This window comes from Vipera berus (genome assembly GCF_964194415.1).
Source record: "Vipera berus genome assembly, chromosome: Z".
In the NCBI taxonomy this organism is placed as follows: domain Eukaryota; kingdom Metazoa; phylum Chordata; class Lepidosauria; order Squamata; family Viperidae; genus Vipera; species Vipera berus.
In genome coordinates this window covers 31,134,320-31,206,408 of record NC_138205.1, presented here as the reverse complement: position 1 = coordinate 31,206,408, position 72,089 = coordinate 31,134,320, and the positions used below count along the sequence as shown (strand labels likewise).

Here is a 72,089-nt window from a genome sequence, read left to right as displayed (position 1 = left end):
CATGCAGAAAGGGCAGACTGAAGCTGTTATGTATGGGGGTTTAAGAGATACAGCAAGCCGTGGCAAAGCCGATACCACCAGGTGGCGCTGTACCGAAACTGCTGTGGCCAGTTAGTTTTCGGCGGGAAGCTAAGGTTTAAACTGATTAGCTGAGAGTGTACCTGGCCAGGTATATAAAGGTACAGGTAACCCCTATTTCCCCAGTACAGTTTCTACCACCAATAAAGAACCCCTATGCTGTACTCATCGGCCTGGCGTCTTTCCTGCATTCCAGAACCCACTACACAATAGTGGCGATGAGGGTGGGATCCTGCTTCACCTAAGAGCTGAATTCACTTGGGGACGGCATAGCTTGCTGGAGGAAAGAGGCATCTTTCCAACCCCATCAACGACCAGCTAGTCACCACGCTAGTGGTCACCTCCGAAGCAGGACTCCTGAACCGGATGCAGCAGAATGGCACAGATCAGCCAGATCTGCGAGTTCGACATCCGCCACCCCGAACGATGGGCCTCACACCTGGGGCAGGTCGAGGGGTTCCTCCGGGCCAACTCAATCACAGACGATGGCCAGAAAGCAGCAGCCTTGCTCTGCATGAGTGGCCCCGCTTCCTACAATTTGGCCATCAGCCTGTTTGCACCAACAGAGATAGAGACCGTTGCGTACTGAGACCTCGCCAAGAAGCTGAATGCCCACTTCCGGCCACGAATGTCTGAGCTGGCCTGGCAGGGCCAGTTCGAAATGCGGTTTCAACGGCCAGGCGAGTCGGCGTCAGACTTCATTGCAGCCTTGCGAGAGGCCACACGCCTGTGCAAGTTCAGCAACCTGGACGAGAGGCTGCGCGACCAGCTCATGTGCGGCCTATGCGACAAGCGCCTACAACAACGACTGTTTGCAAGGCCCGACTTGACCCTCCAAGATGCTCAGGACAAGGTTTTGGCCAACGAGGCGGCCGGCGGCACAGTACACACGGTCCAACCCCCCCCAACCCAGCAGCCCAGAAGGATCCATTCACCTGGTGAACACTGCGTACGATGGGAGCAGCGAAGCGGATAGGGAGGCTGAAATCGACGTGGTTCACCGGAGGCCAGAGCAACCACAGCAATGTCGCGGCAACCAGGGGGCCCAGCGGAAGCCAGCAACCCCCCCCCAAGTGTGCCGGCTGCGGCGCAACCTCCCCCAAGTGTGCAGGTTGCGGCGAGAACCACGCAAGGGCGGCCTGCAAGTTCAGGATGGCCACGCGTCGGGCCTGCGGGAAGACAGGCCACATTGCAGCAGTCTGCCGTAACCGTTCCCAAGACGGCCTGCACAAGCTACATCCAGAGGATGCGTCGCTGAAAGGTACTGGGGCCCAGAAGCGCACTACCATAGACTATTTCAAAAGCTGGAGGGCCATCTGCAACACAGGGGTCCCCCGGCTGCTCACCCCCAAAATTAAACTGGACATCCATTTGCAAGGCATTCCCTGCAAAATGGAGCTTGACTCCGGCTCTGCAGTCTCAGTGATTTCACATGAGACTTTTAAACTTGTGTGTGGCCGGAGCAAGTGGTAGGCCAAATTGAGGCCTGCCAGCATAACCTTAACTGATTTACAACATGCCCCCATAAAAATCAAGGGGGAAGCCACTCTTTCGGTGCGGTTGAAGAACTTCCAAGGGCACTTGGATATTCTCGTGGTCGAGGACTAGCCTAGTCAGGTTGGACTGGTTTAAGACCCTAGGCATAGGGATCTCAGGCATCCACAACACCCAGGCCAACAGCATCGAAGCCATCTGCAAAGCGTTTGCAGATGTATTCGATGACAAATTAGGCAGGTACACTGGGGCCCCCATCTCCTTTAAACTGAACCCCAACGTCCTACCCGTGAGGATCAAACCCCGGAGAGTCCCCTTCGCGCTCAAACATAAGATTGAGAGCGAACTAGATAAGCTAGTGGAACAGTGGATTTTACAGCCAGTAGAAGGGGGAGAGTGGGAGACTCCCATAGTTACCCCCCTCAAATCCAATGGGGAAGTGAGAATCTGCGCTGATTATAAGTGCACGATAAACTGGGCCCTTAATCAGCATGCTTACCCGGTTCCAACGGTCAGCCACTTTCTTGCTTCCCTCCAAGGTGGCGCCATCTTTGCAAAGCTGGATCTCACGCAGGCATACCAGCAGCTGCCAGTTACCCAGGAAACGGCAGATGCCCAAACAATAGTCACGCACAGAGGAGGCTTCAGAGTTAACCATTTGCAGTTTGGTGTCAGTGTTGGTCCAGGAATATTCCAGGAGGTAATGGAGCGGACTCTAAAGGGCATTCCAGGGATATGCCCTTACTTTCATGATGTCCTCATTGCAGGGGACACTGAAGAGGTGTTGGCTGAGAGATTGCGGGCAGTTTTAGGTAGGTTTCGCTCTGTAGGTCTCAAATTAAAAAGAGACAAGTGCTGCATAGCTGTTAAAGTCACAGAATTTTTAGGGTTTAAAATTGATGCCAAAGGGATTCACCCTGCAGAATCCAAGGTGAGGGCAATCAAAATGGCCCCGACCCCCAAGAACAAGGCGGAAGTGCAAGCCTTCCTTGGGCTCCTAAACTTCTACCACTCTTTCCTCCCCCACAAAGCAGCAATAGCTGAGCCCTTGCACAGGCTCCTAGACAAGAAGGCTGCATGGAACTGGACCAAGGTCCACGAAAAAAGTTTTCAAAATTTAAAAGAATTACTGTCCAGCAAATCTACAGTCACACACTTCATCGAGTCAAAGCCCATCTGCATCGCTTGCGATGCCTCCCCCTATGGAGTGGACACAGTGCTGAGTCACCTAGAAGGGAACGGGAAACAGGTGCCCATCGCATACTACTCCAGAACATTGTCAGGGGCAGAAAGGAATTACACCCAGATTGACAAGGAAGCCCTGGCAATAGTGGCTGGGGTCAAAAAATTCCATGACTACCTCTATGGCAGGGAGTTCACCATATTCGCTGATCATAAGCCTCTATTGGGGTTGTTCACTACAGACAAACAAACCCCCCAAATTCTATCCCCTAGGATACTCAGGTGGTCCATATTCCTATCTGCATACACCTATAAACTGGTTCACAAACCCGGCAAAGAAATGGGCCATGTAGATGGGTTAAGTAGGTTACCCCTAGCAAACTCAGAACCCGATCCAGCACCGGCAGCCCAAATATTGGCCATCCAGGACCTACCCGAATGCCCCCTACATGCAAAGGACATAGCTGCTGAGACAACATCAGACAGAATCCTGAGCAGGGTTCAGTCTTGGGTAGTCACTGGGTGGCAAGAGAAGAGTCCAGGCCCAGAATTCCAGGCTTACTTCACAACGAGGCATGAATTGTCTGCCCACAAGGGATGCCTGTTGTGGGGTAGTAGGGTCATCATTCCGGAGACACTGAGGGACAGAATCATACAGTCGTTACACAAAGGGCACCCAGGCATAGTTAGGATGAAGGTGTTAGCTAGGAGTTACCTGTGGTGGCCAGGTCTAGACAAGACAATAGAGGAATGGGTACACAGTTGCTACGCCTGCCAAAGGTCCAGGCCGGAGCTGCCCCATGCGCCTGTCCACAAATGGGAGGCAACACCCCCCCCGGTCCAGGGTCCACATTGATTACGCTGGTCCTTTCCAAGGACAGCTATTCCTAGTAGTGGTAGACAGTCACTCCAAATGGCTAGAGGTAGTGCCAGTCACTAATATGGCCACGGCCAAAACAATCCAAGTGCTCAGGGGGCTCTTTGCCACACACGGCCTCCCTGACGTGTTGGTCTCGGATAACGGGCCTCAATTCACCTCTGCTGATTTCCAGGCATTCACGAAAGCCAACTTGATTAGGCACGTCACAGTCGTGCCCTTCCACCCATCGACCAACGGACAAGCAGAGCGCATGGTGCGAACAACCAAGGACGCATTGAGGCGCATCATCAGTGGTGACTGGCACCACAGGTTGGCACAATTCCTGTTAGCACAACACACCACACCATGCACAGCCACGGGGAAGAGCCTAGCAGAACTTCGTTGGGGCAGGCGCCTCAACACCAAATTGGACAGGCTCCACCCTGACAGTGGCTGTGGAGACTGAGCAACCCCTAGGGAGCTACACACCAATGACTTGGTTTGGGCCAGGAACTACGGTCCGGGACATGCGTGGATTCCTGGGGTGGTGGTGGACAGAACCAGGCCCTTATCCTACATTGTAGGGGTGGAGGGGGGCCGACAGATAAGACGACACATAGACCAAGTCAGGAAACGGGTTCCTGAAAGGTCACAGAACAACCAACCGGAGGACCTCCCTCTATCATCCACAAATCATCACTATCAACCCTACCAACAAACAATTGGACCTGAGCCCGAGGAGGACCTCACAGACCCGCTACTGTTGCCAGAGAGACCTGCCCGACCTGGGCAACAGCCAGCCCAGGGACATCAAGACAACCCGGCCACAGGGTCAGACTCTGGGGTGGGTCAACCAGAAACGGCCAGCCAGGAATCAGCCACTGACTCTGCTGTCCAGGACAGGGGGGAACCCCTAAGACAGTCATCTAGGACTCATAGACCACCCGCCTATCTCGCTGAATATGTGCGGACATGAGGGGAGGTGGAAGGTCATGGTATTACGACGTGTCGTTGTTAAGCCTGTTGTTACAGTATTGTAGTTATTTGCTGTTCACTCTGTTGAAACCATTGTTTGTTCTTAAAGGGGGGAGGGGTGTTATGTATGGGGGTTTAAGAGATACAGCAAGCCACGGCATAGCCGATACCACCAGGTGGCACTGTACCAAAACTGCTGTGGCCAGTTAGTTTTCAGCGGGAAGCTGATTGGCTGAGAACATACCTGGCCAGGTATATAAAGGTACAGGTAACCCCTATTTCCCCAGTACAGTTTCTACCACCAATAAAGAACCCCTATGCTGTACTCATCAGCCTGGCGTCTTTCCTGCGTTCCAGAACCCACTACACAATAGAAGCAATTTCATTTAGGCTTAAATACGTGCAAGAAATGTCCCTTCACAGGAACACTAATATGCTCCAATTGAATTGTTTCAGACCCTCCTTTTTGGCATTCCACCCTTGTTCTGCCCTAAATTTTTCCAATTTTTTTTTTTGCTCTTTTTTTCAGTATATGATAAATGATTGCACCCCACTCCAAGCGTTAGGGAAATGCGCCCTAATCAATCCATGTTTATGCCGTTTTAAAGTGTGTTTTTCTTCAGGTTGTTGTGTGGCTGTTGTATTTGGGGGACATTGTCGGGTGGAGAAGAGGATACCAATTTATGCAAACCTGAGCATTTAAAAAAAAAACCATGGTTCTCTCTCAAATGTACTGGAATTACAATTATCTGAGGAATCACTGAACTGAAAAATAATGTCTTGAGGAAGAGATTATTATCTGGAGGAAGTAAACTTTTCCTGAATTTGATAATACAAAATATTGAGATATTCTTCTATTCACACCTTGGCAGCTTCTCATCCATTTAGCTACCAGCCTGAAATTGCCCCATTTGTTCTCTCTCTCTCTCTCTCTCTCTCTCTCTCTCTCTCTCTCTCTCTCTCTCTCTCTCTCTCTCTCTCTCTCTCTCTCTTTCTCTCTGTGTTTGTGTTTGTGTTTGTGTGTGTGTGTGTGTGTATGTAAAATGACAAATTCCAGAGAGGTTGCAAGGCAAGTCTGTTACAGCCAGGGCTTTTTTTCTCATAGAACGCTCAGAACGGAGTTCCAGCACCTTTTTTGGATGGAACCTTGTAGGGTAGGCAAGGCGGGTTGTATGACATGTGTGAGTTCCGGCACCTTTTTCGTTTACAAAAAAAGCACTGGTTACAGCAAAATAACACAGAGATTTGAGGCATGTAAAACAACAACAGCAATAACAGATTTATTGCAACTTGCCATCAAGGCTTTTGTCATAATAAATCTGTTGGTTTATGAGAGACCACAATATTTTTTTGTTGTTTATCCTTTCTCCCTCCCCCCAACACGCCTTTCCATGGATCCTCAGCAGCTAAAGTATCTGCTGCCAATCAGGCACTTCTTGCACTGGTGATGTGTTTTTTATAAATGTGACAAGTCATTTATTATTAGTGTGAAATATTATTTAAAATTGCAATCAAAAGAACAGAGAAAAAGAATAAAAAAAAACCCCTAAAATAAATAGAAAAAGAACATTTACAGACATGAGAAAATTAGTAAAAAATTCCTTTTATGTTGGAAGGGGAAAAGGAAGAAAGAAAAGTAAAAACAGTTCCTCACCTGTAGGATTCTAGCAATCCATCTTGCCAGATTTTTTTTAAAGAAAATACTAAATAGATGGTAAGGTGCGCCCTCTGGTGATAAAGTGTGAAATGACAGAAAATAGATATATAAGGTGTTGATAGTGCTAGAAAATAAAGAAATGACACAATCAGGGCTGAGGAGCTGAACTACCAGCTACCCAAACTTGAGTCATCAGGAAATTCATATCAGCATCAAGAGTTGCTGAACGCTGACCTGCCTCTTTTACAACTGGGCTGCAAAAATCTGAGCTACTAGATCATTTTTTCTTCTGCTATCACAATTTTTGTAGCCCAAATAGTATTTAGCCTTCACCATCCCTCTTTCAAGTCCCTGCAGTCACCTAATTTCCTTCCAAGATGACAGGTGAAAAGGTATAACAGATATTATGCACCCCGGACTGCCCTTAGAAAATCTTGGAATAAGTGGGAAAACATTACTAAGTACAGCTAACGGTTTCCTAATTGCATCTTTCTTATGTTTTAGAACTGAGATGAATACAGCAGCATGGAGCAAAGCAGACAAATAGGGAATTTTTTGTGTCATGGTTAAGTGCTGGTGGGAATATGGCCAACCATTCAGTAGTGGATCAACTTATTTTTGGTGCTTTTAAAAGGTACATTATATTATATAATCTTCCCTGTGCCAGTTTTTATATATATATATATATATATATATATATATATATATATATATATATATATGTGTGTGTGTGTGTGTGTGTGTGTGTGTGTGTGTGTGTGTGTGTGTGTGCGCGCGTGTGTGTGTGTGTCATATGTTAACTCTTAGATTACCTTGCTAGGCCCCAAACATGGGGCAAATCTTTATTTCCTGTTTTCAGCCTTATCTCAAAGGCCATCGAACAGGCTGTAGTCACACCGGACAGTTCATATATTTGTGTAAATTACTAACAAAGAATTTAGGGAGGCTGATATGCATTTCGGACTCATTAGTCTTCATCAGTCAGTCATACCCTTCTGAGATTCGAACCTGGGCTGCTTGCTAGGCCCCATGTTTGGGGCCTAGCAAGGTAATCTAAGAGTTAACATATGACACATATTTCTCCCCTTGCAAAAAGCTAACAAAGCGAGAGAGAACCTATGGCTCAAGAAGTAAAAACACTGCCTAACGTGCAAGCAGCCCAGGTTCGAATCTCAGAAGGGTATGACTGACTGATGAAGACTAATGAGTCCGAAATATATATATATATATATATATATATATATATATATATATATTTCTTTGTTAGTAATTTACACAAATATATGAACTGTCCGGTGTGACTACAGCCTGTTCGATGGCCTTTGAGATAAGGCTGAAAACAGGAAATAAAGATTTGCCCCATGTTTGGGGCCTAGCAAGGTAATCTAAATAGTTAACATTTGACATATATATATATATATATATATATATATATATATATATAACCTTGCAGCGTAGGCAAGGCGGGTTGTATGACATGTGTGAGTTCCGGCACCTTTTTCTTTTACAAAAAAAAGCACTGTATATATATATATATATATATATATATATATATATATATATATATATATATATATATATATATATATATATATATATATATATATATATATATATATATACATATATATATATATATATATGAAAAACTGGCAGAGGGAAGATTGTCAGCCCCCTCGTGTCAGCTGTAGCTCTAAGAATATTCTTGAACCCATGGTAAAATACAGTAATAAAATTAAATGGTGGGAGAGGCATTGCTTTGTTTGAAAATACAGTTCTCCAGAGAAGGCAGGGGGCAGGAGGCGGAGGAGGGAAAACAGCTTCATTGCATTTCTGATCAATTGGTGCTTTGTGATTGGATGGACTTCGTCATCATGCCAACCATTTGTGACAGTGCTTACAACATGCTTTCAAAGTGTGATAAATCATGAAAAAACTGCTGATATTTTGCTGACTCCTTTTCAGTGGATATTTCCTTCATCTTTACCCAGAGAATCTCAAGACAGCAGAGTTGCTTCTTCACTTCCTATTTCAGCTTTCCAGCAATTTTATAGGCTAAACTATGGAACACATTGGTTGAATGGCATCCAAATTTAACTGGGTTGAATTCGAATCCTTATTTCCCCTAGTCCTAGCTTTCAAACTAAAGATATAAGAAGGCAGTATGCTCGTCCAGGGAGATAAAAGAGGAAATTAATCCAGGATAAAATTTGCAGGTGCTGATTTCTATTAATGGTTAGATAAAACAGTACCATCTTAGATCAAACATCAAACATGCCACCACAGTGAGAAGGATGCTGTGAAGGGAAGCCCTAAATTGAAGAACTAGCTCTGTTAAGAGGCACCCCACTCTACTCAACTGAAATCTTCTTTCAGAACGATCCTTGTTTTTCACAGTGCTTTAAGTAATTGTTATGCTGATGAGTGTTAATAACATTTGATAATGTTGCTTCAGAATCAAGCATTAGAATGAATGTGGTCAAGGAAGCTGAAAAAGAAGTATGGAAGCTTCTGGGTAGAAATTTATCTTTTATAGCTAGCACTGGGAATTTGGAATGTTTTTGTTTTTCCAATTCAGCCACCCTAATCAAGTTTTAATTTCAGCTTTAGTTTGGGACAATGAATGATTGGCCATTTGAAGGAAAGGCCATAAGACCCCCTCCCTTAAATACCTTGTAGGAAATTATGTGCAAACGTTTTCCAATTAGTTGCCTAGTGCATTAGATGTAATGGAAACAGCTTAATTAGTAAAAATCTCAGAACATGCTTGCTCTTAATGTAGTCATGGAACAAGGTGACCGCACGAACAGGGAATCTGAGGGTTACAAATATAAGGAATAGATGATTATGTTGATTTATATATATATATGTTTTGCAGATGTGTCAAAAGCAATGACGTGAAAGGAAGAAAGGGGGCAATGTACTAATTATAGCATAGTATGCTACTTGTTACTAGAAATTAGGGGCAAATGTGCTGATTGTTTCTAGATAATGCAAATGCAAGTTAAGCAATGTTGGTAAACATTTATAAGGCAACAGGATGACTTAAGAGGGGTTGCCTTAAGGAGGGCTTTTGGAGAAATATGTATTAAAACTGTACTGTTGACAGAGTGGCCTTTGCACAGGCCTAGTGGGAGTGATCCCTCTTTGTCCTTTCTTTTGCGCAGAATAAAGCTTTTGCAAATCTCCATTTTTATGTGTAGTTTTATTGGGCATTACACACTGGGCAGAACCAGTTTTCTGGGAAAACACAGTTGTGATCTATGGCCCTCCTGCTTAGTCTGCTGCCCAGATATTAGCTGGGGGAGTCCATTGTCAAGACTCCTGCTGTCCTTTCTGAGGTTTGAGTTTCAGTGAGATTTGAACTGCATTATTCCTCAGGTAAGGATACTTCCTCTTACTCAAGGCCTCAGTTTGTACTTTGGCCACAGTATGCAAAACCTAGCCCAGTGGTGGCGAACCTATGGCACGGGTGCCAGAGGCGGCACTCAGAGCCCTCTCTGTGGGCACCCATGCCATGCCCCAGAGGTGGCAACTGTCCCTCTTCAACCAGCCGCCTGCTAATTCGCCGAGGTCCCACGTGGCTGAATGCATCCTAGCACAGCTGGTTTCCCTCCCCCCCCATCCTGTCCCTCCTGGCCTCGCATGCTCTCCTTTTCCCAGGCACGACCCACTGCATCACCTCCTCAGCTGTTGGCCGACCATCCATCTCGGAGGTGGCTTCTTTGAACTGCTGGCGACAGGCTGCGGAGCCCCAGAGTGCGCCTGTCGAGGGGCCGGCAGGCTGTGGCTACTGATGGACACCGTTGGCCCCCATGTGCTCACTGGCCTTTGTGTGCAGGGGCCGATGGTGTCAGGCAGCAGCTGCCCCAGCCCTTGCCTTGCCCCATGACAATGGCACCCCCACCCTGCCTTGCCTCACCCCACAGAATGAGTCTCCTGCCTACCGCCCCACCTGCCAGAGACCTCCTGGAGCTCCCCCAACCCTGCCCACCCCCCACAGGTGCCCCTCCCCACGAGCAACATTGAGGTGACCACACACACCTTGGCTACACCCACCCAATCTTCCATGACCACTACAGCCACACCCACCCAGTGGGCCACGCCACCTGGCACCCAGTGATAAATAAGTGGGTTTTGGGTTGCAGTTTGGGCACTCAGTCTCTAAAAGGTTTGCCACCACTGACCTAGCCTATTGAAGAGATCTATAATGCTGGGAAAGGTGGAAGGAAATAGAAGAAGACCAGCTACAAGATGGATGGATTCAGTTACAGTGACAATGGATGCACTGTTAGGAGACCTGAAAGATCAGGTTAGGGAGACATCATCATGGAGAAAATCTACACCTTTGCAGAGTTTCTACACGTATCAACAAGCAAAGCCTCTATCCAGATTTCTTTGTCTGCAAGCCTTGGAAGAGACACATACATGCTAGCTAAGACTCTATGGATCAGGGCTTGTTCTGCAGTTTTTGTCCAGATTTCATAGACATTGGCTGGGTTCTCATAATATACTAAACCATGGTAGTTTTACTATGATTTATTTCATAATTAAGAGTTCATAACTGGTTGAGTACACTCTACACACTAAATAAAAGTTTTTCAAACATAGTCATTTTAAGACGGGCTTCAACTCCCAGAATTCCTTAGTCAGCAAAGGTGTTTGGGGCACTGAACTCTGGGAGTTGAAGCCCATACATTTTAAAGTTGCCAAGTTTGAAAACAACCTTTTGAAATGTTGGTTTTAATAAGAAAATCTGTAGAAATGTTCCTACTATAACTTGGCCAGCGTTTGTCATTCCATCAATCAAACCCTTCCAGTTTCCATCACCAGATCCCTGAAGTACATGTTCTAGCTAGCACAATTTAGAATACATTCTGCATTTAATTTCAGAAACCAGGGTCACTGACTTTTTTGTGTATCTACAGATTCCAATTATCAGCAGAGAGAGCTTGAGTGCCTCTTCAGTTTCCAATTTCCTTCAAAAGATGATTAGAAATCAAAATTGAGGTTTTCAGAAACAAAGTGCTTCTGATCAGTGAAATGCTGGAAAAAAATGTAGCTTCAGGGTATGGCCAGTGTTTTGCAGTGAGGGAAGAGATGGGGGGAAGGCAAACAGGGGCTCCCTTGTGGCCCTGTGAAACAGATGGGGAAGCTTAGCAAGAGCAGACTTAGACCCTGTTGCCATGGTAGATGCAAGAAAAGCCCTGAGTCATCTGTATTATATTTTTGTGTCCACTTCAGCCAAGGGTCCAGCAATGGAGAGTATCTATCCCAAGACCATGTGTGGCTCCCAATTTGTGAGCTGACACTGGACTTCCTAGCCACCCTACATTAGGGAAGATCAAATAGTTGTTGGTGTGTTCATATCAGGAGCTAAATAATAATATATCATTAGCTCCCAGTCAAAATTTCCCAACTTGTTGCTCTTCATATATGTTGGACTAATGTTCCAAAATACACCGGGCAGGGGGGGGAGAACTATCATAATACTATTGTTGAAAGAAAAATCTTTGTCAGGGTCCAGTCCAAGCCGGGAATAAACAAAATGGAGATTGCTTTAGAAAGAAGGTTGCAGTTTATTGAAGAGCAGAACCAGACAGAAATGTGGCTCTGGGAAAGCTGACCACATGGAGCTGGTGGGTTTTTATACCTTCTGGAGCTTTTGTGTTTGGAGTTCCTGTTCCTGTGGCGTGAACTTTGACCTGAGCTTTTGGTATTGGTGGGTTAATCCTATTATGTCCTAAAGGTCACATCTTTAGAGTTTGGGTGGGGTATATAGATTTTAAGGGTCTTTGTCTTCCTAATCTCATCAGCTTTTAGCTTCCTGGCCCCAACCTTTCTGAATAGGATTATCAAATCTGCATTTCTACAGACCTGGCCTCTGCTTAGTTTCTGCTTGGGACCATTAAGAAAACTGGGCCTGCTTTTCTGCCTTTAAGATCCTTTGGGGAAATATAACATTCTGCCTTTTTTAATATTCCCCCTCCCCCAATATTTCCTTCCGTAGGAGGGTGGGTGAGTGCTGACTTCCAACACTACCATAGTCATTAAAGAGCTCAAGGTAACATACACAACATTTCTTCCTATTTTTAATATGACAACAATCCTTTGAAGGGAGCTGCCTAAAGTGACCAGGCCAAAGTCATCTGGAAGGCTTCAGTGGCTGAGGGAAGATTAGAAACTAGATCTCTCTACTTCTACCTTAACCTTGCACTGACTCTCTTTCCCCACTAGGTGCTGCTCATTTCATATCTTTAAAAGGGCAACTTCTGGAGGTCTTGCATAATAACAGGAAGGGCCTGGTAAGAAAACAGGTGAAGAGATGTTTCATCAGATAACCTGGTCCTAAGACCTAGAATGCTTTGAAGGTTAAGCAACACTTTGAATTTGGCTTGGGGGGAAAATGTGGCAGGGGCCAGCAGTGCTAATTGCAAAGCACTAGTGTCAAGCGACTGCAGACTAAAAATGGTTGATATTATCAGTCCCTTCCCCAACACAGTTGGTAGCTGACAGCGTTCTCAAAGCAGCTCCACATACTTACATTATTGCTGAATTCTCAGTCAGAGGTTGCCAGTGTACAAATAATTGTTGTAAGCTCCCTCTCTCCAAGTAGTTCCATAATTAATAAAAGTTTCATGTGTTGATTCATTCAATCATTCATTCATTCGTTTGTTCTGTGGGAAGTCAGCCCCCCCCCCCGAGAAGGAAATATTAAAAGGGCAGAAAAATATATTTCCTCAAAGGATCTTAAAGAGGCAGAAAAGCATGCCCAGTTTTTCTTTATAACCCCAAGTCTCCCTCCCCCAAGCAGAAACCAGCTCTACAGAAATGCAGATGTAAATAATCCAGGAAGATTGGAGCTAGAAGATTAAGAAGACAAACACACCTAAAATCTACATACCCCACTCAAAATCTAAGACAGGACATAATAGGATTAACCCACAGATGCCAAAGGGCACACCTAGACTCAGGTCAGAATTCATGACACAGGAAATACAAAGCCTCAAACAGGAACAGGAAACAAACAAAAAACCCACTGCCTCCATATGCTCACCGCTTTTGATTCCAGAGCCATCTTCCTGTCTGGCTCTCCTCTTCAATAAACTGCAACCTTCTTTCTAAAGCAGTCACCATGTTGTTTATCCCCGGCTTGGACTGAACCATGATGAAGACTTTCCCTTCGACAGTTCATTCATTTGTTCATTTGTTCGTTGAATCCAAAACCAAATAGTATCCAATACAAGCCACAATGACATGGTATGCATTATATTAACACAATTTTCATCACAGAGAACCAGGGTGATACACTAGAGAAGATGTGAAAGAAAACAAACCTAGGCTCTACTCCACCCTCATCAGGAAAGATCTCTGGGTAAGAGCCTACAAGCTAGACCAGACCAAAAAAACCAATACTGCATAGGTCTAAAGCTACTTTCATTGGAACAGCAATAGCAACAGAATCTTGCAATTCTGCATGTGCTTCCCTCTTTCTCATTTATCTTCATGTAAATCAGAAAGAGGTTCGTATGAGACATATTCTCAAATTAGTTTTTGGGAATGAGCTCAAGCCCCACTTGTCCAACTTCTGCCTTGGTGGAGGGTCTTCCTCCTGCCCTTCAAAGCCATTCCCTATAGGACACGGGTGTTGAACTCGCCACATCACGTGACGTGTAGTGATGTATCGTGACTTTTTTTGCATTGCCAGAGCTGGGGTGGACGCAGCCTCCGCACGATGCACCTGGCTTGCAGGCTGGCAGTTTTGACACCCCCGCTCTGGGGTGTCTTTGGGCCGGCTGTTCTCTCATTCAGCTCAATCCAGTGCATAGGATTATTGTTGTGGGAAAATATAAGAGGGAGCACTATCTTTGTCAGCTTGAATGAAAGGCGGAATATAAATCAAATAAATACATAAATAGATAGCACAAGGAGCATTACATAATATGCACAACATGACTGATGCAAATTACATGATTTGCATCATTTGTGCAATGATGTCATAATGCACATGACATCACTTGCCCCTGCTGTGGATGCCCATGGAGCCATGAGCAATTCCAGCACATCTGGAAGATGCCAAGTTGACTAAAAAAAAAAACAACCAAGCAGAATTTGGAATTAAGGATCAGGTTTAAAGAATCATAGTGAAACAACATTTGAAAAACACCCCAAAAATATTTCTTGTCCCTTGTCTTATTTCTCCTGTGAGTCAAAAGGCCCTTCCAATTCATTCCAGTTCTTCTCCTGGTTCTTCTTCCTGTTCCTTTCTGCCATCACAATGGCAGCGATCACTGTCACCAGGACAGTAACTGTGATCACCAAGACAGTGGCTGTCTCTGCCATGCACAGCTGACTGTCCACAGAAACAAGCGGTGAGCCAGCTAATTGCCAAGGACTGAAACAGGTGAGGTTCTCATAATCATCCACATGAAGATGCCGAACACTCGTAATTTTGCCAAAAACCCTTTGGAGGTCACAGTCGCAGGCCCATGGATTACCAGCCAGCTGGATGTGCGTGCTGACTGTTTGGATATTCAGAAAAGTCTTAAATTTTAGGTGGATGAGCCGGTTGCCAGTCAAAGCCAGAAAATTCATGTTGTGTAATGAAGTGAAAGCCTCTACCTCAATGAGGTTGATGTTGTTGCTGTTAAGCAAAAGAACTTCCAGGTTCTGGAGCATAAAAAAGAAGCCATTATAGATCACTGCAAGCCTGTTAGACTGAAGGTAGAGATGTCGGAGCCTGGAGAGTCCTCGGAAAGTTCCTCTCTCAATCGAAGTGACCAAATTGTGGCTCAAGTCCAGCTTCTCAAGGTTCTCCATATACTGCAAGCTTTCAAATCCCAAAGCTATCAAACAGTTGTGAGCCACCTTGAGATCCTTCAGGGAAATCAACTCATTTGAGAAGTCACGTGGTAAGCGAGCAAGCAGGTTGTAGCTGAGATCCATCTTCTCCAGGAAACTCAGGGACGTGAATGTTTGGGGCCAAATCTTTGCAATGGAATTGTGGGACAGAAGAAGAATCTTCAAAGACCACAAAGCATCAAAGTAGCCTACCTCTAGCCCACTCAAGTTGTTATGTCTCAAGTTCAGCATCCATGTATTGTGAGGGATGCCATGAGGAACGTGGGCCAAGTGCCGATTGTGACAGTCCACGAAACTAGAGGATTCGTAGCAGAAGCACAGATGGGGGCAAATCTTGGATGTATCAGCCCCATGAACCGAACAGAAAAAAGCAGCTATAAACAGGAGATACATTTCTAAGAGGCCTGCAGCAGAAATTATTCTTGCTGAGCACTTGCAAAGTCCACAGAAAAGGAATGGAGATCTACACTCCTGCACTTCAGATCCTTGTCAGCTTCTACAGATGGGAGAAGAGAATCAGATTTCCCCAGAGGAACCCATCACAAAGAGCTCTTTGTCAAGTGATTAGCTAAGAGCTTCCTTGGACTTTAGCCTTGAAGAAGAACAACAGGCAACTTGAGTGAACAAGAGAGGAGGAAGGAACCAGAGATCTGTAACTGGAGCAGTGGTATTTTCTGTAAGATAGGTCATTCATACCTTAGTTTCTCTGTTTTCAGCACTCGCTGGTTGAACTTTGATAGACTAAATCCAGGGCAAAAAAAGGGTAGTTGTTTTTTCAGTTGATCTTCTGTAGAGAAATACTAGGCAAAAAAAAGACAGAAGTGGCACTGATTGGCATATTTGTAGTGGAAAGAAATATAATTGCTAGCATTAGTTTCATAGGTTTGGACAAACAAACAAAAATCTCCCTCCTCTGAACCATGCATATATTTATGCCATAAATAGCACACACACAAGGGGACCTGAAAAAACAGGCTAGGGATAAATCGTCATGGAGAAAATCTACCTATGTGGTTGCTAGGGGTCAAAAATGACTGGATGGCACATAATCAATCAAATATTAAGGAATTGTTCATGCTGCCCTGTCCTGCACTGTACAAGAATTCTAGAGCACTGGAAGAAGCCACAAAGTCTGCAATGTTCATATGCTAGCAAATGTTCCTGCTTCTGAGATTCAGCTGTCAGTTAAAGTTCTACTGGCCTTGACATTAAAAGCATTTGGTCAGTAAAATGAGAAAACTTTTTTTTAATAAATTGTCCAAGTATCCTTGTATTTGCAATAAGAAGCACTTGTGCACAAAGATAGTTTAGCTAACTCACCTTTCAAGATGAGTTTGATTTTTGATGACTTCAGGTTCACAGTTTTCTTTGTATTCTTACAAATGTTCCTTGCCATTGTACAGTTTCCAGCTTCCCAATCCAGCGTACTACTACATATATTTTCTGGAGATCTCCTATTCAAGAACAACCTTGGGCAGATCCTGCCAGCTTCTATGGTTATCTTGTTACTGTTGATGGTCAGAGGTTAGCCTTCTACTTCAAAGCAATTCTGAAGTATTGTCCCACCAGGCCTAGTATGAAGATCAAAGAAAGATCAGGAAGCAGAGAAATCAAAGGCCCATCAAGCGGAAAAATAGGGTGGTCATTAAAATAGCCTAAGGAAGATAATGAACTTTGCTGCAATGTCCACAACACAGTGAGATATAAAACCTTGTTTCTTTTCTCTCCATTCTCTCTCCCTACTCCCTATATTTTTCTTTCACATATATGCCCAAATTTCTCTCTGTATTCGCTCTTGATTGTATTCCATGTCAGGAAGGAGACAGAAATACACCTGCTTTTTGTGAATAGAGGGGAAACTTTTAAAAAATCAGACTCTGCAGTATAACTCCAGACTTTCGGCCTACCGACTTTAGGCTCTCATATCACTTAAGAATCCTATGTAAACTGTAAGGTATATTTCTTGAAAATGTAAAAGAATGGATTGTGCAAATTCTAGGCAACATTGTGATTGGAGGGAGATTGTTACCTCGGGATGCTTCTTTCTTCTTGGGTAAGAGCAGGGATTGTAGCAGTGGCTTGTGGGTAAACTTCCTTCTTTGGCTTGTTCCATCCACCTGAGTGAGAGGCAGTGAGTGTCTGGATGGTTGGATGTGAGTGGGTTATCTAGTGCCTAGGTAAAGAAGTGCTGAGTGTGAGACATAAGCATGCCTGAGGCTGGTGTCAGTTTTCTGATGGTATGGTGTGTAGTTGTTGGAGTGGGAGACTGAGCTGGCTGGAGGAGAAGCAGGAGTCAGGTTATTAGTAGTGACAGGCAGAGGAGGTATAGCAGGAAACTGAGGCTGGGTGGTTCTCAAGGAAGGTGACCTTGATGTTTCCAGCCACTTATTGTCTACCCCAAAGGCTGGCCATCAGCATTCCAGAGACCCTGGTTTTCAGCTTTGCTGCTTAAATGCACAGTCAGCCTTCAATAAAACTTGGTTCACAATGTAACTGTGAATCAGAGGGCTGATCTTGTCTAGGTTAACAAAATCTGGCTGTGCCCAGATGGTTTTTGTGCATGGCATCAACCATGAGCTAGGCTCAAGGTGAAAATGTGGCAATTATGATCCAAGAAACCTTAATAAGCTTTCAGGGGCAGATTGCCATGTATGAAGCCTTGTTTGTGAAGTTGGGCTGCAAAAATCAGAACTTCTTTGTTGCATGGCAACCTCCCTATCAAAGCTGCTGAAATCTATGGCCAGGTTGGAGATGGAGTATCCTAGGGATTTGGTCTTAGGGATTTCAATCATCTTTGAGCATATACTCTGAGGCAACTTGAGAGTTCATGGCACCATGGCAACCATGGACCTGACTCAAATTATCTCTGGCCTTACTCACAATGAGGCCACACATTAGACCTGGTTTTTGCTTGTTAGACAGCTAGCTTGCTAAATAAATTAAACACACAAACATCTCATGGCCGTAGTGGTGTGATCAGGAATTGGTGGCTATTCCCATTAGTTCTTTGCCACAGACCAATCATTCCTTGTTTCCTCTGGAGTTATTTGTTCCCCACAGGTGCACCCCAGATACCTGACGGGTCCTATCAGGTTTCAGGTGAAACTTTGGAGTGTTCCTAGGACTCTAATGTGTGGTTTGATTAAGGCTTTAGTTGCTTCTTGGAATCAGACAGCAGTTTTGGCCTTGGAAGCCTGGATCACTGTCTTCATTGGACTGTTTCTAATGTTTATTTTTTTTAATTTCTCCCCAGTTCACATTCCTCTAAAATTTATTAATACTTGTACTTCCATTTTGTGCCTGTCTGGTGCCCTTTACTTACAGCACTGTCCTGTAGATCTCCAAATGTAGATGTCAGCATCATCCTACATCCTACATTGTTCACATAGAATTGAGCATGAATAGGGACATCTATGGAAGAAACCACACTGAGAAAAGTTATTATATCATTGTCATGGTTCCAATAGATGAATCCCATTAAAGAACTTCAACGCAAGAATTCTTCCTTAAAGAATTGTTGAAGGAATAGTCTTCATCATGGTTCAGTCCAAGCCGGGAATAAAAAACATGGCGACTGCTTTAGAAAGAAGGTTGCAGTATATTGAAGAGGAGAGCCAGACAGAAAGATGGCTCTGGAAGAAAAGAGAGAGAGCATATGATTTAAGGTGCTGGTACTTACCTTTAAAGCCCTACATGGCTTAGGCCCGGGATATTTGCAGGACCGTCTGCTACCGGGGACGACTTCCCATTGCCCAGTGCGCTCACACAGAGAGGGCCTCCTCAGGGTGCCATCGGCCAGACAATGTCGTCTGGTGATCCCCAGGGGGAGGGCCTTCTCTATGGGAGCACCAGCCCTTTGGAACCAACTCCCCCTTGAGCTTTGGATGGCCCCGGACCTCCGGTCCTTTCGCTGCGACCTCAAAACTTTTTTCTTCCATCAGGCTGACCTGGATTGATGATGGGTTTTTAAATATGTTTTAATTTTAACTGTGTAGTTAATTTATTTTGGGGCTGTTATTTAATTCTTTTTTAATTTTTGTATTGTTGTTTTTTATTGTTGTTAGCCGCCCTGAGTCCTTTGGGAGATATGGCGGCATATAAGTCCCAAAAATAAATAAATAAATAAATATGTAGGGAGTGGGTTTTTATACCCTCTTGGGCTTTTGTTTGCAGTTGTTTCCTGTTCCTGTTTGAGGCTTTGTATTTCCTGTGTCATGTATTTTGACCTGAGTATGTCCCTTTGGCATCTATGGGTTAATCCTATTATGTTCTTCTCTTAGAGTTTGGGTGGAGTATGTAGATTGTAGGTGTCTTTGTCTTCCTATGCTTCTAGCTGGAGGCCTCTAACCTTCCTGAATGGTTTACATCTGCATTTCTACAGAGCTGGTTTCTGCTTGGGGGAGGGAGACTGGGCATGCTTTTCTGCCTCTTTAAGATCCTTTGAGGAAATATATTTTTCTGCCTTTTAATAGTTCCTTCTCTAGGGGGATGACTTCCAACATCAGCACTACATAGTTGAACCCAAAACTAAATTCCCTTCCCCCAGATACAAAGTAACAGGTTGCAATTCCCACCCTGGAAGCAGTCATAAATCACATTCTCCAATTAGCCTGAAGCACGGGCTCCCTCTCCAGCTCCTCAGCCTACCAAAATGTTATCAGTGTGTCCTTGAGTTCCCACAAAGTTGCAATATTATTGTGGCTAGCTGAGCTCAAGCATTCACCCAATCCCCCCTTCCACATCTGATTCCTAAACAGCAGAAAAAGCACACTGAAAGCAGAGTGAAAATGTTTGCAATTTTCCTTAGTTGTCAGAGCAGGAAAATCCATTATCACAGGGTTGACATCCGGGTCCCCTTAACAAAAAGGATACAGTAAATCTTGCAATTCAAACAAAACCATAGGTTAGGGGTTGCCTCTCGGCTTATTAGGGTGTTTGTCATAAAATTTACAAGTGAGTCTGTCAGCTTTTACATCACTAGATTTCACCCAAGTGGCCTTGGATAATGGGTATCCTTTCCACTGTACCAAATACTGTAACTTTCCCTTATAAAGCCTAGAATCAATAATACTCTTCACTTCATAATGTGTCTGTCCAGTTACTATCAGAGGGCCAGGTGCCTTCTTAGGGGGACGTCATAAAGTGGAACCCCAGAAAGGTTTAGTAGACTACAATGGAACATAGGGTGGACTTTCCCTAAAAGCCAGGGAAGTTTAACTCCACCATAACTGGACTGTTTCTAATGTGTTTTTTAAAATTTCTCCCCAAGTCACATTCCTCTAAAATTTATTGATACTTGTACCTTCATTTTGTGCCTGTCTGGTGCCCTTTACTTACAGCACTGTCCTATAGATCTCCAAATGTAGATGTACAGCATAATCCTACATCCTACATTGTTCACATAGAATTGAGCATGAATAGGGACATCTATGGAAGAAACCACACTGAGGAAAGTTATTATATCACTTTCCTTAGTTATCATCTTATTTAAATTAATAGGATCCTAGAAGCTGATCCACGTAGATACTTTGTGACCATTTTCTTTCTCATTAAATTTCTCATCCCAATGGAGACAATTCTGTTCAACCCACATTTGGAAGGGATATGACGATCCACAGAGTGATACCTATACTCATATTGAGTATGGTGATAAAACAATGTCAGCCTGGATGAATTAATCACTTTGCATTTAATATGTTATATGATACTATAAAGCGATATTTCTCAGCTTCACTAACTTCAGAGTGCTGGTTAAAGTTTTCAGGAGTTGAAGTTCACACATCTTAAAGTGCATGAGACCAAAAAACTGCTGTAAAGTATTCTTTAAAAAGGAGGTCAGAGGGATGGGAATGGATTGTAAATCTGGATACTAAACTTTTACTTTGACAGAAAAACTCTTTATTTGAAACCTTATATGAAGGAACAACATAAGAACAAGGTAGTGATTCAGATAAATATTTAAAAGAAAAAGAAAAACTATACTTATTCTAGAAGCATGATTATAGTAGCCTGCAGTCTCACCCTCAAAGTGAATGAATATCTATTGTATATGAAAACAGACCTTAGCTTTCTCTCTGCATCTATTCTGTGAATTTCCTGTTCCAAAATCAAGAAATAGATTTAAAAATGCATTTAGCCCCCTTCCTCAATGCCCACAGGAAATCTATTGGTTTTATTTATATTCAACACATGTAGTTTCACAACTGGTCCTCAGATTAATCCAGGGAGTAGGAGTTGACTAATCACAGAGGCAGTTAAAGCCACTTATCTTTGTTCTGCTATATTTAGGCTGTTGAACACTTTTAATTTCTAAAAATGTCTCTTATAGTCTTATAGCAGAACATGATACATGACAAATACCAGTTTCCCTTAAAAAATTAGATAGGATAATATTAAAACAAAATATCAAAAGAGACATTATGTAGGTAAAATAATTTGCCCAATTAATTTCAATAGAGGATACTCCCTATGAAGTATTCAACCTTAAGTAGATATTTCCACTGAAATTAACTTTCTTAACCATGAAAGGATTGTACCTATATAATTCATTATAAATTAAGGGGCAATGGTATATAATTGACAAGATATACAGTATATTGCTGAAAGCCAGAGTGATGCAGTAATTGCTGGATTAGATTGTGAGCTTTAATTTTAGGCATGGAAGCTGGCTTGGTGACTTTGGGCCAGTCAAAAGAACATAGGCAGTGGCTTGCTGAATTGCCTCCTGTTCCAGTAGCCTTTTCTTACAGAACCAGCCATGTACACAAGGAAGCCCATTATATTATGGCTCAGTTATAATGTAGTTTGATTTCACTTATACTATGCAAACAAGGCTAGGATTTGCCAACCGTGATTAATATTTAATAAGTATGCACACACAGTTATGGTTTGTTCAGAGGTAGTAATTTATTATGAGTATGTCCTACTGGTTTTCTCTATTATTTTTGTATTTTTTGTCAGATGACTAGTCTACAAAAACTTAATATATTGCATTGCAGTAAGAAACCAATGATAAATTTAATGAATAGAAAGAGTACAGAGAAGAGCAACAAAGATGATTAAGGGATTGGAGGCTAAAACATATAAGGAACGGTTGCTGGAATTGGGTAGGTCTAGTTTAATGAAGAGAAGGGCAAAGGGTGACATGATAGCAGTCTTCCAATTTCTCAGGGGCTGCCACAAAGAAGGGGGAGACAAGCTATTCACCAAAGCGCCTGAAGGCAGGACAAGAAGCAATGGATGGAAACTAGTCAATGAGAGAAGCAACCTAGAACTAAGGAAAACTTCCTGACAGTTAGAACAATTAACCAGTGGAACAACCTGCTTCCAGAAGTGGTGAATGTTGCAACACTGGAAGTTTTTAAAAAGAGACTGGACACCCATTATTATTATTGTTGTTGTTGTCGTTGTTGTTAGTGAAACCAGTCAAAACAGCATGTATCAGAAGTTAAATGTCAAGGGGCAGATACCAGATCACCTTGCAAATGAGCATATTTGCATTTTAAAATCTTTAGCCCAGCACCAGCCATATCCATTTTTAAGAATTAATAAGTTTTGTTATGTATTGAATATATATAAGGTTGTGTTAATCCCTGCTAAAGTGAAACTAACTTAACTCCAAGTGCTAGTGAAGCTAAAATGAAACTAATCTTTAGATGACCCTGACTGCTAACTCCAACTGTTTTGGGGGGAAACTTTGAACATTCATATTTGGGTAGGTTTTTCAAGTACTGTGATTGGTTAAGGCCCTACGGGCTCAGAGTATAAATTACAGGCAATTGCCTGCAGTTATCCAGTTCTAGTTTGAGTCAATAAATGATGTTGTAACTATGCTGGTCTGCTCCTTGCCTACTGAAGCCCACTATACAATAGTGGTGACGAAGGTGGGAGGCTGCAGAGGAGAGAGCTGCTGCTAACCAAGAGACTGGAATCACTGGGTGATAGGCTGGGTAAAGAGCCCCGACAGGCCTAGTTCTGACCCATGCAAGACCATGGGGCGTGCATGGTGTTCCAGCAGTGCACTGGTGCTTGTGGCATCTCTGGTTGGGTTTCTTGCCAGGCCTGGCAACTCCTTACTTGACTCTCAATGTCCTTGTCCAGGCCTGGCCATCACAAGTAGCTCCTGGCTAGAGCCTTCATTCGAACAATTCCTCGGTGCCCCTCGTGTAAGGAATCCAGCATCCTAGAACGAAGACTGGGTGGGATGATGACCCTGATATCCCACAGCACACATCCCTTGTGGGCCGACAGTTCATTTTTCTGAGAAACATAGTGATGGAACTCAGGGCCTGGCCGGGTCTCTGGCCATCTCCTTAACACCCAGTTGAGAACGCAGCTAAGTGTTCTGTCCATAGTGGTTTCAGCTATAATGTCCCCTGCATGTAGGGGTGCTTCAGGCAGGTCCTGGATCGCCAGGATACAACAAGCTGGGGCTGGGTCCGGATCAGTCTGCAGTTGAGGCAGTTGGCTGAGAGTATTGGCATGGCCCATTGCTTTACCCAGCTTGTGGATTAGCTAGTACGAGTATGCAGCCATGAAAATGGACCATTGTAGCATTCGCAGTGACAGGATCTCCAGTGTCTGTTTGTCTGCTGTGAAGAAACCAAGCAGAGGTTTGTGGTCTGTAAAGATGGTGAAGGTTTGTCCATATAAGAAGTCATGGAACTTAATGCCAGCCACTATGGCGGGGGCTTCCTTGTCTAACTGGGCACAGTTTCTTTCAGCCGATGATAACATTCTAGAATAGTATGCGATGGGGGCCTCACTATCATTTGGTATCCTGTGGCTTAGTACTGCCCCAATGCCTTATGTGAAGCATTACAGGCTAGTGTTACTGGTAGGTTTTCGTTGAAATGAGCTAGGACAGAGTCCGAGGATAACAATGATTTTACTGCCTTGAATGCTTTGTCTTGGGTGTGCGACCAGACCCAGAGTGTTTTTTTGTCCAGTAGGTGATGTAGCAGTTCTGCCAGGCCAGCCTTATGTGGTAAGAAGGAGTGGTAAAAATTGAGCAAGCCCAGGAATGCTTGTAGCTCTCCCTTGGATTTTGGTGTGGGGGCTTGCTGAATTGCCTTTAGCTTTGCATCAGATGGGTGGATTCCAGCAGCATCGATGTGGAAACCCAGGAATTCTGTGGATTCCATGCCGACCTGACACTTTTTCTTCTTGAGTTTTAGGCCTGCCTCGCAGAAACGTTGGAGTACTGCATGGAGACGTTCCGCCAGGACCGCTGCTGATTCTCCCACGATCAGGACGTCATCAAAATACGGGCAGATGCTGGAAATGTTCTTCAGTGTTCATTCCATAATACTTTGGAACAACCCTGGTGCTACGCTTACCCCAAACTGCAAGCAGCGCACCCAGAATACACCTCTGTGTGTGATAATTGTTTGTGCTTCTGCGGTAGCATCATCTACCAGTAACTGCTGGTAAGCCTGGGCAAGGTCTAACTTAGCGAAGATTTGGCCTCCCTGAATGCAAAATGAGGATGTGGCTCACTACTGGTACAGGGTAAGCATGCTGCTGTAGTGCCTTGTTTATGGTGCACTTGTAGTCTGTGCAGATGCAGACGTCCCTGTTAGGCTTAACTGGGATCACTATTGGAGTCTCCCACTGGCTTCAGTACACTGGTTGGAGAACTCCCTGCTGTACCAGCTTGTCTAGTTGCGCATCAATTTTAGGCTTCAGTGAAAAGGGAACCCTGCACAGTTTTAATCGGATTGGAGTTTACTGCTGGATCGAGGTTGAGTGAAATGGGTGTCCTTTTGTATTGTCCCAACTTTGTGCTGAATACTTCAGCATATTGTTGGCATACTGCTGCTAGTTCAGCTATTTGTGTTTGATGGATGCCTGTCACCCTGATGCCCAGGGTGTTGAACCAATCTAGTCCTAAGAAGCTGGTGTGCAGTCCCTCTAAGACCACTATGATGAGGAGACCCTCGAACTCTCTGAATTTTACTCTAATGGTAGCTTCCCTCCTTATGGGAACATGGCAATTCTGGAAGTCCGTTAGCACTAAGCTTGATGATTTGAGCGGGACCCGCCATCAGCTAAGTTTGCAAATGTGGTCAAAAGTCCTGCAGGAGATAATGGACAGGGCCAAACTAGTATCTAGCTCCATGGAGCATGGGACCCCTTTCTTTGATGGAACATTGAGCCCCTGTGCGTTGGATGCTACACCTTCCTGAGCAGTATTCAACTCTGTTCTGTCCTGGGGGCCATTTCCCCTTGTGCTGCTGTGTTGTAGTTTCATTTCCCACTGACAACCTCTGGAAACTCTGGCAAGGTACACTTGCTTTCCACAAGCACAGCATATTGCTGTGCGGAATCTGCACTCTGCTCTTTCATGCTGCCCCCCGCAGCTTGCACAGCTCTATGGGGAAATTGCTTGCTCTGTGGAGCATGACCATCTGGGTGGCTCTCTCCGCAAATGATTGATTTCTTCACTCTCACTGGCCTCCCCCAAGCCTTCTGCAGTCTCTTGGTGGATCGCTGTGGGGCTGGTGTGTGTTTTAGGTGGCTGAAGAGTCTTCATTGCCCCTCTGGCAGCCTCTTCCACCATGACTTCCTTCAATGCATCTTGGAAAGTCAGTTTCTCCATGGTGAATAGGCGCTGCTGTAATTCTCTATTATGCAGGCCACAAATGAGCCTGTCTCTGAGATGGTCTTCCAGATCAGGGAACTCGCATTGGTACAAAGCTTGGCAAAGGGCTGCCACAAATGCTACTGCAGATTCCCCAGATGTCTGTTCATGTTGCTTGAATGCATGGCACCAGGCAATTACTGAGAATTTCAGCTCAAAATGTTCCCTTAATTTTTTCTTAAGGTCTGTGTAGGCCACCATCTCTATACATGCTGGTGCTATCAGGTTTTCAGCAATATCAAACCTGGCTTGTCCGCAGACACATAGTAAGGTTGCCGCCTTCAGGCCATCATCTGTGATCTGGTTAGCCCGGAGATAGTTGTCTACTTGGGAGACGTATGAGCTCCACTGTTCCGGATGACTAATATCGAACTCGTTGAGCCTTCCCTATTTAGCCATTTTGGGGAGGCCCCTATGGTGCTGGTTCATGCCTGTACTGTTGCGGTTGGAGCTGTGCTGCACTTTGGGATCCTGGGGACAGATCCCTCAGGTATATCTGTGCCTCCAGTGTGTCTTACTGGCAGACAGGCCAGGGAGCGTGGTCCCATCAGGGCTCTTTACCTGGTCTGACACCCAGTGATTTCAGCGTGCCCCCATTGTGGCTTACTGGTAGGTGTGTGTGTGTGTGTGTGTGTGTGTGTGTGTCTATGTGTGTGTGTTCACATTGACTTTCCGGGCCCCTTCCAAAGGCAGGTGTTCCTAATTGTAGTAGAGTTATTCCAAGTGGTTGGAAGTGGCACTGGTCTCATCGATGACAACAACCAGGGTCATCCAAGAGTTGCGCTGGCTGTTCACCACACATGGTCTGCCAGATGTAATCGTGTCCAACAATGGGGCACAATTCACATCAGGAGAATTTCAATCTTTCCTCAACGCCAATATGATTTGGCACGTAACATCCACTCCATTCCACCCTGCGACCAACAGTCAGGCCGAACAAATGGTCAGGACCACAAAGGAAGCGCTCAAGCGGATGACGACTGGGGACTGGAATCACCACCAGTACACCACCAGTACACCAGTACAACTCCCAGTACAGCAACCAGTTGCAACCCAGTAGAGCTGAGGTGGGACAGCCAGTTCACCACGAAGCTCAACCAACTTCACCCAGACTAGAGGCAGAGATGGCTCAACCAAAGCCCCCCAGGAACTTACAGCTAGGTGAATTGGTCTGGGCCAGGAACTATGGAAGTGGGGCACCTTGGGTGGCAGCTAGGGTAACTAAGATAATGGGGCCCTTGTCATATGAGGTTATTCTGAAAAATGATTGTAAAGTCAGACGCCACATTGATGTGTTATGGCATCGGCAGACCGAACCAGTCCCAGGTGAGGATCCTGAGAGAACTGTTTTCCTCCAAGTTTGTCTACATCACCCATGGCCGCCTCCGGGGAAACAGATATATGAAAGGCCATAGAGCCACCGCCACTCACGGGCGACCTAAATGGCCATTATGACTCTGTTCAACTGGAGATGGATAATACTCCCCTTGAACAGGACATTCCAATAACATTGCGGTGGTCCACCAGGATCCGTGGGCCCCCGGCCTATCTCAAAGACTATGAATACTGAACAGACTGAGGATGATATCTATCCTAGGGGAAAGGGGTGTTATGTAGTGAATATATATAAAGTTGTGTTAATCCCTGCTAAAGTGAAACTAACTTAACTCCAACTGCTTGTGAAGCTAAAATGAAACTAACCTTTAGATGACCCTGACTGTTAACTCCAACTGTTTTGGAGGGAAACTTTGAACATTCATATTTGGGCGGGTTTTTCAAGTATTGTGATTGGTTAAGGCCCTGTGGGTTCAGAGTATAAATTACAGGCAATTTCCTGCATTCTCCAGTTCTAGTTTGAGTCTATAAATAATGTTGTAACTATGCTGGTCTGCTCCTTGCCTACTGAAGCCTACTATTCAATAAGTTTCTTTGTATGAATTTATAGGGAAAAGCCTTTAGACAGTTTGGAATTTTTTAGAATAAAGTATCACATGACACTGTATCATAATGGGTTTTTCGTGTATATTCCAAGCTCAGTTATTATTTTACATGTGTTGTGGCTTAGCAATCTGTATAAACTTAACCAGTTATGACTCATTGAACAAGCCATGGCTTAATGCTAAGTGTGATTTTAGTCAGTGACAGAAATTCTCTCAAATTATATCACAAAATGCTTTCTCTATTTCTCTGCTGCTATCTCATGGCTATCTAGATGTTTGCAGTCAAGAGATGGCAAACCTAATTTATTTAGAACAATAACTTTGGAAGAAAGCAGCTGAAAGTCAAAAAGCAGATGGCTGACGCAGTTGCTGAATCATTTCTTAATGCACTAGTTTCCTGGTATAAATGCAGTGTGTTTATCACAGAAACTTTTGTGTAATTTGTAGTTTGGTTCTGAATTGGATTGCTGCTGAAACTTTGATTCCCACTGCTAGCTATGTTCACAAAATGCGTCACCAGGTCAAATAATGATCTAACAGATGTATTCACATGATTAACTGAGTTTAATTAAATCTGTTAACCTATTTTAGGTGTTTTTGCGACACAGCATGCTCTGTGAGTCCAGTCTGCCTGGTTATAGTCCAGTACATTTTACAGAACTAGAAATTGGATTAACTTGGTAAACAGAAAGGCATGTAATATGAAGGCAGTCACAAAATGCTCCTTTTCCTCCCTCATAAGATTTGACCCATCTGGTTCCATATATCCACATGCAAAATCCTGCTGTTATGGGGAAATAACTAAGGAGGAGCAAACATGAAATGGAAAGCAAATGGCTAGTGAGGAATGTTGAAAAATCAGAAGAAATAGAAGTTAGCATTTGATAAATTTTAAAATATGGATGATTCTAGATTAGCCAACCTCAGACCACCAAACTTCAAAAAGTTTGGGAATGCAAATCCCCAAATCCCCAAGTAGTAGGTTTCCCTGGAGGATGCCAATGAGGGAGTTTGCTAGATGATATTAATGTGAAAAGTTAAACAAGATTATACAGCAGGTAGTTCTCGCTTAATGATCACTTATTCAGCGACCTTTTGAAATTTTCAAAGGACTTTTATATCTTGTATATGAAGTTATATCTGTTGCAGTGCCCCTACCATCATATGATTAAAATTCCAACACTTGGCAGTCTGCCGATTTTTACAACTGACTGTAGCAGTGCTGCAATGCATCCATCTCTCCCTCCCGTCTCATTTGCCCGCTTGGCCTATTGGCACATGCAAAGCTGCTGTGGTGCTGGGCCTGCTCCCCACTGCTCCTGTGAGGCCTCAGCCAGTTATAGCTAACAGTGCATGTGTTGTAAAATTGTAAGGTAATAATGTTAGGTATCAGTTTATAGGATTGCCAGGTTCATTTAGTTGATAGTACCGTGTTCTACAACCTTCCATTTCCATTACAGAGGGGTCTATGAAATACGCCACAGCCAACTCTCTATGGCCAACTTGCCGCAGGACAATAGTTACATTAATATCAAAGACATGATGGAATAGAATAATTAAAGAAAGGATGCAAAAGGAGGGAAAGAATGAAATGTGAATGACATTTTTTTATTTTTTATTTTAAATAATTAAATTGAACTGTTCAATTGTCCCATGTGAGTTGTCCTGTGACGAGTTGTCCATGATGAGTTGTGTCGCAGCAAGTTATCCCATTCCGCTACACAGAGCCAAGGAAATGCCCTTGAATCAAATATCCAAAATCCTTTAAGTAGACAATGACAAATGCATTCCTTAAATCCTGGAAAAAGAGTAGAGGGACATGAGAGATTTGTATGATTCTGTAATTGCTACATAACCTACAGTATAATTCTAGTCTTCCTGAGGAGTTGGTTTCCTAGCCCAGTCTCCCAGTCCAGAGTTAGATTTTAACCTTCATAATTTCCCAGGTAACATCTCCAGCTATGAACATGTAACTAGAGTTTCAATACAACTAAAATAAGCCAGATTGGAGAATATTGGTTTATTTGGCATCTAGCACTAGTAGTTAAAATACTTAGGAGCATTTTCCAAAATCTAATCAGACTGTTTTCAATATTCAAAAATGAAGTTCAGCGTCACCCAACTGCAAGAGAAAGATCCTGCTAGATATTCCAAGCCCATTCTGCCAAAGAGAATCAATCGTCATTGTTATAACCATGCACATGCAAAAATTATTGGCCAAAAAAAGTAGTTTTATCCTTTGGGGGGGGGGGAAGAGAGCTTTGGAATTCTTATGAAATCAAATATATACATGTAGTCCACAAAGCCCAGGGCTTTTTTTCTCATAGAACGCTCAGAACGGAGTACCGGCACCTTTTTTGGATGGAACCTTGTAGGGTAGGCAAGGCAGGTTGTGTGACACGTGTGAGTTCCGGCACCTTTTTCTTTTACAAAAAAAGCACTGACAAAGCCTATAATGCTAGCCTGCAGAACAATTCAACTTTTGAAGTCCCTACTTTCTGCTCAGACAAATGCCTCCCCTCCTGCCAATTGAGCAACTTATACCCATTTTCTAATTCATGAAGCTGCCATTCTCCATGGGAGAGGATCATATTTCGGTCATTAGTCACCTGAGTCCCTATGGCAGGAAGATAAAATCATCCCCCATAGCACCTTGTCTATTATTAAAAGCTCCTTGCTGCCCAGCTAATATTGGCTTTGTTCATTTAAGGAAGAACAGAGAAGGATCCTTGAACGGGCAGATATGTTACATGCTGCAGGACATTCTCCTAACAGTGCAGGAGTCTACACCTTATCAGAAAACCTGGAATTATTGCAGAAATTAGCTTCCTGAAATGGCAAACCCTTTCTTTCAAAGGGAAACAACTTTGTTAGATGGAGCTATCTCAATAGGAGTCGGAACAAAATGCCTCCAGGAGACCCCACTCTTCTGTAGCCCCTCACCTTAATTTCCCCCTGTAGGATCTTCTGATTGGATTCATACGCTTAATCAAGTCAGTAAGATCTGTACACATTATAAATATATGATTAAATTTTGTTTCGAGCCACAACAATTTTTATGAATCCAGTTTGTTTAGCTTGCTGCATTAGCATATAATGGAAGGTCAGAAGATTGGCTTAGTAAACTGTATAAACTTCAGAAGCCTTTTTTACTTAAAAATGGAAAAATGTTGGTTTTGATGATTAGCTAACATAAAGAAAGAACAGTAATGTGATGTTAGAGAGAGATTAACATATATTTGTACTTATACTAGCTGCAAGGAATATTGGAAGCCTCTTTTTTATATCTTTTTTCCTTTCTTTTCTATTTTTCTTTATTTTTCTTGCATTTTTTTCTTTTGATTTCTTTCTTTTGAACACAGCTATACCCTTCTCCCTTATTGCCTAACTATCCATGCATACCCTCTTCGATCACAGTCCCCATCACTCCTCTTTCACCCTTTACCAGGAAGGACACATTTTCTACCACTCTTTAAGCAGTTACATTGCAGAAAAATCCTGCTCTTTTGCTTGGCAGTTTAATACTTCCAGAAGATTCCTGAAGACAGAAGGAAAAATGCTTCTGGTGCTGAATTTGTCAGTCAAGCTGATAGGCTGATTGATACATCACACAAGGATAATGGCTGTGTTCTTACAAACACTGAACCACAAAGCACCAATTTTAGTCTACTGGTCTGACTCCAAATAAAACAGCCGCCAGTTGCAAGTCCCAAGAAGATGCAGAAAAAGTTATATAGCCTATATGTTATTTTTTTTATAAAGAGAGTGGGGGAGGGGGGGAGAGACCATATCACAACCTTGCTAATTTTTAACTGCAGTATATAATTAACTTCTCTTTAGACAACATCCAATGTTCCTGGAAGACATTCTAGGAATGTCAATTTTATAAATTGGGGTGATCTATTGTCAAAACTGTCCCCATTCAGAATTGACACATTTTATGAATTCTGTGGTATCTGGCAAGAGGATGCACAATGCCACTATTATGTCAGTCTCCCTCTCAGTGGGGGAGAAAATAAGAAATGCCATTTATCAGAGGAAGAGAGATAAATATTTGTTGAATGGATTCCTCTGCCTCTGTCCTGTAGGATAAAGAAGGGTGTGGATTATATGCATGGTGTATCTACAAACAGAGCATCAGCTCAGTTTCCCACATGTGAGCATTTATGTCTAATAGAAACAGAGAGGGCAGCATACTATTTGTGCAGAAGCAGTTCTATTTCACTTTCTCTGTAATTTTGAGGCTAAATATGTATGCATGTTAATATGTATTAATATATAGCACACAGACTAATATGAAAATGGATTGATTGCCCACCAATCAATGAGTATCAAAGGAACAATGGAGATGGGTCACATAATATTATTGCATACAGGAGATCCATTATGTAAAGGAATACTACTTTAGAACAGGAACTGATCATATTGATATAGAATGAATAAACTCTATGGTGCCAAAATGTGGAAAACATCATGTCTTCTATGCTATGTATTTTATCCTTTTTAGAGAATATTTATTCTGAGTTCATTCCAATATTTGAGCTGACAACTTTAAATGCAAACAGCTTTACTTCTTCCTTGGAGTGTGGTAGTAGGAACCCAAACTAATGTTTAGTGGAGACTACATCTCCAGAATAAAGCTCTCAGCAGTGATGGCATTCCATTTTATGACTTTTATTATTTATTTATTCTTGTAAATAAAACACCCCTTTATTCTTTTTATAAATAACTCAAGGTGGTGAACATACTGAGTACTCCTTCCTATTTTCCACAGTGTTGTAGTAACAGGTAACAGGTAGGTGAAACTACCCTGCACAGATATTTTAAAAGTGAGACAGTCACCCAGAACTAGAAGATGAGGGGGGGGGGGAACTGTGCTTGAGTCAATATTTACATCAGAGGACATATCTCTGCAAGACTTTTGCAGAAGAAATGGAGAACCAAAGACTTCTCTGTTAAAAACAGATCTAATAATTATGGTGGAATGAGGAGCCAGTGAATAAACCAGCTGCTTGTAACTTTTTCCAGACAAGGTAGTTCACCAGTGCTCCTTATAGCTGCTCCTCATGAGAAGACCCACAAGACAAGAGACCTCCAGCAAGTTTAGAGCTCTGGGAGACAAAGGAATAGCTAACTTGGTCAACCCACAGTCAGTGCCTATAAGGACATTGGATCCATATATTTCCCTTTCTATTCACTTTCAGACATTGCAATATTATTTTTTCAGCTTTAGGAACCTATGGATCAACACGTTTTTAAAAATAAGATGTTTCCTTCAATTCTTAGCAAAATAAGTTTTAAATACAAATTTAAAGACATTTTTTTCTAGAATAAACAGCAAAAGGGTGATTAAAATTTTGATTTTTAAAAAATACAAACAGTTTAAGGATCAAAATAAACTGGAAATAGGATTTGAGATTAATTATAAGAATCCTTCCCATGGGAAAATACTTTTGGTTTGTTTGAATCTTTATAAAACATGATAACATGAGAGGGGAGATTGGACAGTAGAGAGAACTGGAAGGAAATAAGAATTACTGTTAAAGGAGAAGATCACTTAAACTTGACTTCTATTAATACAGAATGGAGGAAAATATTTTAACATTCAGTATATTGAAGGGTGTTTTTAAACAATAGATCCAAAAATTAATTTTTAAAAAACGTCTTCATATATACACCATGTTTAAAAGATGTTATGGAAGAGGAGTAAGTTTTACCAGACAAGACTGAGACTGAAAATGGATTTAAAAATGTCAAACTATAAGAATGATAGGGGGAAAGATGCTACACTGGACATACAAAAGAAGCAGCTGATACCTTAGGAATGAAAAAGAATATGCAAATAAAAAGTATGACCTTTTATATTGGATTTACACAAGAGGCTTGTTAAAAATTTGAAGAATTTTGTAAGAAAGGACAAAAAATAAAATCAAGTTTTAGGACATTATTTAAAAAATTAAAGTTCAAGATTGTTAAAAGGAAGAAATATAAATTTGGTTTATTTGATCAAGGTTAAAATAGGTATGTTGTTGTCTCTGGTAAGCATAATGCACATCAGGACTCAAATAACAGGGCCTTATAGATTTGTTTACAGAGAAATATGGGAAGAAGAAACCATTTGTTGTATTTTAAGATAAAGTGAGATATAACCTACCATAATTATTAAGGATCACGAGCACCAAGCCAACATCACAAAGCCAATATGTGTTAAGTCTGAAAGGTGCTTCATTAATAGCCCTGCACTATTAACTAATTTGTATTATTATAAACAAGCAGCATCTATAAATGCTAAGATTCTTGCTATCTTTGGGACTATGCTCTCTGGCTGAAACTGCTCACCCAAAATGTGCCAGTAGAAAGGAAATGTTGTATCAAGCTCTTGAAATTCTGGACAGGACCTTGAACTGTGGTAGCAACCCTTTCTCTCTGAAACTGTTAGACCCTCAAGTTCAGGATGCCCCTCCCATTAATATTTAGGTAGACTTAAAACCTTACTATTCAGCAGGGGCTTTGGTGGGAGGCTGTCATAGGACTCAGACAGAAATGCAGAAAATTTCCTTTTTCTAGGATCCATTAAGTTCCCCAAAACATTATCCTCTCAACTGAGCCTGTTTTGGAAATATTATTTTTACTGTGCTTAAATGCTTCATAATAGTTTAAGATGTTTGCATCTACACTTAAACCAAACTTAAATAAAATTAAGGAAACTGCTATATTGCTCAAGGTAACTTGGATATTCTGTTCCCTGTCTTTAGGCCCCCAATAAGAGATCCAAACACTTATTTGGCTTAACATGCTACAGAACTGTATACAGAATATTCTGCTAAAAAGCCATTGCTTAAAAAACAGAAGTGTGCATATTCTAATTTCTGTGTTATTCGGCTGTAACCTACAGATCATATTGTAGGAATAACAAAAGCTGAGTTCTCCTAATGCTGGAGTCTGGTCTAGAACCTTCCAGGAGTCAGGTTACAGTAATTCTACCATTATCACAATCAGAAAGGACATTGGGAATATGATCCCCACTCCAACATACCAGAAACCCAAGTCGCAAATTTTGGGCCTCATACATAGCAAAATTCTGATTAGGCTGGCTCATGACTTGTTTTCCATTATCTTGACATAACAAATTTAGAACTAAATCTTTATTGTAACTCAAAAGCAGTACCATTACAAACTGCTGCCTGTCTAAAATGAAGGCCAATTCACAACCTGAATGCTCCCCGGGTTTAAATCCAGTGCCTTTGGTTCATGCATATTTTTCTGCTAACCAACTCTCACTTTGTTTTACAAACTTATTTGTAAATGGCACTGCTTGTTAATATTCTCTGTATTTCTGCAGTGGGAAACTTCAGCCACTAAGAAAACCCCAACAGCTTTTGAATTGTCCCTCAATACATATCAAAAGATGTACTGTACGGTTAAAATTGAAATACAATCCTTGTTCTGATTATTAGCTCTAGACTAGCCCTGCACTCAGTCTGTCCACTAAATCTCTTTTTCCAGTGCCTTGTCTTTGTCACTGTGGGAACTTTACACTCAGGTTTGCAATGATGGCTCTTTTGTTACAAACCACTTCGTCAATTATTTTTACCATTGTTTTTATATGATTCAAGGCAACAAACATATCTAACATTCCTACACCTATTTTCACCACAACCACCACCCTGAGATGGTTAGGACTGAGAGCGGCCCAGTCATTCATCAGGCTATCATGCCTGTTAAGATGTTTAGAACTTAATTCCTCTTTTTTAAGCTAGCATCTTAACCACTTCATCAAATTGGCTCTTAATCCAGTCTGCTCTACTTAACTCCCCATACCTTTTTTCAGTCTACTGTAATGTCTTCCTCTTGTAATGTTTGTATTTCAGCTTTGTCCAGCAGTCTTATCTTGTGAGAAGTCACGATTCAAGGCAAAGTGACAGATTTCCATCCCCATCAATTCAATTTGGGCATTTAAATGTCCTCAATACATGTGATTTTATTATTACATGTTTTATTTTACATATTATTAGTCTTTCATTTTGCTTTGCTAATGTAGAGCCATGAAGATGACTTTAAAGGGAATATTCAAAAGCCATTACAAAACAAGGACAAAAATGTTCTTAAGAGCTGGGAGGAGATAGTATTAGAAAAAGGCTTAGACTGGTTTCCCTCTGACGCGTAGGGGGAAAAGAGGGAAGTAAAAACAAGCTGACTTGCAGGATGCATTTTGGCTTAGTTCAGTTCAGATGTTACACCATCCCAAATGTTAGATTCACCTATTTCTATTTTGAAATGGTGACAGTTTATGTGTGCCATTTTGTAATGATGTTAAAATTCAGGGGGGAAATGATATATTTAACTCCCAAAGGGAAAAACAAAAAAGGGACTGCAATCTATTAGACTATGAAAAATTTTGCTTTTCAGGCCCTACTGAAAAGGTCACCATGCAGTTTGGGAAAACTCTGTATAAGCAGTTTACCTTGGGGAAAAATAATCAAAATGCACATTAAAATTGCTTTTTATATATATTTCATAGCATGATTCTCTCTTCTCTTCACCTTATTCTATTTTTACTAATAGCTACTTCTTGTAACTATACACAATTTAAAATTAACTTTCATTTTTATACTGCAAACATTTACAAAAGTACCTCAAATCATAGCTCTTAACTACAAAATTATAGCTTAATGGCTGATAAACGATTTAGATTTGTTAGGTCTCTGCTCATGGAGATGTGTCCTGCTGCCTTCCTTTTAACAGCTTGAGAATCAGTCTCAATTGTTATCTGTAAAAGAGATTAGATTTCTGGGTATCATAAAATTTGAAAATACATGTTGCCTACTCTCAAATGCTGGGACATCTGTGTATGACTATCTAATATTCTTGCTGTTTCTGATTGGGAGTGCAAATAACACATTGAATACCTTTCATGAACAATCATAAATTTAATCAAGTCTCTGGCTTATGGTTGTCTTATATACTGCTGGGCATATCTTGCCTATTTCAATTTTGTATATAGTTAACAATTTTGTTGTTACTCACCTGATTACAATGTACATACCATTTCAATTAGCATTGCTACATTAGAGATTAAACCTTGTATGTGTGCATTTTTTCTGTTGACAGATTCTTCCAGATCGGTATGCCAGCAGCAATACAGGATGCCAAAATCAGTACAGCAGTAGGAGAGCCAAAGAAAGGCAGGGCAATTCGTTTTTACAACTAATACATGCTACTGTTTTTCTCCAGATAGACCATCTTTCTTACAAAAGTTAAACTGAACCAAGCTCACATTTCGAGAGCTAAGACCAACTATGCCCTAGACAACCAAGCACAACTGAGTTACTTACATGGCTTTGAAAACTAATATTTTTTTAATATGTATTGATGGCCTATCAGCCAAAAAATGGTGTAAAGACTGGAAAGGAAATAAACTATTATGCACTACATAATACGGGCCCCAATACAGAATCAGAGTCGGAAGAAGTCAGCGAGCCAATTGAACCCAGGCCCTACTTTACACAGGAATCCAAATTAAAACTTCCCAGAAAAAATGTCTGCCTAGCCCTCACTGGAACACACCACTATTCTGAATAATTCACTCCATTCTCAAACAGCTGGTATAATTTTTAAAAACATTTGGTTGGAATGTGCTTATATAATGTCCTGCACGCTAGAATGAAAGGAAACCTTTTTTCTGGGTGGCATCCTTTCAATTATTGCTTCCATCTTTCTTGGGGCAAGCATTTCTTCAACTTATCTCCTTGGACTTACTTTCTAAATCTGATTATAAATGCCCTTCTGTAAATATGTTCCAATTTCTCTAAATCCTTAAAATAGGGTACCAGAATTAGATACAGTACTCAAGGTGGAGTCCAGCCAGAGTAAAATGGAACAATTTACCTGTTATGATTTTGAATTATTTCTGATGCACCATAAAAACATTACTTTGCTGTCATTATTACAGCATTAATTCCTGTTCACTTTGCAGTTAAGTATCACTACCTAATCAGCTATTCCATGTTGCATTTATTTTCTAAGAAGTCCGTGCTTCTCTCATTTTAGTATTTCTAGCCTACGTGTCAAACTCGCAACATCATGTTATGTGTCACAATGTATCACGACTTTTTTTCCATTGCCGGCAATGGGGTGGGCACGATTTCGCCATGACACATCCGGCCCATGGGCCAGCAGTTTGACGCCTCTGCTCTAGACTATCAAAAACATTTATTTTGTCTTGTGGGATTTTGTTCTTTGTATCATCTGCAACTTCAGTTAGCATTCTCTATATCTCTCAATTGAAGTGGCTAATAAAAGTTGAATTCTGCCACTTTACATTAGTTTAATAAGGAACTATTCATGAACACTTTTTGAGCTATGTAGCCACTTCATTCTCATTTCCTAACTACCAGTAGAATGTCTTGAGATATGTCAAAATGGAAAGTCATATGATGTGCAGAGAAATTTATACAACTGTGTCATAGTATTTTAGTGCTTGTTCTAGAGAACAAATGCATAGTGCTTGGTTTGTTTCATAAAGTTTTTCTTTTTTGCTTTCCACACGTTGAAGTTGCACTGTCTTGCAAACAACAAAAATATTAACTCACATATTTTACAAAAATATCCAGCAATTTTATCTTTCATAGAAATATAGAACTGATGTAGGAATAGGCATACCCAACAGAACATATGAGAGTGTACAAGTTGGCATGCAAGTTTGCACATAATGTGCAACTGTATATCCTCATGTGTCCACCAATTGTAGCAAGCATTATGGTATGTTTTCCAATTCTCTGTAGAACCCTCCCCCCAGACATCCTCTACCTGCACGCTTAAAAGACACAAACCCACCAACACAAATGCTTAATTGATGGTTAAAAAAATTCTGGGTTTTTATTGGTTTTGCTAGACAATGCTAAAAAAAATTCCTCCATTCTGAAAGGCAGGGCTTGAATTATTTAAATTTTTATCCTTTTGTTTAAAAATAACAAAAAAGGGAAAAGGGGAGAAGAGATCATAGCAAAAAAAAAACAACAACAACCCAACAGCACCCTCCCATTCTGTGTTATCTTTATATCGTATGTATCTTCAAAATATTTATTTCCAAACCAAGGATACTTATGAATGACCCTGCAAGCAGCAAGTCCAGGAGAAGCAAATCATATAAATGCTGACCATGTCAACAACAGCAGTACATAGACTAATGGACAGAGATTACTTCCAGTCAAAGAATCATACTTGGATTCCCAGAACTACAGCTACTGTGCCTGATCACTATCTACAAACAAAGAAGCTGAAGTCACCTGTCCTTTTAACAATGATATAGCCAGCACTATCCATAATAAGTCATGTCAACACATGTGTCATGTGACATACAGGTGATATACTTGCATCATGATGTCTTACAAAGGTACATAAGTTGCATCATTTGCACCACAACACGTTACTTCTTTTTGCTCCTCTGCAAATGCCATGGACACAGCTGTACACCATTGGATATTTTACTATGCTGCAGAGGAAAATCCCACTGAGGCAGTTTTATTTTCCTACCAATTCAGATGCTTTATTTTCGTGCACAAAAGGCAATTGAAGGACTAAGGACAATCACATTCACGCCCAAATCTTCATGCTCCTGTCCAGCCCCCATTGGGTCACTATGGACAATTCACAGATTGTTCCTCCTACATTATACCCAGGCAACCTCTACCTACAGAAAATCTTTGGGTGCTTCACAGCACATAAGCAAGAGGAAGCTGTGAAATCTAGTTTCCATGCCTTTGAGGATAGAATGATTCCACTACTCTGTAGTCTTGGTTAGCAGTTCTAATCCAGTGGCATTAACAGAGCTCAGATTTGTGGCAATATAACATAATGCACAAGGTAAAATTTACAGAAAGACCAAACGAGAGAAGCCTGTATGCATTCTGAATAGGGCATGACCCATTAAAGCCCAAGCTTCAGCAGAAATCTGATCTTCAGAATTATACCTAAAAATGCCAACTGCAGGAAGCTTGTTAACAAGCATAGAGATTTTTTTTCTGCCATGATCCCAATTTTGAATACTGCAAGAAGCAGAAAAATATTTAAAGGGTATTTTTTATATATATATATACGTATATATATATTTATTATATATATATTTCAAGATAAGAAAAATAAGGCTAATTCAAGCCTTGCCCTGTGCAAACGAAAACCAAAATGAGATCGCCAGTCACAGAAAAGTTCCAATTACATCACTACAGTCAGCTTGTTATTTTCTGTTGTCTCTATTCTTTTTGCTTTTTAATGTGACAACTAGGGAACAGAATTCTCCTAGCATATAGAAGAACAGGGGTGGCACGGAATTGATTTCAGTAAAGCAGAAAAAAACTGGGAGGGAGAAAAATGTCAAATACAAGACAGCTGACTGTTCTAGGGGGAAAACCTGGTGGGCAAAAAAGTAAAGAGTCTGTTAGTCAAGTAATGAATGAGTTTTTAAATTATTCTGTTTTTTGTCTTTGAAGTCTAAAGTTCAGAAGCTGTGGGTCCCATCATTACAGGGTAGCCACGACATAGAAGTGGAACTCCCCTGCCCTCCCCTGACCTCTTTTGAAGAAGTCTTTGTCATCTGCTGCTGCGTGTTCGAAGGGTTCCCCCCACCCCCACCCCCCGCAGGAGCACTCTGTCACAACCAGGAAGGGCAGGCGGAACTCAGGATGAGAGGGCGCTTTCCTTCTGTGTTGGCTGGACTTGTGAACGCTGCATCAGCTTTTGGCTTTCGACATCTCTAAAATGTTTCTCGACCTGGATGGAGAAGGAGGCAAGGAAGTTAGCACTCATTTTAGACAGTGGAACTGCTGGCATGTTCCTGAAAAATAGGGGTTCATGAGGCTGGAAACACTGATTGCAACAAGATGGCCTACAGCTGCGTTCACCAACCTTTTCAGTTCAGCGAAACGATAGAAACGATGGCAGCGGAGGGAGGGGATGGTTTTATATGCGTGTGCACGCCACTTTCATAAGTGCAGCTGTGCATGCGCGCGCCCATGTGTTTCCCAACATTTCCATGGCCTGGTTCTGAACGGACTGCAAGCCAACAAAGGGCCACAGAACAGGGTTTGGGACCCCTGGTTTACAGCAGTTTGAAATTGGGGGTCACTGATGAACCATAAAAGGAATCAAAAAAATTTAAAGCAAAAAAAAAAAAACACAACAAAACCAAGGTGTTTGTGTTCCATTGCAAATATTAAAGAATATTAAGTTTAAGTTTATTGAATTTACATACCGCCCTTTTCCCGTAGGACTCAGGGCGGTTTACAAAGTATTTAAAAACATCAATACAATACAAGAGTTAAAAACAGTTAAAATAATTAAATTTGATCCCTGGGGGGGGGGGAAGGAAACTGTATCAAGGGATTACATTACTTGACATACAGAACATGTCTTTATATAAAACTTCAAACACGACACAAAGACATTTCTTATAGTCCTACTACTGTAGGATTGTGGAATTTCATTCCATACTGCAAATGCAGCTACCACTTTAATCACCTGAATTTTAGCTTGCCTTTTGTTTAATTTTTTAAAAAAGTTACAGGTAGTCCTGGACTTACAACTGCAACCGAGACTGGCATTTTGATCATTGTCATCATAAGCCAAGTCACTGACATGATCAAATCTCATTTACTGTTTTACAGCGGTTGTTAAATGAGTCACGTAATCCTAAATTGGAATCCACTCTCCTAAATGGCTGGGGTTTTTTTTGCCAGAAAATGGTAAATATGTCACAAACTGTGGTCATGTGAGCATGGGACTCTGCAACCAGTCATAAATATAAGCCAACTTGCCAAATGCCCCAAGTGCAGTCATATGTCCCTTGGGGTATATGCCTGAGAAACATTTTGTAACAGCCAGAAGTGTTTTAGAGGCTGTAAACCACCCTTTCCAACACTGAACGTTTGTTAAACCACTAGTCATCAGTCAAGGACTATCTGCATTGCTCGAGGCATACATGTGATGGAATGTGCACCTGCAACAGAAGAGGGGGAGGTTTTTGCCAACTCAAAGGGCGATCCAGCTCAAAATTGCACAATCCCAAACTGAAAGGGGAAGGGGAAAGAGGTTTAGGATAATCATACCATAGAATCTCCCTGGATATATCTTGTAGCTTAGAAAGTTATAGCTTTAGTTTGGCAAGAATCTGTCTATTTGGTGTAAGGAAATAAAATATTGGACTCAGTTGGGTCTCACTATTTCATCTTTGGGCCCGAGCCTGACAATATGAAACCTACATTCATACATTGTATCACCACAGTATACTGAAGCATCATTACTGAAACAATTGTCTGAGTTTACCAAATATAATTAGAAGCTAGTATTTATGAATTATAGTGGCTGGGCTCACATATATTCCAAAATCAAAACAAACCATTTAATGGACAAGCAAGATATGTGAATTCAATTTAAGTTCACTTTTTAATCTGCATGATCAAGGTCAAGCTTGCTTGTGCAGCTGTTCTTTGAACCCCATTTTCTCTTTTCCCTGATAACCCTCTGGTCTTTGTATACTTACTATTTTGCGTACATGACTTAGGGCACTCCCCTCTTTGCCTTTACAGTTTTCCACTTGATATGGAGGGGCAATGACAACTTCTTCCATCACAACTATATTTTTCTCTTGCCATTTACAATCTTTAATACTGGAGAAAGCATAGAGAAATTTTATTGGTTCCGAAAATTCATGGGAATTTGCAATGGAAAAAGGGAACAGGATGATGCTGTTTGTTCTCATCAAGAACTGTCTAATGACTTTCTTTTTAGCCGAAGAACTAGTACTCCTGAACATTCCTATACAGGTAGTCCTCGACTTACAACCATTCGTTTAGTGACTGTTCAAAGTTCCAACAGCACTGAAAAAAGTGATTTGTGACCAGTTTTCACACTCTTATGACCATTGTAGCATCCCATGGTCATGTGATCAACATTAAGGACCTTGGCAACTGACAGCTTCAGGGTCCTAGGGTTAAGCGAGCACCATCTGTAATCTTCCCAGTTGTCTTCTGATAAGCAAAGTCAATGGGGAAACTCAGATTCATTTAACAATCACATGATTCTCTCAACAACTGCAGTGATTCACTTAGCAACTGTGGCAAAAAGATAATAAAATGGGACATAACTCACTTAACAACTATCTCACTTAGCAATAGAAATTTTGGGCTCAATTGTGGTCGTATGTTGAGGACTACCTGTACTAGTTTTTCACGCTGTGAATTTGTTCTGTGAGTATACAAACTTACTTAGTCATTGTTAAATTTTATTTTTATTAGTCCTCAACATTCTATTAACATTATCCTTTTTCAATCATCTAAACATCTGTATATGCTGAACTTTGTAATTGTGTACATATATAGATTAGGTTCACATAATGCTAAATTATGTTGTCAATAAAATATGATTAAATTTATATGCATGTCTAAGACATAAATCATAAACCACAAGGAATTACTTTACACATAATGCTAAATCAAAATGAAATAAACCACATAATGGCTTAGTATGACATCTGAATGTTGTTGTGTAGTCTTACCAAACTGACTTGAAATATGTAACAGGTATTTAAGCTGTAAACTGGTTCTTTTAATGAACAGATGTGCACCCTTCACAATAAACTAGTTTCAATGCAATTTTCATTTTCATTACAGAATTTAAACCCTTTAGAAATACTGTTGCATCTCAAAAAAGTAATTAAAATATACAGTGGGATTTTTTTTAATGAAGTGATTTGCATAAAACATATTTGCTAGTGAAAATGAGGAAATAAAACATTCACAAAGCAAAATTCACACTATCAACATAAATTCACCAGCAAATAATCATACACCATTTTGTATCTAATAGCCATAACAATCCAAATTATGTGGGGTTAGAATAATTCACTTAACATATTCAATTTTAATCACAAAAAGTGAGGAAAAAATTCAGTTTTATTTCCAAACTCTTGATTTTTAAGGAAAATGAAAGAAAAACCAAATTAATGTACGCTTGTATTTGTTGGAACGAGCACTTGAAAGGGATAAATTTACTCTAGCAATTTCTGCTCAAAAATTATCTACTAAGTCCATTATATCTATATACGTAAGTTCATGTTACTTACGTCTTGTGTATAGTCTGAAATAGTTGTTGTCCTTCCAAGGAGACACCAGCACTAATTGCATATGCCTGGCTCATCTTTTCTTCCTTCTCCATCCGTGCTTTGCTTGCAAGCTGCAAAGGTACATGAGAGATGCAGTAACTTTAATCTTCAAATGGAATTGGATCTGCGGAATGTCTGGATGAGATATGGGACTAATTCCATCTCATGAACTTAAGTTATTTAACTAGTTAAAAACTCTCCAAATCAAAACATGTAAACCACAGATAATTTTAAAATAAGGAAGCAACGAAGTAGTTTTAAGAAGATTAAATGGGTAGAGGGAAAGATGAGGGGAAAATGAGATACAGCTAATATACAGTAGTCCAATTGAATATCCAAATCCAGGATTTCTGGGAATTGAAGTCCACACATCATAAAGCTGCCAAGTTTGAGAAACACTAGACTAGAAGAAATGTACAAAATGCTTCACTTATAGCTTTATTTGTAGGAAAGAAAGTTAGTTAACTAAATCCATTTATTTATTTCTCTGGCAAGAATTGAAATGTGGCTATCAAACAACACCAAGAAGCCTCCATATTTTCTCCCTTAATTAACAAGTGCCATTGAAGACTCTGACAGATGAAGAAATTATTTAATTGGGAATATGCTCAACAGGCATATAACAGAACTATGTTTCTATAGGCAAATCCATTTTCCCCTCATGCCACCACTCTGTGAATATCTAATCCTCACAATACTATCATATGTGTAAATATATCCACCCATGTTTTATGGCTGTAGTATTAGCATTATTATCCTTCTCATACTCTCTACTACCCCCTCTTATAGGTATCATTATTGTAATTATTACTGTTACTTTGCATGTACACTGAAAGCTTGTGTGCTGGAGACAAATTCCTTCTAATCACACTTGGCCAAATAAACCCTTCTCTTCTCTTTAGCAAAATTGCACTACAAAATCAAAACTCTGAAAGCAGCAGTAACTGCCTTTCTATACTTTGCCCTTGTATGATAAATAGTTTAGTAGGCCCCAATACCCACCTGATATTATTTTAAATACTGCTGTATATTTGCATTTCCAGTGCAAAGCCAAATTACTTGACACTTAGTACAAAATTGAACTGTGTTATTATTCACTCTTCCAAATCCCACATGAAACATGTAGAACATAGGAACTTCTGAACAAATTTCTCCCATTACCCCTACAAGAGTTACATCTACATTCATCTAATTATATAAACCAGTCATTCCCAACTCTAGGCAATTAAAAGATAGAACATCTATGGGAAAAGGAAAAGCCTTGACCCAGAGATAGGCATCTAAGTAAAAAGAAAACAAAACCTAATAAATAAATAGCTGGACCAGTGCTTAATAGGGATACCTCATTCCAGTGATAAACAAGAGGATAGCCATCTTTCTTGAATCTAGCATTCTCCTATCAAGTCCACGCTATAATCATATATAACTTTGAGGGAAGGCTGCCTTGTCCAACTAAAATGCATCAGGGAAATGAGATACAGTTGAACAGTAAAATACTCTCAAGATTAAGAATGCATTTTTAAAGCCTGAAAATTATTATGGGATATTATTTCCAAATCAGAGATAATGAGAAAATTAGAAGAATTGAGATGCACATTTAATTTTAAAGTGATTAGACATGTGTGCACAAAACACATGCATTGTCAAAATTTGCTCCCATGTTTCCTGGCCATGCCTGCAACTGTCTTGCATAATAATGGGGAATCACTGTTGAAATGACTTTTGAAAGATGGTTAAATTGTGCATTGGTACTGTGACTGGCAAGTTATCTTCTGCTGGCTTATAACCTCCAATGTAATAGAATTCTCATAATCTTTAGTGTCTCATGAAGTGTACACATCAGCAAAGTTTAGTATTTTTATCTGTTATTTAAACTTGCAATCTTTCAAAAAAAATTGTGGTACGGTAAGAGAAAAGTTAAAGTTGACCACTAATGCTGATAAAGTCAAGAGAATATTAAACACATGGTACTATATTAATTTCTTGGCCAAGCCAAAGCCAAATGAAATAATTTGATCTATTCATAAGAATTACATAACTAATTCATTGTTTTATAAGACTGCTGTGCTAGGATTTGAGAATTCCTGGAGTAGGAAATATCTAACAATTACCAGAAAAAATAATTAACTTCAAAACTATATTGTTGCTACTGAAAATATAATGGCTAAGAACATCAAGATGCAGTTTAAAAGTCAATTGGAACTAAACAAAAAATATTTTATGCTGCGAAGTTAGTGTATGTGACTTCAAAATCCATATTCACAAAAGATTCTTACCTTGCTAACATTGAGTGAAGCTAAAGGTGGGGGTGTTTCCGTGCGGTCATTAATTATGTTAACTTCTGATACATACTGTAAATTTATAAGCAAGATATCTGCGTGGTTAGGTTTACCACTTGAGGAAGGGCATTCTGGGGAAAAAATATTAAGGAAACATACAAAAGTTGTATAGCAATTCAGTGTGATACACTTCTATGAAGGAAGATTTTATCTTTATGGTATATCCAACATAATCAGGATTGCCTCCTGAGAAAAGTTGCAAACAAATTTAACAGCACAAGATTAGTTCACTTAAAATGTCCAGCAACAGGTACTAACTATATAAACCAAACCTTACCCAACAGAACAATCATTTTCTTAACATCCATGAGGTTGCTGTCAAATCACCCAGAATACTAATTTCATTGTCAATAATTAAAAAAACAGATCAAAGCCTCCTATTACAAGACTGAACACAGAATCTTGTACTGCTACTCTGCCCCACCACGGATATTCCTTTTTTCCATGAATTTATTTGCAATAGCTTACCCTTTCAAAGTCATACAGGTTGAAATGAACTACACTTGGAAAAGAGAAGGTATGGAGCTTCAGTCTTCCTAATATGGGTATTATTTCTTAGATCAAGAAAAATATCAGGTAGACTACTGCATTATTAGGTTTCTTGCCTTTTAATAGCTATGACTGTACATCACACCATTCACATCTCATCATCATTCATTAACTCAATTTCTCTGAGTTCTTCAATTCAAAAACTATGGCCCAGACTATGATTGCCTTAAACGTAGTCAGTGAAGATCCATAGCAGTTACAAGAAATAACTACTCCAACTACTCCTTTCTTTTTGCTGCAAATCTTTTTCCAATTCATGTAATAAGATATCCCAAACCAAATATTAATGTAAACCTTGAAAGGTTTACACACGTCAAAAGCAATAGCATAAACAGCAAATGAACTTACATAGATTGACTTGCATAAAGTACTTTTCAAAGATTATTCATACACTCAGATTACTAGCCATCATATATTGAGAAATCAAGTGTTACACTCAATGAAATCATGCACCACTGTCCTCAAAGCAGCTTTCCACACCCTATCTCCATAAATTACATATTCTTGACATATCCCCCAATTTTTCTTCCATTTCTATTACAATACCAGAAAGCACTTTCTATGCCTCAGTTTTCACTTCTTATCCATCTATTAGCACTCAGTTTTCTCCCCTTCCTAGTTAACGTAATGGCTCTTCTTCACCCTCCTTCCTGTACAGTTCACCTCTGGCTCCAATTCCATATGCAAATAGTATGGTTCAAATACCCTGATAGTCCTTCAATCAAATCTCCTCTTTCAAAATTAGACCCCCTCCCCCAAAGCCACGCTTCTAGGTTTCTGGGAGTCTTTGACGTAGCGCTCATTCCAGCAACAGCCCCAATCTTTCCAAATCTGTCACAGCTCCTCATGCTTCCATCTGCCGAAGAGGATCGAGCCGGCCGAGCTCACGTGCCACTTTCCCATACAGACCCCTCGCAGGCCCAGCGACGGCCTCCCCTTGCCCTACCGAAGCTCTGCCCTGCCCTTCCCAATCAGGATACTGAGTGCCAACATCTTGCTGGGGTAATCAAAAGCCACCACCTCGCCTTGCAGCCGCTGTTCCTGGCAAGTCCGGCACGACACCTGGCTGCCCACACTGAAGTACTCGCCCGGGGCCGCCATCTTGTTTCAGGCCCAGGACGCAGCGGCGGCACCCTTCGCGCCCCCGCTGCTCCTCTGCAACCTTCGCTGAGGTGGCAGAAGGAATGGCGCGAGGAAAGGGAGCGCCGAAATCGTTCCCGGCGCGCCAAACCGGGCCCGATGCGCTCGTCTCTCCTCCTTAGCCACCTGGCTCCTTCAGCCTAGGCGGAAAAAAAAAGGACGAGTGGCCAAGGCGACGGGGCCCCGCCTGTACGTCGGCCCCTCCCGCACCCACGCACGCACGTGACGTCACTAGCAAATCGAGAGGCGGTTGGCTGCCTGTTCGGCGGTCCCTTCTTAGGGAGGTGCGAGTATCCCCCTACCAACGTTTGGAAAGAACACCACGGGGAGCAGAGGCCGGTTAAAAGGGGGAGGAGCGGCAGGAAAGGGGCGGGCCCTGAACCAGCGAATCTGTTTGGGGGGGGGTCCAGCTGGGAATTTGAGCTGGTGTTTTATGCAGATTTTCTCTGAAATAAATCTGATTAAGGATTAAACTTTTTCTCAATTGATGACCATAGAGTGATCACTCTCACTTCGAGGGCAAACATCGCGGCTGCAATCTTAAACCCGCTGAACCGAGAGAAATATGATTGCTTAGTAGAGGCTGCTTCTGAGCAAGCACGCCCGCATTTTAATTGTAAGATTGCAGATTACCTGTTCGAGAGCAAGTTTAACCTGCAGAAAAACTACGATGGACTGCAAAGTGGAGATCGGCCAGTGCATCGCCCCTAAGGATGCATTGCTGTTTGGGGGCGAATAAATCGAACTCCATTTAATTCAGATGCAAAATTTAGGATCATTCATTAGTTTAATAACTTGCCTTTCCTCCAGGAGCTTAAGATGGTGACCACCGCATGCTCTTTTCCAGCATTTCCCGACTGCAGTAGTATTGGATTGCGAAATAATTCCTGGTGCCATATTATCCGGTCTCTAAAGGTGGACCTGGATATGCAATGCCTTTAAAGCCTTTAAACTCTTAAAACTATATCACTGTAGCTTTCGCAGTGCTAGTTCAAGATTTTTCATCTGTGAGGGGATAGATGGATAGACATTTCAAATAAACGTTTATATATTCGGAAAGATAACGAGATTCTTGTGGCATCTTAAAGAATACTGTAATTTATTATAGCAAGATTTTCGGACAGCTTGCAAATGTCCAAAGAAGCAGAATGCAATCTATGAAAATGTATGCTATAGAAACTGTTGGACTCTAGGAGGTATAATCATCTCAAATGTTTTTGTTGCAAAGCCTTTTACTGAGTTCCATAGATGGATTAAACTAAACTGTGAGTTCCATATTTAAAATATTCTATTAATGGAATTATAATAGATAAAATCTATCGTGGGTAGAACATATTCATTTTTGCAAAAGACAACCATGTCTGATCAAACTTTCAAGTAGTCCTCTTAATTTCGAAAAAAATCTTTTTAAATGGAAGAGTGATAGTCGCAGGAATTTACTTCAAAAGATTAGTTGCAATTCAATAGATTTTATCCTGAAATACATATGAATAAAATAGGTTGCTTCATAACTGCAATCCTAAACAGATTAGAAAATGGTTGAATACAACCATTTCTACAGCATTTGTAGAAATATGGATAACAAATGACTGGACTTTTTTTGAAAATTGAATCACTATTTTGGACAAATAATATTTAGGAGCATACATTCTGTCTTTTCGTGAAAGTGAGACTCCTGTATATCGACCTCAACAGTTTGGAGGACTACTACAGGTAGTCCTCGATTTATGACCCCAATTGGGAGTGGAACTTCCATTGCTTAAGCAAGGCAGTTGTTACTTAATCAATTATTTAATTATGTAAGTCACACCCAATTTTATGATCTTTTTGCCATGATCATTTAGTGAATCACCACAATTATTAAGTGAAACATGCGGTCATTAAGCAAATTCATTTTTCCCCAATGCCTTTTTTGTCAGGCTGGAAAAACTGCAAATGATAACCACATTACCCTGGGAGTCTGTACCATCAAAAATTCATTCCAGTTGCCAAGGGCCTGAATTTGGATCATGTAACCACAGGGACGCTGCAATGGCTGCAAATGTGAGGACCAGTTAGTTGTAAATATTTTTTTCCACAGCATCATAACTTACAACCATTTATTTAGTGACTGTTTGAACTTGAAAACTACCAGTAGATGGCAATACTGTACCAAATTAATGCTTCCTGTAACTATTTCTGGAGGGGTAGGCAACCTTGGCTCTTTTATGACTTGTGGACTTCAACTCCCAGAATTCCTGAGCCAGCATGGCTCAGCTTGGTAACTCTCCCTTTCCCCTCAGCGTGGCTGGCTCAGGAATTCTGGGAGTTGAAGTCCATGAGTCATAAAAGAGCCAAGTTTGCCTTGTTCAGAATAGTAGGGTCCCATGCTTGAGCAAGGGATTGGACTAGAAGACCCACAAGTTCCCTTGTAGCCTTGTTATTCTATTTCTATGTTTGCTGCTAGCTAATTGTTAGCCAGATTTTTGCAGTCCAACTATGGTAGACTTGATTAAAGAAAATGGATGCAAAGCAGGCATCAGTTGTCAGCCTTGCAAAGGTGAAAGGGAAGGAATTCAAATAAATTATTCATAAGTGTCTCTGATGAACATAATTTAAAGTCTTACAATGTCCAGCAGTTATATATTCCATAAAACAAGCGGTATTGAAAATAGCTATTGAAGAAGCAGAATAAATGCAAGTTAGAATTTTTTTTGAGGTCAGTATGATAAGAAACTCACAAATTCTTTATATACAATCCATGCTAGTTAGAGGAAACAGTTGAGGGAGGCAATGTATTACTTCAGAACAAAATATCAAAGCACTTGAAAATATATTTTCACTACATTAAATGGTACTGTGGGAAATAAGCTTGAAAGTAGTCCCAATATAAGGTTTGTTTATGAAACACTGAAGAATATTAGGAGCAGTACTACTGGATCAAGCCAAAGACTAATCTATGGTCAAAGAATCCATCTACATTCCCAACTGTCCAAAAGTGAAATTAGCTCCATCCCTGTTAATGTTCTGGAAGTCCCTCAACACTTGGCCATGTCATCAGGCTGGGATCCTAGCAACATTCTAAAATGGCTTCATCATTGTGGTTAATACTCTCTCCCATGCCTTGTTTTTTATATTTTAATACAGTAATTTTTGTATTTTTTTTATTAATGATTGATTAATGAAATAATCACTTTTTATGAGATGGGAGCAATTTGATAAACATTCTGTTTGAATTTCGAGTGGGTGAGGGTGAGGGAGAGAGATTCACTTTCTTTATATTCTGTATAATTTTGTATAACACTTTTCATGACTCATTAACATCTTTTTAATATATATATATTGAAAGGTTCCAAGCTAAGTACAGTACAGGACTGTAATCTGTTATCAGAGGGAAATTCTTCAATATCTCCTGATACTTTGAATGTGCTTTTTGTGGAGGAGGGGGCCTTTTCCCAATTTTGTAGGTGTGTATGTGTGAGTGAGTGGGCCTACTATATATGCATGAATGGGGCAATCAAAAATGGATAATGAGAAACTGACAGAAGGCCTCCCAACATCAAAAAAAATTATCCTAACAAATATACCAATTCATTAAAGTGCAATGATATTTTAAAGTCATGGCTTTCTTAGATTCCTCTATTTTAAAATTTGGGGGTGCAAAAATCAGATCATCATATAGCAGCAAAGAGTTTCGTGCCATGTGTCGTACACAGAAATACATCTAACCAATAAATTACAAAATTATTTAGTAAAATAATCAAAATTGCAAGTTGAAAGATTACGCGAGTCTCGGTGAATGTCCCTTTGTTCACCCGGTAATCAAGCCGGATGCTGATGAGTCCGTATCTCTTAAGACTTCTGGGAAATGTAGTTTGGTCATTCAATGGCGTGAACAGTCAGAAGCCGGCAATTGCAGGTAACGGGGAGGAAGCGAGTAATTGAATCGAAAGCGGACAAATCGCAAAGAAAGGAAAAGAAAGGGAACTTTTTGAAACCGATCTTGGGAAATACAGAAACAGAACCGAAAAGAATAGCTGTTTAATATTTCTGCTGCTTCTTAGTTAAAGCAAATATTATAATGCTTAAAATACAGTTTTACAACTTCATTTAGTATGTATTGTTGCGCCATTATTGGTGTGTGTGTGTGGGGGGGGGAGAGTGTAATACAATATACGTTCAGTCAGCACATGAAAATTTTCTAGCATTGCGTTTTGCATTCCTAACAAAAAAGAATATTAAATTTAGCCTACGCGTGTCTCATTGCACCTTAGGGCATTACGTTGCTTTATCCTCAAGAAACCTCTTCCTAGAAATCCTGGAAGCAGTTTGGGGAGGAGAGGGGCTCATGCTGATTTTTCAGGTTTGTTAGATCAGGGCTTCTGGAGACCGGAAATCACTGCGGTGGTGTACTGAAAGCACCAGAAGAATCAGGAAGTTCCTGGTGTGAAAGTTGTCCTTGAACTGTGATGCTTTAGGTATGCTATTCTGTGCGGGGTTTTTTTTCTCAAAACTGAAATTATTTGTGAAAATCACAGAACGATTGTGAGTTATGAGTTTTCTGGACTTTATTCTGAAGCTATCATAGAGGATAATGCAAGACCAACTAGGATAAGTGACTATAATAGATATAGTAGATGGCAGATGGTAATTTGAGCATGGTTTTATGGCATCTTGGTTGCCCTAAGGCGATGTTTCTCAACCTTGGCAATTTTAAGATGCTGGACTTAAATATCTGGAGAATTCTGGGAGTTGAAGTCCATGCATTTGAGAAACACTTGCCTAGAGGGGGAGATCTGTAAACAGAACAAAACAAAGCTGTTGCCTCCTGCTAATTCTCTAGCCTTGACATTGCTAGGTTTTTGGATGCTATCAGCCATAAAATATTTGTGAAATGGTTGGGTTTGGAAGTATTTAGCTTGTCAAATGATAGAATAACATTTTAAGATTTTTATTCTGTTCTGGAAAAATATGTTTGTAGAGCCATAGCTAAAAATTTGTGAGGGTAAAGCAAAATTCATACCAAGACTCTTGATCTCTAAATGCTCACTTTACACCATGTGTTTTCTTGCCTCACAAAACACTGTGTAGGGGATAATATGGATTTAATAATATTCCACAGAGGTGAGGCAGCTATTGAAAATATCTGTTTCCAGGTCTGCTCTTCTGTGATCTGTCAAGTACAGAAGACACAGAGCATTCTCTCATAGGTGGATCAAATAGGATGAAAATATATTTCTGAGGGTTCTTTTATTGGAAATCTTTCCATTCAGTGGAAGAATCTGTTCAAAGCCATCTCTATTCCTATCTATGGCCCATCTCATAAAATCCAATCAGGTCAGCACAATCTCATTGAAAGAACACACATCCCCTGCCACCCTTCCATTCTCCTGGAACAGTTATTATTACTTATTATGTGTATAATAGGGCTGTAGTATTTAATATTTTTAATTTTTGTACATTGTATTTTATTGCATTGCCCTGTACACCGCCCTGAGTCCTTCGGGAGAAGGGCGGTATATAAATTAAATAAATAAATAAATAAATAAATAAATAAATAAATAAATAAATAAATAAATAAATAAATAATGGACTCTAGGCAGTGAATAAAACTGGAAAATCCTTGAAAACAAATAAAACATGGACAGTCCAGACTAAAAGAATCTTATGAACAGCACAAATCAAACAAAATAGGAGTATTACACAAACAATAATACATCTTTCTCAGACCTGGATGGAATTAAAGCCATGTTTTCAGTACTTTCCTTGTCTCTGGGTGGGTGGGTCGAACTATTCCAGAAGGTGGAAGCACACTATCTTGATCCCATAAAATTTTAATAGATTTTCCTCCAAGATCTGCATGGTCTTCATGTAGGTCATAACAACCTGGCTGTTCAAGGAGCTCTGAGCTATAGTGTTTTGTGAGTCCATTAGCATGCTATGATTGTTTTAATTTTGAATTCCCTGGACAGTTGAGTTGTTTAACAATTAAGCAGTCATAAATCCAATCAAATAAATGAAATGAAATAAATAATTTGTTATTATGGTTCATTGCTTAGTCAGCCTGATGTTCAGACTGGATTTGGCATTTTTGTCCACCAATCAAGTCCTTCCCAAGGACCTGGAATAGCAGCTCTTGATGTTGATGTCATTGCAGGATGTAAGTTGTTGCCAAGTTCAACTGCCGTTTGTAACTGACCGATGATGCATTTGTCAATGGTAATGGTGTTCAAGTGGTGCTCCAGTTGTTTTGGGTTTGCACCAAGTCGCCTATTATTATTGGTACAATTGGCACTGCAATATATTGAACATGTGACAAAAGAATTGTATGGAACTAGCTGTTTGAAATACATTTTTCTAGGACTTCCTTTAATAAATAAGGTATATTTCAAGATATTTGTTTTAATTTCTAATGCAGCCTCTCAAAGCCTGAGGCTTACTATATGGATACTTCTTCCAACTTCCATAAATCCATGGTGGGGATAATGGATATTTACATATTTTCATGGTATCAATTTAGAAAAGACCACTATGTAGTTTCCAGACCCAGTGGAATTTCCTTCTTGGCCGCCCTCAAGAAATACTCTGTATTCTAACTAAAATTATCTTCTCCATAGCATTTAATAAATTGGATTTTTCTATGCCCATCTTTCCCTGGGATGGTTTTACTTCTCACATTGCTATTTGCTTCTTTTCAGATTCTTTCTTGCTGCAGGCTGTTTTATATGTGGATTCCTTATAATCTGATTATTTTATATTTCAGTTGATTGGATTTCAAAAAACTAAAAACAAAACAAAGGTATATTTGTTCCTGTAGTTAACCACTTTAGACATCTTTGGGATAGAAAGAAGAATGCAAATATTTTTAAAATATTATTTTAAACATAATAGTTAATTTAGGCTTCAACTATCGTATGTTAAGCTACTGGTATTATTTCTGTATCATCTTGACTCCATTAAGGTTAATCAAAAGAACTTCTACTGAGAGACAGTGGTTGCAGTAAAGACAGGCTGAATCTAATGCACAAAGTACAAAGCTATTCTTCCCATTCCAAAACCCAACACCCACCCCCAATCAGCCCACTGGTATCACTTGGTGCCACAAGGGTGTTTTAAGAATATTGAGGTGCAAGGTCATCCTCAGGGCACCGCGACCTTGGAGTCAGGCTGGAACCGGCTGAGAGTGAGTCCATCTCATCTCCGAAAATGATCCCCCTTCCTAATTCCCATTTGTCTGAAATGGTATAGGGTTTCCTGCCTGAGCAGGGGGTTAGACTAGAAGACATCCAAAGTCCCTTCCAACTATTATTATTATTATTATTATTATTATTATTATTATTATTGTTGTTGTTGTTGTTGTTGTTGTTGTTGTTGTTGTTGTTGTTATTTTCCCCTTGTTTGTGTGATTTATGCATGTTCCTGTGATTTAATTCATATTTGCCCATGTTTTCCTATAAGCTTGTATCATTAGTTGGGAATTTTAAAGTTATTTTTGGAACTCTATGATGGAAACAGAAGCAACACAATAGTTAAAAAAAGTCAAGATAGTGGCTTTGGTTGTACTATCACAGTTGCCATCTTGACACAGTTTACCCTATAGGTAGTCCTATAATGCCAGCATATCCACTGGAAACATGTCAAATAATAAGGGATTATTAAGTGCATACTTCTGCCCTATATCATATTTCCTAACTGTGATCATAATTTTATTTTATTTTATTTTATTCATTTATATAACCTCCCTTTTATATCAAACTCTGTGAAAAAGGAGAGGGATAATGGGGAGAAATAGTAGGAGGGGAGGTTTAAATGACAGCACATGAATGGTAAAGGTAATGGATGTTTATTAATAGGGTATGCATGTTTGATGAGTGAGATGTTTAGGTTTATGCCAAGGTATGGCTTTGCTGTATCCATTTGTGGCACTAGAACGCAATAGAAAGGTTCCCAGCAAGGTGTTTTAATACAAAATGGCCACTTCTGTTTGTCATTGACTTACAAGGTCCTTTCTCAACTTCAGTGATGGCCTCTGAGATGGCTACTGCTGAGAAATCTGAATTTCACACGTCTAAAGGGTGGCCAGATTACAAGCAGAGTTTGAATCATCACGTGCTAATTCTTTATTGTTATGGAAACTGTTTATCTTCTGAACAATTTCATTGCTTGATTTCTGCATTGCAAAGGCATGGGCTCAATAAGAGTTTGTCAGAAACGCATTTTAATTCTTCTCATCTGTTTCAGTTTCACCACCATGGATATCTTTTACGCTAGCGGTGTCCAGTTTGCTGAAACGCTTCAGGGTGCCCTGCCTGGATTGGAGGATTTTTGGCTTTGGGTAACTTTTTTCGGCGATCCCAAATGTGTCTTCATTATTTATTTCCCTCTTGCCTACTTCCTGCTGGATAAGAAGGTTGGATTGACGGTGCTGTGGTTGGGCCTAATCTCAGAATGGCTGAACTTGATATCTAAATGGTGAGGGGAAAAACAAAGGTAAAAAGACAATATTCCAGAATTAGACTAGATTTGTTCCTATGAACTGTATGGAATGTTTGGAACCTAGCCATTCCATTTTTGGCATCAAAAAAGAACCCATAGGAACAAGGGCAGTATCATTTGAAAATTCAGATTCTACAGTAAGACGGTAACTTCTTTGCTTTTGTAAGATGGGAGAATGGTAGATTCAGCCCTTGTGATACAGAAGGAAGAGCCAACATCCAGGAACTAAACACAAAACATAAACTTCGTTTTGCATCAAGGACATTTTATAGGACTATCTCCAATTTATACAGAGGATGAATTCATTTTCATGGTTTATACAGTAAATGAATGCTATGTGGTTGAAATGGCATTCACATAACAAACATCAAATATATAAGAGAATTGAATTAACTAAATTAAGGTAATTAAATTAAGGTAAGGTAATTACTTAAAGAACCGCAAGAAGAAAAAAAAATCTATTCAGTGATTTTGGATGGTGGGGAGAAGCAGAAAATCAGGTATGAAAGGAATTGGAATATTTAATTTATTTGTTAGACTTGTATCCTGCCTGTGGGGAATCTTGTCATAGCTTGGAGTGAGAAAAAATAATGCACTCAAAGCCACCCTCTGAATTTCCACTTTCACCCCATGCTGCACTGTGGTTGGATAGGATGAATTGAATCGCAGCTAGTAGCACTTTTATTTGTTATTAACCAACTACACTAATGTTCATTAACTGACATTTAATAGAATTTTGTGTAGTAGCAAAATATTTTTGGCTTTCAGAGGAACTAATATCAAGGCTTAGAACAAATTTGGAACAAATGGATGGAACACATCTTGTTCTGACAAGGATATAGAATTGTAGAATTGCTCCATTAAGAACAAGAAGAGAATGGCTTAGTACTATAGTAATCGTTAGGACTTGGAATACAGGTTTGTGTATATACATGAATAGGGCTTTCTTGGAACCCATGCATTAAAAGCTGATTGCAGATGGGTTGAAGAGCAGTGTAGGATACATTGCCTGGGTTATATTGGACAGTCACTCTTGCCTGCACTCTGTGCATTACATTGGCCTGGAAAAAGCTCTATGTGTGTGTTCCAATGTTTGCAAATAAAGCTCTTCTACATTAGCATGTGAAGAAGACTTTGACTTAATTGGAAACTGTTGTTCTCTTTGTTTCTTACCGTACCTATTAATTATACAATAGGTGTGAGACCTGATTCCACTAGAAATTAACAAAATAATGTCCAGTTGCAGATAGCCCTGCCTTCACAAAAGTGACAAGCTTGCAACCCTTCTGCTGTAAAAATACAAATTAGAGTCAGTGGTTTTACGCTGATAAAAATTAATATTTAGTCAGAATGGTGCAGGGATTGAAGTATTTTCTAGAATTGGAGAAACTGGTGTTCTAGTCCACCTTTAGTCCTGAAAAGTTTCTTAATCACTGTAGGCCAGTCGCATTCTTTCAGTCCAATATTCCTCATTGAATTGTTGTAGCAAAATATTGGATGAGGAATTGCTATCTAATGTATATCACCTTGAATTCTTAGAAGAAAGACATATATAAATCAAATGAATTAATAAAACTAGTAAAAGAGTACCATAGTTGTCAATTGTAAGCTAGTAGATAAGGTGGCAAGTAAATTTAAACTTCCTAGCATTTTGAAAGTGTTGGTTTTGTTCTTACCAGCTCTTAATTATATATATTTTCTCTTCCTTTTATTTCCAAGGTTATTATTTGGGGAACGGCCTTTCTGGTGGATCTCTGAATCTGGATTTTCCAAGAAGAAGGAAATTTTTCTCCGTCAGTTCCCGTCCACTTGTGAAACAGGGCCAGGTTGGTAATACAGCCCAATAGAAAATAGGAATTGAAGAAAATAATGAAATTCTGTTCTGTAAGGTTCTTGAATGGTGACTTTGCTTTTAGTTTCAACCTGTTTTCCTTTGGGTGAGTCAGTGTTTTCAGATTGGCTGTGCCTACCATGCCAGTTATTGTGTGAATAAGCAAGGTTTTCTCATGACACCCATTTTGTGAGAATAGTGACAACGTATTTTTATAATGTTTGATCATCCAAATCACCTCATTCCAATATGTTAGGAAACACCATTTTCACATAGAAAGTTCAATAGTTTACCTATAGGATCTTTATAAAATGCTATTTTGTCTTCATTTGGACCATACATTCCCAGTATCAAAGTCTTAGTGCCTTATAAGTAACATATCTTCCGTGATTATCAGTCAATATAGGTTTTGGATATACTTGAGAGAATTTATATACAAAACAACTCTTGTTTCTTTTATTCCTACTGAGATAAATTCTCCAGCCAAGTTTTTGTCACCCAAATATTTTATATCCCTTTTCCTAATATCTGTTTCTTTTTTAATTAATTTTTTATCATAATATAAAATACAAATGAGAACAAAGATAAAGGGAAATGGGGAAGGGAAAAGAAAGAGAAAGAAGCTAAGATGAGGGGAAAAAGAAGGGGGGGGAAAGCATTAACTTCCAACTTTTTTCCGCGTAGCAGAATGAAAAGAATAAAATTGCCTCAATTTTTTATTTATTTGTACTTATATTTACTAGCTATTTCTGTAACAGTAACTGCTAAGCTTGTAAGCCGCCCTGAGTCTTCGGAGAAGGGCGGGATATAAATGGAATTAAAATAAAAATAAATAAAATGTATTTAATCAGAAAATCCCAAAATCAGAATGTCATTTTTCCTGTTTTATAATAAAAAAACCTCCCCTAATATCTGTTTCTTGTAAGGAAACCGCATCTTGTTTGAACTTTTCCAAATAATAAAATACAGGTGGTCCTCAACTTGAGATCAGAATTGGGGCTGGAATTTTCATTATAAATTATGGGGTCATAAAGCAGGTCATCATATGGTCAGACCCGATTTTATGATCATTTTAGTGCTTTCATTAACTGAGTCACCATGGATGCTGAGTGAATCATGTGGGTCATTAAGCAAGTCATGTTGTTGTTAAGCAAATCCAGCTTCCCCAGTAGAGTTTTTTTGCCATTTTTTATGGAAACCAGCAAAAAAAGTTACAAATCACAAATCCGTGACCACAGGGTGCTGCAAAGGGTTGTAAATCCAAGCTGGTATCCTAGCGCCTAAATTGCAAGGGTGGTTGCAGGGGTGGTGTGACAGTTGTAAGGAGGTAAAGTACTTTTCCCAAAACCATCTTAACTTCCAACTTGTCATTAACCAAACAGTTGTAAGTCGAGGACTGTCTGAATTTTTTCTATTTTGAGGAGCATTTGCTCCACTGTTATTCCACATTAAACATTTATTATCCATAGTTACACCAAGATTTCAGAAAAATCAATACTTGTAGTACCCAATGTGGTAGCATCCTCAGTGTATCTGCTGTGGCATTTGTTTAGTTACTCTGCCATGGTCCCTTCTGTTTGCTTTTTCTCTGATTCTTCTTTGAGTTTTCCCAGAAAGTCTCTTGATTTCTGCACAGTGTTCAATCTCAATCTCTGTTGTTTAAAACTAAAAATCGCCCTTTCAACTTATCCCATCTAAATAAAATCTTTTTCTGTTTGAATTTCCTGACAAAAATTGACTAAAATCAAGTAATCAGATTAACCAATTGATAGTAAGTTAATACGATAACAAAAGTTACCTGTTATCTTTATAGTCTTCAACTCATGACTGGTAGTTTAGTGACTGTTCAGCGGACCTACTAGGCGGCTATTTACTGGATTCGAAGTTCTGATGGTCAGCCCCCTCCCAGTCACATGACTATACTTTGGCTACTCAGCAACATTCATGCCTATAAACCATGTAGTACAATCCATGACTCCCAGTCACATGACTGTACTTTGGGTACTCAGCAACATTCATGCCTATAAACCATGTAGTACAATCCATGACTCCCAGTCACATGACTGTACTTTGGGTACTCAGCAACATTCATGCCTATAAACCATGTAGTACAAGCCATGACTGCATTTTGTAATGGTTTTGACGAAAAAAGGCATTTACATCTAATTTTTTTGTAAAACCACACCCATAGCAAAAAAGATTGTAAAATCAGGTCGGTCATCTGACCAATCCATTTTATGACCACGATGGGCAGGCTCCATTTGAGGACTACCCATAGATCATTAGTTAATTTAAGAACACTATGTGTAACTATGTGACATAACTATACCTTTTCTTTACTTTTTTTCTCTTTTACATGGATGGTCACTAGCAAACAGGGATTTTATTTCTTTTTCTTTTTTTGCAGGCAGTCCCTCTGGCCACTGTATGATCACTGGTGCAGCCCTGTGGCCAGTTGTAAGCATTCTGGCCAGACAGATAGCCAAGAACTCCAAAAGGTATGTAGCAATACCAATAACACTTACACTTATATACCGCTTCGCAGTGCTTTTAAAGCCCTCTCTAAGCAGTTTACAGAGTCAGCATGTTGTCCCCCAACAGTCTGGGTCCTCATTTTATGACCTCAGAAAGATGGAAGGCTGAGTCAACCTTGAGTCGGTCAGGATTGAACTGCTGACAGTTGGCAGAGTTAGTCTGCAATACTGCATTCTAATCACTGTGCCTCCACAGCTCTTCAATGCTGTCATCTTGACAATTCTTCCATTGTGACTTATAGTAATTGTTTGTTTACATGTTAATGTATTCACTCCTCCTTCCAAGAAATACAAGAAAGTATATGAACTTTTCTCTCTAAGTCAGAATTGATTTTGTTAAAACTCATGTAAATTTCTAAAGTTTTTTTTTCCTTTTTTGTGGAGTTCCTGTCACTGCTATAGAATTCAGGAGCCCTTTTCAATCTACAATAAATCATACCAAAACTCAATAAATCCAGATGTATGTATTTCCAACTTCTGCTTCCAGCAAGACTGGACATGCCCCCTCCCCCCCCCCACACACATACACACCATGATGTAAAATAGTGCCAGGCAGAGATTTGGAATTTTTTCTTGCATTGAGATTGGAGGCATGGATTCTTTCTTTGAAATGCATCATGTCTGATTTATTGATTTGATACATATTCTGTTTTTCCCCCCTGGTGCTTAAGGTAATGTACATAGCTTGTTCTCTACCTATTTTTTTCTCACCATTAATGAAGTCGGGTAGGTTGGGCTGAGAGGCAGTGCCTCATTCAGTGAAGTATTGTGATCACAGTCAGATCACAGCTTTTACATACCTTGGACTTTATCTTAGAGTTTGCTTTGTGTCTTGAAATTGCTGTTTGCTGTGGAGGCAATGGAGTCTTGAGTTGTTCACCTTTGGTCTGCAGTACTGACTTCTTTAAAAGCCTCCTGTTGAAGTACGAAGCCCTGATCTTCCTCCTGTTACCTGCATGCAGCATTCCTGCCAACACTATTGTAACTGAACATCAGGGCCACAATGTATACTTGACAGTACAGCAGGGAAAGTCCCAGACTCTTTTCTTCCAAATACCTCTATCTCCTGTCAGGTGATGTCAAAATCTATGCACATTTGTTATAACCCTTTATGATATATTTTATATTATATTTTATAATATAATTTGTGCCTGGTTCTCCCAGCCCCAGAAAAACACAAAAGGCAAATATTTTATATATTTCTGGGTTGATATTATTCCAGGCCCTTGATTATTATGGCTGCAGATTCTGTAACCTTTTGAGCTGTGATACCACTTTTTGGGAATAAGGTTGCCAGAATCAAACACTTGCCTTCCAAATAGATAGGAACCCATGCATTTGAAGAAGGATAAACAACAAGGTCCTTTTGTTCGATCCGTTCCTATAATTCTTTTCATTCTGTTGGTAGAGTTGGCCTCACTAGTCCTCTAATGTCAGAGCAATCCAGGAGTGAATGCTTGCAGATGAGGAAAAATATCAGCTTCTGGATTATCTGGATTCAGCTGATGCAGTTGTGAGCAAAATCCCATCAAGATTCTTTTTAACATTACCAGTAGAGAAGGCAACAAATATGCCTGGTTCTTTTTAAGGTGTTTCTAAATCAATAAACTGGAATTTCCATTTGCAGAACAACCTGAGCTGTGTACCTCTGTCACTCATATATGCAAAAATGCTTTATCCTGTTTTTCCTTAATTTGAACAGAAATTGTAATTTGGGATCTGGTAGTTCTAAGGCTGTTGGCTTTTGGGAGAGGCAAGAGAGATCATTCTCAATCCATCTGCTGAATTGTTTGGCATGACAGTTTTCTTCTCCCATTTTACCTCAACAGTTGGATCATGAAGGCAGCGCCCTTTACAGTTTATTTCCTCCTCTTGCTGCTTATCGGATTATCACGCATCTTCATACTTGCTCATTTCCCCCATCAAGTTATTGGTGGCATTTTGGCAGGTAAATACATCGTGAAAGTTAGCAGTATACTATTTGTGCATGTTCTAGGTTCTTGGTTTCCACGTATGTGGCAAAACCACATGGCCACACATGTGCTAAGCTAAGAGATATCAGCCCAGTTTTTAAATACCCCTTTGAATATTTGCTTTCAATACTGATAAAAGCACATCTCGTTGAGAATATTTCTATCAAAAACCACTTTCCGTGGGTAATCTGGTAGGACCATCAGTATAGTTTCTCTCCTGTATCTAAGCCTGAATCCTGACTGATCCATATAATCCTTTTTCCCCAGTATTGTCTGTAACTGCAGCCAATTACTTTTTCTACAACATGACCCCCAAAAGGATGGTTGGAGACTGGGTGATTGTTATCAAAAATAAACAAATTAAACAATGACTTATTGAGAATGGGACATTAACTCTGCTGCATTCAAGGCAAGAGGCAAATATCCTTTCATCAAAGATGCATTCACCACTGTTGTCCTTCCTGGCAACCTTTCGTTAGTGGGACAGATATCAAATCCACAGGTGATTAGACTATTGGATCAGAACGCCATATCCATTTCTTCTGCATCCTTCAACTCTAACTGATCTTAAATAACTACAGATCACAGAGTGCCAGAAAATTATCAGATTAGAAATATTGCCAGCTTATTCTTTTAAAAATTGCCCTTTTGCCATTGGCCTATCCTAAAAGCATACTTATTTCTAATTACACGTTCACAGGATTATAGCGCATACTTGGCTAAAGAATAGTTTATGAGATTATGAACTTGGTGAAGAAATTAGATATCTCTTAAATTAAGAGTGGCCACATCTGGATCTCTTAGTTAAATCCTTGAATGATTTATAATAGGTCACTTAATATTTCCTCATGCAACATTGATTTATCATAAGAGACATAATATGATTACAATATGATTCTTTATCTCAGCTTATATTAGTTTGAGAAATAATATATTAAAAGATGCTTGGAATAACCAAGAAGGGACTTTCATGTAGAAGCATGATCATCACACAGGTTTCTAAGCTTATCATTTTTTAAAATTCAAAATGTATGTTTGATAGCCAGTAGCCTGGCTGATAGGCCTCAGGTTTCAAATTAAAGAAAGCAAAATAGATAAAATAAGCCTGACAGATACTCAACTTTGCTTCCATCTACATCTCACCAGGTTGCCCTCTAGCTTTGTGAGATTGTTGCATTTTGCTGGTACGGTTTCACACTTTTGGTTTTGGAATGGGATTGAAGGGTGAAGGTCAAGAATGGTTTATTTGGAACTTCTGGTTTGACATCGCAGCTTGACGGGGCTCCGTCTTCCACATTTGATTTTGCCCCACTCGGGACCCTAAAAAGGGTCGAACGTTGCCCTGAAGAGGCGATGGAGAAGGAGGGGACCCTCATTGATCACGGGAGGGGGAGGCCCTTCCCTTTGATCCAAGGAAGCCCTCCAAATCAGCAGGGGAAAGACTGCCTATATTCGTGTGGCCAGTTAGAAGCTGCTGACTACTGAAGAAAATAAGCATTAACCAGCAGGTTTGAAGGAACGTGGATGAAACTGCGTAAGACCCTATCCTCTCTTTATGATTTTAAGACTTTTTCCTAGAAAAAAAAACCACCCAAAGCAAAAAATCCTCCCCTATGAGAGAGGGAAGGGTTATTTCCACTCCATTCTCTCAGGAAAAGAAAAGCGGTGAATTAATTGCTTGGGGGGAAAACACAGAAAATTAAAAGATTGATTTGGAATCAATACACATATAACTTTGAAATTTGGGGACTAAAAGTGCTTCTGATTTTTTAAAGAGATTTAAAAAGCTTGTAATTATTGGATGTAAAAAGCTGGAGGATGGCATCATCTACATCTAGTGGCAAACTACAGCACTACAACTTATTATGCTAAAAGAAACTTGTCTGGAAGCCCAGATTCAGATAAGACTCTTGTTTTCAGAAACTTTCATTTTTGAAGACTGCAGCTGGGAAAAGGGGAAAAAAACCCTCTTGGGCTGTTTATTTGTGTGGCAGAGATAATAAACTATTTTGAAACTGGCCTGCCTGGACTACGAATATAAATACTAACTGACTTTTAGAGCTGTGTCATGAAGCTATTTCCCTATAGAAGAAACATGCATCATTGATTGAGATGATGGAATACTTTATTTATTTATTTATTTATTTTATTAATATTTGTATACCGCCCTTCTCCCGAAGGACTCAGGGCGGTGTACAGGGCAAGAATAAAACACAAAGCTACAAAAATTAAAAAGTAATTAAATACATGCCCAACAATAAATACATTAATAAAACCCCAATAAAGTGATAGTAAAAACCCCACCAATCCCCCCTCAGGCCAGGCCGGCTTGTTCGAACAGGTATGTTTTCAGATCGCGGCGAAAGGAGCGAAGATCGGGCGCCGTCCGGAGCTCAACCGGTAACTGGTTCCATAGCTCCGGGGCGCCCACAGAGAAAGACCTCCCCCTGGGGGCCACCAATCTACATTCTCTGACCGGTGGCACCTTGAGGAGGCCCTCTCTGTGGGAACGCACAGGGCGGAGGGAAGTTGACGCCGGCAGCAGGTGTTCCCTGAGGTACTCCGGACCCCTGCCATGTAGGGCTTTAAACACCATGACTAGTACCTTGAATCTCACCCGGAAGACAACTGGCAACCAATGCAGCTCACGGAGCAGAGGTGTAACATGGGAGTATCGGGAAACTCCCAACACAACTCTCGCGGCTGCATTCTGTGCCAGTTGGAGCTTCCGGGTGGTCCTCAAGGGCAGCCCCATGTAGAGAGCGTTGCAGTAGTCTAGTCGAGAGGTCACGAGCGCGTGAGTGACTGTGCATAGATCATCCCGGCTTAGATAGGGCCGCAACTGGCGCACCAGGCGAACCTGGGCAAAAGCCCCCCTAGTCACAGCTCCTATGTGGTCTTCCAGAGTGAGCCGTGAATCCAGGAGGACTCCCAAGTTGCGAGCCCTATCTACGGGGGGTAATAATTCGCCCCCCATAGAAAGAGATGGAATGTCCGAATAAACCCGGGATGAAGGTATGCAAAGCCACTCGGTCTTGTCGGGGTTGAGTTGAAGTCTGTTCCTCCCCATCCAGACCCGAACCGCCTCCAGGCAACGGGACATCACGGTGAGGGCATCACTGGGGTGGTTTGGGGTCGAAAAGAAAAGCTGGGTATCATCAGCATACTGATGATAACCAACTCCAAAACCACGAATGATCTCACCCAGCGGTTTCATATAGATGTTGAACAGGAGAGGCGAGAGGACCGACCCCTGAGGAACTCCACAAATGAGAGACCTCGCGGTCGACCTCTGCCCTCCTGCCAACACCGACTGCGAGCGTCCCTGGAGATAGGAGGAGAACCACTGTAAAACCGTGCCTCCCACTCCCAATCCCCTAAGACGCCGCAGCAAGATACCATGGTCGATGGTATCGAAAGCCGCTGAGAGGTCTAATAGGACCAGAACAGAGGAATGCCCCCTGTCCCGGGCCCTCCAGAGATCATTCACCAGCGCGACCAATGCCGTCTCCGTGCTGTACCCGGGCCTGAAACCCGATTGGTACGGGTCTAGATAATCCGCTTCATCCAGGACCAGAGGGAGCTGATGTGCCACCACACTCTCAACAACCTTCGCAAGAAAGCGAAGGTTGGAGACAGGACGAAAGTTGTTCAATACAGCTGGGTCCAAGGCAGGCTTCTTGAGGAGAGGCCTCACCACCGCCTCTTTCAAGACGGCGGGGAAGCTACCCTCACTTTGATTGATGAACAATTTTTAATTGCTCTTTTCTCTCTGGACAGAAAGGATATGTTTTTCATTGGACAGAAAAATTTGAAAAATTCAAACTTTACTTATATTTGCTGAGGGGAGACTTAAGGACAGATTGATAATTTGGAGTTCAAATGACGATTGAAACTTTTTAAATCCCTAAATACAAGAGACAATTGCCTTAGCTCAAGATGAGATTAAAAATAACACAAAAGAGATAAAAGAACATTTTTTAAATCAAAATCTACAAACTTAGAAAATGACTACAAAGAAGGAACTAGCAACCCAGAAAAGAGAAGGAAAATCAGAGAAAGCAGATCCAAAGATGAAGGACCTAAAGAAAGGAACTAACAGACAGACTCAGACAAATGAAAAATTAGAAGACCTAGCGATAATATTGGAATTGGAAAAGATATATTAGTTGTCAAGATCTCAGAACACACTTGAGGATAAGAAAGAAGAGCTGATTGAATGGAAGATAGAGCTGTTAGGAGAACTGGGGGAAATTGGAGAAGCTGTTTAATGAATATCAATGGGCTGAGCATCCTTCCAAAAATACTTTAATCAAATTATCTTTCTTATTCCAAACAACATACACAAAAATAGAGGTAGAATTACTTAATGATTCAAATGCATTGATTTGGAAAGTTAGTTGGTAAAGGAAGAAAGCTAGAGAAAGACTAAAGAAAATAGAGGGTTTGATCCATTAGATGGGATATTATACTATTAATCAGATATTTGAACATGGCTGAGAACAGATAATTGTTAGAAATAGAAGTATTATAACTAGAAAGAGGATTTGTAACTAGAATATTATATTTTGGTATGAGAAGGGAAATAGGAAAATGCTAAGAGGGTTTGAATAAGGGGAGCTTTTGGTTACCCAAATATAACTTATTATGAGAAATTATAAGCGATAGAGACATTTTGAACACTGATGGGAAATTAATTTTTTTTAAAAGCGGGAAAAACGATATTAATTGAACAAATGGATATTAAGTACAAATGCAATTAAGATATATTTTTGTTAGAAAGATATTTTAAACTGACATTTTGATATTATTAGGAAAATGTAACAAAGATTTTGATATTCAATTGTTTTATATATATATTCAATTGTATACTATATATACATGTTGTATATGTATTCAATAAGAATTTTATTTGCCTAGTGTGGGAAAATGTGTACTACTGGAAGAAGAGAGGAAGCATTGGATGGTGTAATATTGGGCCTAGATTGAAGAAGTTAATATGTACCACTGAATTACTAATGAAACCAGACAACACGTTGTTTAAATACATATATGCTACTGGTGATAATTACCATATCACTAAATGCTGAATTGCTGACCTGGCTTCCCATAGGCTGCTGACCTCTGCTTTAGAACATACAAAGTTTAAGGCAATAGACTGGCAATTTACACTGAAGCTTCTCTTTTCTACCATCTCTTCAGGGATCAGTCTAGGTTGGCTACTTCAATTCTGGGTCCCACTGGAAAGAGGATTCCGTTTCTACCTGATGACTTCATTCTCCCTTTGGCTAAGTGCCACAGTGATTTATTGGACATTGATTACTCTTGGCATAGATCTCAACTGGTGAGCTTCTTCAGTGCAAAGGAATGCACATGGTCATCTTTTTCACAGGCTATCTAAATAACTAACAGGCTTTCTTAACTAGCACTCCTTAATGGAACCTAGCACATGTACCTGCAACACTAGGATGCTGTTTGCCGGTAATCTTGGCTGTTTTCTGTATTTGCTGGTGTTGTGCACACAGAAAAGGGTAAGATAAAATCATGGCTTAAAATAATCGTGCCCTAAATATGAGATGAGGGCAACACTACGAAGACATCAAGTGAATGTGAAATTGCAATGCTGTTTTAATTATGCTATAAATACATGAAGGAAACAAGCTCTCAGCTTTGTTGCCTGTTTCATGCACATGTTCACCATAAACTTTTAGCACTTTTCTTGGTTTGAGGGGGAGGGGGAAAAAAGCCATCCATCCACATAAGCAGGGGGTGAGTTTTGCCATTATTTAACTGGTCTTTTAAAGATTTAAAGATATTTAATTCTGACAACTTCAAAGATCTTCCACCAAGTAACAGGTATATTCAGATAATAAAGGAATGTTGACTTAAACATTTGTAGGAATTCACTTCTAAAAAGAAAAAAATAGTTTACCCATGGATACCACATTTTGTAGTTTTAGAAGATTCAAGAGGGATTCTAGAACTACTCAGATTTCAACTTTTTCCTCCTGTAGACATGGCTATAGATAAGTTTCATATGCCTTTCTTCATTTTACTGTCTTTAGGTCAATGAAACTTGCTACAAAGTGGTGTGAAAATCCCAAGTGGATCCGTATGGACACATACCCTTTTGCTTCCCTGTGTCGTGATGCAGCCACAGTCCTTGGACTAGGATTGACCTTCCACTCTTCATCCTATACCCAACTGAAGCTGGAGAGACTTGGTTGGCTTCAGAGGGGATGGTGTGCAATCCTGGCTCTTGTCATCCTTTATTTCCTAAGTAGTATTGCCCAGCCACAAGGGGTGGCTCTGTGGTATGTGCTGAATTTTGTAAAGTATTCCAGCTTCCCATGGATCGTAATTACACTGCTTCCCAAAACAATTCAAATACTGGCCTCTTCAGGAACACAATCTCACACAGAGTAGCTAGAAATATTTGTTCTTTCTCCTTAGACCTTCCCATTGAAGGAAATGCTGTATTTCCTTCAAAATGTAGAGCAGCTGTGCCCAGTCCACGGGTTACGTGTGGCCCTGGACATTCAGTAATATGGCCCCACAAGATCATAAAATTTTAACATGAAAATTCAATCCATAAAGTTCAGAAGATCTCAGGTTCAGTCTCCAGCATTCCCACAGGGGGGTAGAAAAAGTTCTCCAGTAAAATCAATAGAAAACTGAATTAGATAGTTTGGTAATTTGATTTTGTATAAGGCAACTTCCTCCAATTCTAACTGCCTTATCTTGCCTTAATTTGGGTAGCAGCTTGAGGTCAAAGTCCTACCAAAGACCAGCAAAAAATAGCTGTTTCACAAAATGAGGTAGAAACTGTTGTTTCATGTATGTCAAAGTTCACCATTGTTTGATGCAATTAGAAATGTCCCTGTTGAAGGCACACGTCCTTATTCAGTTTTGTAGCCCAAAGAAATCAAGACGACATGCTGTGTTACTTTTTTTTATAACTGCTAAATTCTTCCTAGAGAGAAAATGGCTATTTCTGACAAGCTGTCAGCTGGAGGCTGCGAGGCTCATCACATCGATCACACCACTGCCGCCAACTGTGGCAGGAGGCCACGAGGCTCATAGCGCCATTTGCAAGTAGGTGCAATCAGTGCGAGGAGCTTCATGGGCTCCTGCCACAAGTGGCAGCATCAGCACAAGCTGTGTGGTGTCCTGTTGTGAGCAGCGGCGGCAGCGCAATTGGCACAACAAGCTCGTAGTCTCCTGCCACGACTGGCATCAGCGGCGCAGCCACGTGGCGTGTGGTCGTAAGTAGTTGTAGAACTCAGGCAGCAGCACAAGTGTTGGGATGTGGGAGGCCTGGCTGCAGTGGTCGTGGGGCAGCTCCATTCCCCCCACCCCCCAGATTGATTTTTACACATACCCCTTGCCCCAAAACTTATTTTGGGGGTAGGACTTATATTGGGCCCATGTGTAAAAATCAGGCTAAGGCTTATTTTCAGGATAAGTCTTATTTTCAGGGAAATACGGTACAATTATTCAGGAGGAAATTAATCCTTTTAAATCTGTGAAGTATTGGAAGGGCTTCATATTGGAATCCAAAACTATGACAATGTCTAAATTTGCTTGTCCAACATCTGGTAGACCCTAACCATCCCCTTCAAAATCATTTGAGTCCATTGTCAAACCATTCTAACTATCCAACCATGGTTAAGTGATTTTTTTTCTATCCTATAATTTAAATTAAGTTTAGCATCTAGCTTTCAGATCAGCAAAAGACTAATAAAGAGACCTCTCCTTTTAGAAAAGGTGTAATGGAGAATCTTTCCTTCCCTCTTAATGTGATGCTTACCACACATGTTTTGCACTACAATCAGGCAGCTGGTACGGAAAATGATAACTGCATGGCACACTTGATTCAGGGCAGACCAGCCCACCAAACAATGGAGAAATACGATCTCAGGATATCCCATTGCTGATTTGCAAGTTTGAAAAGATGTTGCAGTAAATTATGATGTTCGAGTTGATATTTTCAACTGGTTGTATAATGTGTTTGTTTATGATTAATTCCATGCAGAGCAGCTGGTGTGTGTTTATTTTATACTTTGGTATATTTAATAAACCTCTTATTAGGTGGATATTTCCACAAATGTGGCTGCATTTTACCCACCATCTCTCTGATGTTCGGGAAAATGAAGGAAATACACACATAAAAGGTTTCTGATTATCCTAGAGGTGTGAAAACTTATTTGCACTACTTTGTGAACAGTCTTTAAATATGTTTATTTTTAAAAGTTATTCCCATAAGCAGGATCACTGATGTAGCCCTTTATCAGTCTTCTTACTACAAATAACTTGCTCTCAGTATGCCTCCATCCATGTACAAGAGGATAATATCTTCAGGCCTAAAAGTCTCCAGGGTTGGCAGAAATAAAGCATACACTCTGAAATTACAGAACATTTTATGATGCAGTTCTCACAGAATGCTTATTTCATTGTACAACCTAATAGTCTGGCAAAGTAGTAGTATTTACAAAGAGAAGGCCCAGTTGCTTAGCATCCTAAATAAAGCACTCCATAACGCAGTGTATTTGTGGCTGGTCCCATTTGTGAACCATATGCTTTTGTTACTGTGTTTCTTAGATATTATTCTAGATTCTGAATAACTCCACACACTTTTGGGAGAAGTAATATTGCAACATTTTGTCTCTGTTTTCTATACTTGTGTTTTACAGTCTGTTCTACTTTTGTTTCCGAAAATAGCTAAGATTCAGTTGAATCTCAGTGTGAGCATTAGCTACTTCTTGTATCTAGGAGAGAACAGTGATCCAGTTTAGAACTTTTGGACAGGACAGAGAAGATACACTTCTACGTCACATAATACATTGCTGTCCAATGAGATCTACTACTATTAAATGTAGTGAAAAACACTAGTAACTTAAATTATTTGTAGGATAAGCCCGTTTCTGCCCACAAATCATGATCTAAAATTCAGAAAATGGCACTGATTTGAGGACTATCAGCAATAATCATTTACTCTTCATCTGCATGTGACACTTCTAGAAGCATCTTGCAGACCATTCTGGACAAAAAGAGAGCCTTTGCACAATTTCATGTGTGCCAACTGTGTCTTTTCTGGAACATGAGGCCATGTGCTCAGTCACTCATGCCCTGGTCATCTCTCACTTGGATTATTGCAATGTGGTCTACATGGAGCTACCCTTGAAGAGTACTCAGTAGTTACAACTGGTCCAAAATGCAGTGGCACATATAGTTTGGAGGCCCCAAGGGTAGCATATGTGACAGCACTATTACGTGAACTGCACTGGCTGCCGGTCTGCCTCGGTACAACGCAAGGTATTGGCTATTATCTTTACCCTTTTTAGCATGACTCCAGGATATCTGTACAACTGTCTCTCCCCAATAGAACTGGGCCATCCCACTC

The 72,089-nt window shown here is 40.4% G+C and overlaps 3 protein-coding genes across 3 annotated transcripts; 1 reads left to right on the top strand and 2 right to left on the bottom strand.

The window, feature by feature from the left end:
- Positions 1-14,377: 14,377 nt before the first annotated feature.
- On the bottom strand, positions 14,378-18,544 carry LOC308677316 (uncharacterized protein). Its single transcript, XM_081343586.1, has 3 exons — positions 18,430-18,544; positions 16,428-16,678; positions 14,378-15,907 (listed from the first exon to the last, which is right to left on the bottom strand). The coding sequence occupies exon 3, from the start codon at positions 15,498-15,500 to the stop codon at positions 14,439-14,441; it is 1,062 nt and encodes a 353-aa protein (XP_081199712.1). The 5' UTR covers positions 15,501-15,907; positions 16,428-16,678; positions 18,430-18,544; the 3' UTR covers positions 14,378-14,438.
- A 10,396-nt stretch (positions 18,545-28,940) lies between these two features.
- LSM12 (LSM12 homolog) lies at positions 28,941-48,166 on the bottom strand. Its single transcript, XM_081343808.1, has 6 exons — positions 47,714-48,166; positions 46,122-46,255; positions 43,807-43,916; positions 42,226-42,352; positions 36,325-40,457; positions 28,941-29,487 (listed from the first exon to the last, which is right to left on the bottom strand). The coding sequence occupies exons 1-5, from the start codon at positions 47,832-47,834 to the stop codon at positions 40,365-40,367; spliced, it is 585 nt and encodes a 194-aa protein (XP_081199934.1). The 5' UTR covers positions 47,835-48,166; the 3' UTR covers positions 28,941-29,487; positions 36,325-40,364.
- Positions 48,167-51,746: 3,580 nt separating this feature from the next.
- Positions 51,747-71,223, top strand: G6PC3 (glucose-6-phosphatase catalytic subunit 3). The gene is made up of 7 exons (XM_081343557.1): positions 51,747-51,771; positions 56,094-56,324; positions 58,068-58,178; positions 60,591-60,677; positions 62,543-62,661; positions 67,889-68,030; positions 68,752-71,223. Exons 2-7 carry the CDS (start codon positions 56,104-56,106, stop codon positions 69,110-69,112), a joined length of 1,041 nt encoding a protein of 346 aa, XP_081199683.1. The 5' UTR covers positions 51,747-51,771; positions 56,094-56,103; the 3' UTR covers positions 69,113-71,223.
- The last annotated feature ends 866 nt before the right edge of the window (positions 71,224-72,089 follow it).

Excerpts from the sequence above, each read along its gene's own strand:
- LOC308677316 (XM_081343586.1), bottom strand. The coding sequence starts at position 15,500 with ATGTATCTCCTGTTTATAGCTGCTTTTTTCTGTTCGGTTCATGGGGCT.
- LSM12 (XM_081343808.1), bottom strand. The coding sequence starts at position 47,834 with ATGGCGGCCCCGGGCGAGTACTTCAGTGTGGGCAGCCAGGTGTCGTGC. Across the intron at positions 43,917-46,121 it reads CTTCACTCAATGTTAGCAAG|CTTGCAAGCAAAGCACGGAT; the intron begins GTAAGAATCTTT and ends GTACCTTTGCAG. Across the intron at positions 42,353-43,806 it reads TTTCAGACTATACACAAGAC|TATTAAAGATTGTAAATGGC; the intron begins GTAAGTAACATG and ends TGCTTTCTCCAG.
- G6PC3 (XM_081343557.1), top strand. The coding sequence starts at position 56,104 with ATGGATATCTTTTACGCTAGCGGTGTCCAGTTTGCTGAAACGCTTCAG. Across the intron at positions 62,662-67,888 it reads TATTGGTGGCATTTTGGCAG|GGATCAGTCTAGGTTGGCTA; the intron begins GTAAATACATCG and ends CCATCTCTTCAG. Across the intron at positions 68,031-68,751 it reads CTTGGCATAGATCTCAACTG|GTCAATGAAACTTGCTACAA; the intron begins GTGAGCTTCTTC and ends TACTGTCTTTAG.